Genomic DNA, 72089 nt, shown 5'->3' on the forward strand with positions numbered 1-72089 from the left:
GCAGAGCCGCATTTATTTTAGTTTAGTTTGTGTTATTAAACATTTTGACTTCAAATGTAGGACTGGTGGACTGTAGTGAACCTTTTAAACTGACCAACTGATATTCGTTTACAGTATTACAGCATAATTGTGTGTGCTTTTTCTCTTCTCTGTTAGAAATACGGGTTATCGGATTTAAGTACTGTGTGTGTTTTACGCTGGTAAGTGTAACAGAGAGTGGATATGTGTGGTAGTTTGAAAGGAAATGAATCATGGGACGAAAAGATGAAATTTAAAAGGTATCTGACGTGCGAAAATAGGCAAATGTTAAGAGCACCTAAATTACTGTTATTGCAAAGGTACACAAACTGGTGGAAATCTAATTAAGAAATTTACTTACATAATTAGTGTTCTTGTTATATTTCATTGTTAGATACCGAGAAAAGGATCATCATCTGATGAGCTTCGAACTTCTTTGCCAGCGTAGATAAGGACGCTTCCGCTTCGTTTGGAAACTTTCCTCATGTGAGCACGTTGTAGGCGTCACCACCGGCGTCAACCTTGTGTGAATGCTCTGAAAAGCTAATAATTTGCATATCACAGCATCTTCTTGCTGTCGGTTAAATTTCGCGTCTGTAGCACGTCATCTTCGTGGTGTAGCAATTTTAATGGCTTGTAGTGTATTAGATTAAGAAACGGACCTGTAACATAAAAACTATGCAGATAATTTTATTGAAATCATACAGCTCGATTCCGGACAATCGAAAGCAAATAAAAACAAACATACACACTATGAAAACGTAACAAATATTATGTTACCATGTCAGAGATCGTTATGATACGCAGACAAATAAATAAGCAAATTGTAACCATACAGCGTCTGTCGAATAGCTGTCAATGTATCTGTCAAAACTACAACAGCATACACCATCGATAAAAGACCTAAGCTGACATTTCTGAACAACAGCAATAATAAGTGAAAATTAGTTGATTAACACACAAAATTAGGCTGCAATTGAAGGGCGATATGCAGCAACAATGTTGTAAGACACCGTCTGGCCCAAGATGCAAAATGGCTGTCAATACCAACACACAATAAAAGAAAATTGTTATTAGTTATAATTTTACAGAGGCTAAAAAAGCGTATTTGGCTGCAGGTAGCCTGGGTTTGACTATAGATTTAAATCGGCCAGTTGCTACTTTGTAATCTACAGCAATAAAATAACATCATTTATAGCTCCAGCCTGGTTCGGTATTATTATTACAACTATTTTGTTTGTTTACTGTCAGCACTGTTATTCCAAGGGCTTTAGATATATGCAAATCTTATTTCATAATACTCTTTCATTTGCATTACTATATTTAAGTCACACTCATTTTTTCCTGTTTCTACATGAAAGGTGACATCAAGAACTACTGCAAGGATTTTTGTACTGTTTCCATTTGTAGATAGACTGATTGACGAGGAAGGTTTATAGATGTCATGTATTAACGGCAACGCCAGCCAAGCCGTCCGGCAGAAGACATTTAGTGCTACTCGTGCGAAGCTGTGGTTGGTCATTAGTTGTACTGTTTATGACATTATTATTATATCATTAATTAAGTAAATTGTGATATAAGAAGTTTTTTATGCGAAAACCATTGTCAGACCTGCGGGAGATATGACCAGATTAAACAAATAACTTAATTAATTAATTAATTGAAAGTAAAGTTTTAATGGTAAAAGTTGGTGAATCCAACAGGATAACAGCTCTACTACGTAACAATTCCAGTGAATGTTTTTATCACTATGCACACGCTAAAAATAATTTTTCTCAACGTTTCGCCTCAAGATGATGATGATTTGTGGGTGAGGGCGCTGAACAGTAAGATCATCAGTGCCCTTACATGAATGACACACAGACGAGCACGGAGAAAATCTCTTAAGAAATGACAATAAATCGGAAAACCAAGTTGCGTTCTCCCACAAGAATTGAGACGCAGGCCCGACAAGTTGAATGGTAGAAAAGCCCTAACAAAATTCCAACGAAACACAGCTGAGTAACCAGATAAAATCAAGAACAAAATATCAGTACAGACACGGTTAAAAGAGTACAGACGGCTGTGGCTGGATGACTACTAAGAAATAATGGGTGACAGGGCTACTCTGCGACACATTAAAATCTCACACCCAATATTTTGGGAAGACTTTAAAGTCAGTACCGCCATTAGACAAACACTTGATAAAGGCACTTTGAAGCCGAAATCATGATTGCGTAAGTGTAAATGTACCACTGTAGATAAACAGTCAAATGGCGGTACTGACTTTAAAGAAATGTATTATGATTGTGGCGCCACATTGTGAAAAAATTATTTTGGGAAGATGTCAGGATATCAGACAAAAACAAGACACAAACCACATTAGCCTCATTATCATTTAAAATAAAGGGCAGTCTTAGATCAACCCTCAGATAGTCATATAAAATACAAAATATGTCACACTGACAGCTGTATCCTAGATCTGTGACGTACCTGCGGGCTCATCACGACGTATAAGAAAGCCAAGCGTCAATGGACAATGTCTCACTCTAAGCCATGTAATGGCAACTTCTTCAGCTCATCGCGAGCAGAAGGAGGTAATTCGTGGTCGCACTAAAGGTTTTACGGAACGTAGTTTATTATTCCTTACATCCAGCCGCTGGTTCTCCCACCAACACATGGTGTTCTTGGTCACAAATGAGGTGACAGCCTGCAGAGGTACTGAACAGTGAGCAGGAGGTGGAAGGAAGCAAACCTCCTTGGCAGCAGCATCTGTGAGTTCGTTTACCTGGATCCCTAAGTGCCCCGGAACGGAGCAGAAAATTGTTTCCTTGTCTTGCCTTTGGAAGAGATGGAGAGCAGCATACGATCTGTTGGGTACCTTTGACCGACAGTGTGAAGGGCGCTTTGAGAATCTGTGCACATAATGAAATTCTTCTGATGATGCTGCCTCAGCTCTTTCACTGGCCTAGGGATAGCAAACAGTTCCAAGTAATAAACCGAAAACTGATCTGGGCGCCCTATCCTTAGGACAGTTTCGGGGAAAACGACAGAGCAAACGGTAAAATCTCCCCGCGTAGGCACATCCATGTAAACAGTAATTAAATCCAGGCGGTGAAGTAAAATCTCGTTAAATCTAATTTTAAAAGGTTAATCTGGTGTACAATGTTTGCATTGAGCTGCTAAGTCTAAAAGTTATCTGGGCCTCTTTAGTAACCAAGGGGATGCACTACTCCATCCCTGGCTTTGGATTTTAATACCCCCTCCACCTAAAGTAAGTCAAGGCTCTCCCCCGCAAGCATCCCCAATGGCCTCGACGCCCGTGGACGGTGACTGAACAGCTGTTGGATTTGCGGCTGAGTAACTTAGCTGGATGCTAGCGATGTAGGAACGGAGGAAGCCCTACACTACATGCTTGGGGCGCTACGAACAATAAACGTCGAACTGACAGTGGAGGCTCACCAGCGTCTGCACACAGGCTGGAAACAGGAGTCCTGCGATAGGAACCTGTTGACTATCGCCACAAAACCACCACGAAATATGGTATCTGTGAATTCAGGATGTATAAATATTGAAAGAAGTATACTGGAGTACACTTGTATGTTACACCCGAATATGGTAATAATACTAATGCAAACTAGAATGAAACTATTATATCATAAATGATGTATATGTCTCTGGTGGATTGTATAAAGTGGATCGCTGACTGTGCACGACCGCAGAGCCAAAGATACTGCTTCCGGTCTGAGACTGTAGTGTTGGAGTAAGGGAGCGCTCGGCGCACAGCAGTGAGTAGCGGTCTCTGAGTGAAAAAGGACGGAGTAAGCAGTTTTTGTGGTGTGCTCTGTGAAGCCACCAAGTGTGAGGCTATAACGTAGGAATTACGAGTACATGTATTGTTGGAGGTAGAAACCTTCTCGCATGCAACGTAAAAATGTTAAATGTTTATGACTTTCGTTTTGCCAGCGCGTTATTGTAGATGAGTTGGCTCATAATTATCAGTTGTTGAGTAACCCCAGAATGTACGTAAACAAATTTGATGTAAAGGCTACTTAGACGTTTCCATTTTGTAATGTCTCTAAGATCTGTTAACACAGGTATACATAATTTAATGTTTTTTATTCATGCTTTTTTGGTGAGGTTGGACAATTCTTGCAGTATAAATCTCATTATCAATTACTAAAAAGGCTGTAATTTTTCTGAGTAAAGTAATTTCAATTTTCAGATGTTTTGGAAAGCCAAACTTAATTTCCAACAGGATTTCGCTACCGAGAAAGTCAGTGTTAGTAATTCATCCAAATCAGTACCGCCTCCCTGTCCAGGTCAAACGTTTTTCAAAGACATTGAATTTTTCTTAAGTGTTTTCATTTATCAGCAAAAAGAATTTCTTATACATTTCAAAATGTTACGGCCAGCATTCCACACCGCTGAGCCGGTAGCTAGTACACTTTATTATTTTCATGAGAGACCAGAATATATCACGCTCCACCGTTGCTGCTTTAGAGGTAAGACAATTTTATTTATGTGTTATGTGCACAGGGACCAAAGTTGTCAGTTCTGAGCAGGCCAGAGAATTCAGTGCCTAAGGGGCTGAATGTATTTTGCAGTGAGTGTATTTCTTTATTGGTACTGGGAATTTTATTGCCCAATCAGTTCGTATAAAGTTTTAGCTAACAATAATACAGAGTAAGTTCACCACTGGCAGCTACAACAAGTTACACGATAACTCCAGTTATGTATGCATTCTGAGATATATCTTCATTCAGCGTAATCTAAAGATTAATAATTAAAAAATAACTTTTTACTGTCATTCAGGGTAATCCAAAGATTAATAATAATAATAACGGATGTTACAATATTTTTGCAGACAACGAAAACCTGATACGAAAGTTAACAGGTGGGAGCTATTTCCACAGGTAATTTATTTCATACTGCCATTGCTTCGGAACAGTATGGAACAATTTTGAGAAACACAGACACTGTTATGTGTGAGGGTCTTCGCACGTGACTGCTCATACATCCACGTCCTCAAATATTGTTATATCTGGAATATTACAAGTAACTGTCAAAACTAAGTGACAGCTACCATTTTGCAACCAGTATTGAATGCTTTTGTAGGTTTGTAACGGTCCTGTCTAAGGCCACATTACGTGTTTTAGTTTCACTAGATAAGGAGACGGAAGACGATGGTAACTAATGACACGACTGTTGCTGCCCCCTACCAATGGCAGTCTAACTGGGTTTTCGACGTCCCTAACGAAGCGAAAACATTTACTTTTCGTAGCAGCTATTCTCGTTTACGCAAGATTCGCTAGACAAAGTGAGTGCTTATTCGGAACTAATGAGGCTGTCGTCTAAGCGAGATCCGTTCAGGTCAAAGTCTCTCCATTAGTCGCGAACGTAAGATGACCAGACCTGCTGCTCATTAAGGGTCGCATCGAGATTCGTGGTGAAAAAGTTGCTAGAAACACACAAACATGTGATATTTCTGATCGGGAGCACGCAGAGGCGCGGGCACGTGAATGTGAACGTCTGTGTGTGTGTGTGTGTGTGTGTGTGTGTGTGTGTGTCTCACAAGAAACATAAGTGCTTGTACGTAAATGCAGCTCCAGTTACGAGTTTTTAAAGGAAGGCTAGACAAATGATACGATAATTGCATCTCAATATTACAGCCTACACATACCACCGTAATTCCTCTGCTAGTTACAGTACTTCTTCCGCCAGTAATGACGTCGTCGACGAACCATTAAATCTTAATTTCCTTTCCTTTCGACGTGACTCGCTCTACCAGTTTTCACTTTTACGCCTCTACCCGTAAGGGTATAAGTTTTCTTCAATTACGTAACACATGAAAATATACCTACTTAGTTTCATGTCGTCGTTAAATTTTTTAGCCAACTTCTCGTGTATGAGAAACGAAATGTATACTGAATTGTTGGTCTACTGTCGCATCCCATTGCCTGCAGCTCACTGAAATTTATTAACTTCAGAAGACTATTTATTGTTTGTAAATTAATTTATTCTGGATACATGTATCGAATCGTATTATACACAAGAATTAGAAACACAGAAGTTTTAAAAACATCTGAATGACTGTTTAATTGTGTTGTCCTCATAATCGCATTTCAATCTTACTTAATTGAAAGAAGTAATAAAAATAGTAGAATTTCTCACACCTTGAGCGTAGACTTTGGAGATTTGGTCTGAAATATTGCCTTCCTGATTCACGGTTAATCACGTCATAACACCACATATAGGTCACCTCTGCTTGCACGCTTCCTGCTCTACTTGTAGAGGAATATCATAACTACTGATACAGTTCAACATCATTCTCAGTGATCTGGGAATGTATATATTTCTTTTTACTTCTAATGCAATTGTAAATATGTCCTATACTGTGCCAGTCAGTATTTTTATAGAAACATTACTGTAGTTAGGCTGACAGGAAAATAATGTAGTCTTCTTCTGGTTTGTTAAACCAACGAATTACTTGCATTTGGTACGCAGAGATAAATGGAATCGCTCCATGAAGGGATATATCATATGGTGGCACATTGGCTTCACATTGTCTGAACAGATTGAAAGTAATATCAATGGCCCCTTAGGACTAAATAGCATGGCTATTGAAACTCAACAATTTTACAAGAGATGCCAGCCAGAAAAAAACTAAAACGTGAATTTACTTGTAGTATCAATTACGTAGCACAAATTAGAAGAAATAAAAAAATTATATCCAGAATGAATATTTTATACAATCCACATGGAGCACTTAATTGACATTGTGTTCGTACGCAGGAGGATTGACGTTCAAATCCTCGCCTGCCAGTCTATGTTTTGGCTACCTAAGGTTTCGCCAAATTCGCTAACGCGAATACCAACGATTTGTTTGAACAGGACAAAACTTATTTTTCTCCGAATATAGTGGTCTTGCTTGAGTTTCTCCTTCGTCTCTAATGACTTCATCGTCAATGGGATGTTAAAAGCTAGTCTTTTTCCCCTCACTTCTTCGTCGTATCTTACATTTTCTGGCGCAGCTAATCAAAGAAACATTGAGGCGCAATCCAAACGCGGGGAACACGTTTGAAGAGCTCCCGCTATTGTCTTTACCGTATTTTTTATTCAAACTCCTTGCCATATTTAAGCTGTGTTCTTCTTTTGGTCTTTGTTTTTGGCAGACAACTCACATCTAAGCTAGAAAGCACGCCTCACTGCCAGACTCCAAACTCTACCAGTCTTTGTCTAGTGCTCTCACGAGCTTCAAAAAGGTACTCAAGCATACTTTGCAGGACTTAATGTTTCCAGCAATGTTAGCGTGATGATCTGCAGCTGTGCCTCTGTTGATAAAATGGGAAGTGTATTGCGAGCGTGTCTGCAGTTACTTTTTGCGTAACCGTCTCTTTGCATGCGTCCATGCATTTCCTGGAATTTACACCGTAATAAGCTGAAGGAAAACGTAATCCACGTCTCTCCTTACTTCAGACTCAATGTGGGAACAGAATCAGACGCGGGGCATGACGATTACATCGCGCATGTGCGTCAGCAAACGTTGCCAGCAGCGGCCGAGTCTCCCAAATCAGGCAGTGACTACTCTCTCCGGTTTATATGGCGATGAAAACCAGTGCGGCGTTTGACGCAAACTCTGCCCACGCGTTCCCTCACTCAAATTGTTTACTTGTGGTCTTTAAAGTACTCCATTTTACTAAAAACAGTTGCAACCCACGACACGAAATATACCGCCACAAACAATGCTTTAAAAGGCTTCATTAGCGCGTGGTTTGGTGCAGTTCCATAAAAAAATATCAAAGCCACAGATATTACCAGCTGACAACGGTGTACTATCTCTGCTTGTTTCGCCAACGACGAATGATTGCTCCCAAGATTGTTCAATGAACAAACAAATTGATTCTGTGCGGCTGCATCTTGTGGATAAACCACCAACTGTTTTGTTATCGCGTTATTCAGACTCAGAAAGATGTGATGAACGTACCAGACAATCAAAGAATTCCATCTCATTTGCTGATCGAGCTACTGAGATTCGCTGTGGTCCTGTGATGCATATGTAGACACTGATAGAAGACGACGCTGTCAGAGATGTTTCGTTTTCAGACATATGTAGGAAAATACGAAGCAATTTGACTAGAGAACGTAAGTTCAAGAAAGGCAAACACATATTTACAGCATCTGCAGATTTCAAATAATGCTTTCGGCTATGATCGCTGGAATACACTCTTAGAAACTCTGATTTAGTCTGCGATAGTATTTAGGTAGAGATTGATAATTTACAACTTGTACACAAACTATTTTTAATAGTCGCTGCACACGAACGGGAAACACTAACTTACTCCACATGTTATTCTGTCTGTAAATAGAGCAAGAGTAAATAAAACAAAGGAGGAAATTGAAAACAAGCGAAAGTTCAGGGTTTGCTGATGACACTGTATTTCAGTGAGAGATGGCAAAAGAGACGGAAGATCAGTTACAAGGAATGAATAGTGTCTTGAAAATGGCTTGTAAGATGACCAACAAAAGTAAAACATAGGATGTAGTCGTTTGAAATTAATCGTTGCTATGCAGAAGAAAACTGATTAGGAAATGACACATAAAAGTGGTAAATGAGTTTGTAACTTGGGCAGAGAAATAAGATGAGAGAAGAAAAGAAGGAAAAAAGATGGATGTTGGAAAAATGCTATAAAAGTTGAAACAACCGACAGAGAAGTTTAGGGAAAAAGTATTGAACATGGAAGGATTCCAGGGTAGGAGAGCGAAAGTAACTGGTCGAAAATGGTTGTAAACCAGAAGGAAAAAACAGTGAACAGATGAAACAGTTCTGCAGGAAAAGAACAACGAAAAGTAACTGAAACTGGCACTTGGTGCTCTGTTGGCTCATCCGTAAAGGAAAATAATGTACTGGGAATAGAATAAAAAGTGTCTGTGTAAAAGAGAATTTTGTTAACAAAGAACATGAACTTTAATGTCAGATGGAATTTTAGTTGTGGATTAATGGAGCGTTGGGTAAAAACTGTTGAGGTACGCTAAGGCTTGACTACAGTAAGGCATTTCAGTAGATGTAGGATGCTGCAGTTATAGAAAGAAGAAGAGACTGGAACAGTATACACCAGTCTGAAAAGTTGCATCAAGTCACTTTTCGTTCTTGAGACCACAACAACCTGCATAGTGGTGTTTCCTTCCACAATCAGAATAATGAAAAATATAAGATCTGGTTGTCAACGTTTCAGAATGGTTCTAAACCCTCCCTTTCGCCATTGATAAATTGCAGCAGCACACTGATATAGTTGTGGTAATGGCAGAGGGCAGCGATCTACAGGAGGCCTCGGAGTTAATGGGAAGAGGTGACAGACACCACTCGTCTACTTTGGAAGCTGTAGGAAAATAATTAAGTAAATGAATTCACAGCCACAAATCTCTTCTTGAAATAAAGTGAAATATAGTTTACCTAGAATAGTTACTCAGGGCAGAAAGAAAATTACTGTAGCCACTCTTGAGGAGACATGGACAGGATCTGCCCAACACAGTCACATGAAGAGCGTTGTCTTGATGTTTCGGACGTAAAACTGATTTAGTAGCCATCTTTTCACTTCTGTGTCCGGATGGATCGCTAGGCTATTGTAAAACTTAGAATGGTTTACAGTGTTAAGTTTCGGCGGAGTTGAATATTCTCTTAACAGAACTAATAAAACGAATTCAAGTAATCATTCATGTTTGTTTCACCGAGCCATCGGAGTCAACCTGTTCTGAAAGAGAACAAAAGAGTAATTTCCCTTGAAAAATGGCCAAGAACGAGCTGCATGTTATATTATCCTGCAATGATGATGATACGAGGAATGGATGACAACATCGAGTTGGACGAGAATGGAAAAGGAAATCAGCTGGTCTTTATCAAAAGAACCGTTCTAATATTTCAGTTTGTCTTGTAAGATTTAGAGCTACTACGGAAAACATAAATTTCTATGGTCGGCTAGTTATTTGTTGTCTTATCTTCTCAATTGTGAGTTCAGGACATCGACCACTTTGTCACCTTGTTTATCGTAGTTATTCTGTGAGGTGTACAAGCAACCATAATCATCATGTAGACTTTTTTTGTATAAAAAGTTTGTGTGTACCGCATTCCAGTCCAGAACAACAGAATGCTCTTCCCCTTTTACCAGCAGGTATAGTGGGAAGAGCAGACTTTTTGCTGGGATAGTTTTCGAAAATAGGTAAAATGGTTGTCTTTGCGGTGCAATGCTTGGCTATATAACCTAATTGTAGTACTTCACACACCAACTGATTTCTTCTGGATGGCCACCATACCCTCAATAAATTCAATGCCTGTTTTCATTTCCACCTAAAGGTGCATAAAGCCAGAAAAAAACATAATTCCATAAAGATTGTGTGGTTGAAACAGGAGTTCTTTATTTGACAATGCCAGCCAGTTTCAAGTTTATCTCTATTTTATGTGCACAAATAGGTCCCAGCACATCCTCTTAGTAAGTATATCAAACCTCCAATTCTGAGATTTGTGATTTCATAGCTAGTTGAGCCCACTGACGAATATTGTGCAACTTCACCCATTTGCCTTCCACAACTCTGCAGAATTGGTTGGCAAAGGTGAAAGAACTTGCTTTAGTCTGCATATTGCTGAAATGGGTTAATTTTCTCACATTGTAACAGAGGTAAGAAACACCAATCCAGTTCTGGACGATGACAGCGAGAGAGCATCAATATAATGCAGAACCACAATCTCGCTATGGGCTACAGTTGGCACTACTTCGTATATATGCTTCTGCTCATCACAGATCGTGATTAACATAAATTAGCATAGGATAAGGCGTCGTTTGACACTTGGAAAAAGGTCAGTGCGATGAGTTATTTAATATGTTGGTGCCGTTAGCAGATGCAGATGGCTCAGTAAAACTTCATCGAAAAATTTGCGCTGATAAACCAGAACTTTATGACTATCTGCTTGGATAGAATGTTGGTCCACTTTTGGATCACAGTTCAGCATTGATTCTGCAAGTCCGTGGTTTGTAATACAAGGAAATCAAAACAATCTTTGATCGCAAATTGGTTTAATTCAACTGGTTACCGGTTTCTATCATTGTGATCATCATCACATTGATCTACCTTCAGATGGACCTATCTCCTTAAACTTAGATAAAGGAGCAAATAATATTTGTAGCCATTACTAGCCTCTCCCCATGGCTTCACCTACTTATACATTCGATATATACATTAAACACACCTCTTCTCTTCCTCCTCTGTGTCCACTTCTTCCTCCTTTTCTCTGTACACCTCAGCCTCCTGTCTCTATCTGCTTCTCCCCATTTTCTCTGTCTCATCATCTCCTAATCTGCCTCTCCATGGCCATCCCCCCCCTCCCCCATTTCTAACCAAATCTTTCTCCTCTGTCCCTCTGACCATATCTTCTTTCCCCTTTCTCATTCCATCTCCACTTCTTCATCCATCATCCCACTATCCTCCTCAGCTTTCCACCTCTCCCTCTCCTCCCCTCTCTCTGTCCATCTCTCTCTCCATCATTGTCTCTATCCATCTCAAGCTGCCTGAGTCACACTCATCTGCAATACAATTCAGTACACCATTCATTCAGCAAAGGCTACGCATCAGGGGCTTGATAATTATTTATTAGCCCCTGACATATAGGCTGCAATGTGAAGCAGGCCAGTAAAGCAGGCTAATACTGACACAGCACATCATAGGCCAAGCAGGGTGTCCTATATGTTGGGGTCCTGAAAAATTTATTTGCCCCTGACATGTAGATTCCCCTGTAAATCCGGTTGATCTGGCAGGCTGATACTGTTACCATACAACATGCCTGTTGCGCAGGGCATCCTGTACACCAATGAGTTGAAAACACACAGTTTTGCCTGTATCTTCACCTCTATTTCTGCTATAAGGTTGTAAACCTCACAATACAAACACACAGTTTTGCCTGTATCTTCACCTCTATTTCTGCTACAAGGTTGGAAACCTCACAGTACTTATACTCCAGGCTGCTGTTTCTGTGCCAAATTCAGTTGATCGAAGGATTTGGGACAATATCCTGGTAATACACATATATATGTACATACATTGGTAGCACACTCTAAAGAACAACACAAGTGTACCGACTAGGTATGTGGATTCTGGCCATTAACGAGACAATTAACCAACACAGATTGTGTTCAGAATGACCACAGGCAGGCAAAGATTGAGAAACAATTCATGAATACAGTACTTTATGCACTAAGGGCGGAAATCCATCATTTAGATACCACAGATTCCTCCTAGTCTACAGAGGAATGTCTTCTAGCATCTGTGAAAGGCAGTCTGTAAGGAGGCTGCAACACTTGTGCATGTCCAGTGTTCCATTTATGAAAAAAAAATTGACCTATGAACTGATGTTTCACTATCCCACATTACGTGTTTACACTTCATGGACGTCAATGTTTCATTTGACGAAGCTAACTGAGATTGTTAGCAGATCAATAGTGCATGTTTTGGTGGTTTACCTAGCCATGATTGCTACATGAGATATCATCACTAAGCAAGACACATGATGCATCTGGAGTATCCTGTCGTAATGCCCACGTACAGAAGTTAACACTTGGCTCATAATAGTTCCCATGTAGCTCTTGATGGAGAGAGATGTGATAGGGATGAACATATGTCGATGAAATGCATAGGTCATTTGCCTGACTCATGCCACTTCCTCATTCGATTGCGTGGGAGCTAATGCAACAGCAGCAGGAACATTAATTGCCTTGTCTCCTCTCATCACTTGTTTCCTTCATTTACTAGGTGCTACACTACCACTTCGATATTACTGGTTGAAGACGCTGGTAAATTCCATTCTTCCTACTTTCTCCAAACATCATGATCATGTCAGCTTTTTACTTTCATGGCCCCTCAGCTGTTTATAGTTCCATTGTAAGCACAGTGTGGTAATGATGCTCCGACATCACATGTCATGATCCTGTACAACTCCACATGTTTAATTGCAGTAGTGTAAGGTTTAATTGGTAGCAAATTATCAAACATTTGAAGTCTGCTTATGAGATTATGTTAGCTTCAGTTCAATTCATACTGTGCATTAAATTCTGTTCATAATAAATTTTACAAATGTACCGGGTATGTTTGTTATGTTGAGATTGGATTATTTTTCTGACAATGGGAGCTTGCTTTTATAAAGAGTAATGTAGCTTGTGTCTATACTTTAGAGAAAAAAAGTATACTTATTTTAATGGCATGTACTGCACAGTCATTGCTAGATAATTTCTTTTTTCTTGATTTACTTAAATGCACTTCAGTAAGCACATCTTGTTGACATTATGTTAGGCAAGGTAGCAACTTACTGGAAGTTATCCTGATGATTAAATTCATACTATGGAACAAGGTTGAAAACAAGATGGAAACAGCACAACCCTTCTATGTTAATTAGCTTTCCCGTAGATGAACGAAGTGAGGTGACGTGAATTGCTGTGTTGCCCGCTGCTGATATGTTAGAAGTGGTAGAACTGTATCACTGAATCATTATTTTATGTGTGAGAGATGGAGTTCTGTTGAATGATTTCATTTATATAATTAGCTATTGCATCCATTGTGAACTGATGATACACATTTGGGGCAACACCCTCATTGCACTGTGGATCACTACAAGTGACAATTTTATAACAATTAGTGTCACATGATGGAGCCATGCAACTGTTCATCTACCAGAATGTACTCGTATTCTACCTTTTTCATCTATTACGTTAATTAATATGAATGTACGTGCTGTGTAACTACTTTTGCGTTACTGTTTCAATTAAGATAGAATCAGAAACATTTTCATGGCCATTAAATATTACAGTTCGCATATGAGTGTAATATTAGAACTTACACATTAGTACCTCTGACAGTGTTTCATGCTTTTCACAAAGCACACACTTTTTTTGATTTTTAGATGACCTCTGTCAATGTATTTCTTGAAATTTTCTGATCACATCGAATTTATTCGATACTTGAACTGCCTGTGCTGCCCGTCAGAAGCTCACTTAATCTTTACTGTACTACTTCTTAGTTTTCTTCTTCTTACGAGTTAAAATAACATTACATGCACATTACCTCATGTTATCATAATATTTACTAATTTAATTCACGGTTTTTACCTGTAGAATGCCGTAATCAATCTTATTACCAACAGTGTACTGATAAAAAGTCAGTGATGCTATAGTTTTGCACACATTTTGCAGATGGTGAACGCAATTTATGTGTAGTTTATGACGTGAAATAATATTCGTGGTTATACAGTGTAAGACGTTATCGAGGTTTGATGACAATAGATTGTGAAATGGAAGGTATACAGTTTCTGATGCAAGAGGGCATTACATAAGTGTTTAACTGACTTAAGGTATTGTTTGGTTGTTCTTGTCTCATTGATAATTATCTTGTATTGTGTTCTGGGGAAACATTGACTTATACTGCTCAGATAGGATTTCTTTGAAGTGTTAATATTATATCTCTCAAATGTTCTGTCACATACGCGATTTATATTTTCATATTTTTGCGTTAGTACAAGATACACGTATCTTTATGACTGGAGAAGTGTTAGGGATTGTGGTCTCCTTCAATGGATTCCAGCAAGAAGATGTTTGTATAAGAAATTATATTTGCAGCCGTTTGCCTGAAGACAGAGTTCATAGTGGCAAGAAGTAATTTGGACTGTCATTCTTCTTTGAAAATCAGAATTTTGAGATGGGAAATGTGGACTTAGGAAAAATTCCAACTCCCTCCCCTCCATCTATCTCTCCTGAGTGACCTGTAAGGAAGGACTCGTTCTACAGAGATGATTGGGGAGATATTTGCGCATAATTCATGCATGATAGTCATGATGACTGACTTATAATGTATCACACTGAATTACTTATTTGTCTGTTTCAGAAATTTTTTCTGGAATTGGAAAACCTGTGTGAAAATCAAGATATGAGGTGGTGTTAGGTTTACTGAGCAATTGCTGAAATTATTAGTTCTGAAGAGTGTCAGGCAGTGCGTTTGCTGAAGATGTTGGATGAGATTTCTTACCATTTTAGTTCTTCATCGTTATTTTAGTTATTCTCAATATATTGTAATTATTCTCCGCTTTTTTCATATAGCATTATTTTTTGTTGTATTCTTGCTTTTGTTGGTTACTGATATTAACGAGAGGAGATTGTGAGTGGCATTCTTCATTTTCTTGAGAATCAAGTAGGTTGTTTATAATTATTTACAAGTTTCAGTTGGATATTTTACTTTTAAATTATTATAGTCATGTGAATTTTTTTCTTTTTTTTTTTTAACTGTTGTTGGTATCAGTAATCAGCAAACATGGGGAAAATTATAACAAGAGAGAGAGACCGAAAGAAACCGTTTTGAGAAAAGTAGGAAATGTGGAGAATCCAGAGCTACAGAACACTCTGATGCACATCTCGTGTCAGTTGCCGCAACACAGGGAATTTCAAAAATGGCTCTGAGCACTGTGGGACTTAACATCTTAGGTCATCAGTCCCCTAGAACTTAGAACTACTTAAACCTAACTAACTTAAGGACATCACACACATCCATGCCCGAAGCAGGATTCGAACCTGCGACCGTAGCGGTCGCGCGGTTCCTGAGTGAAGGGCCTAGAATCGCTCGGCCACTCCGGCCGGCCACAGGGAAGTGATTACTTAATAGCAGTTCAGTCAGTATGTCTAGTAGGTAACGTGAATGAGCTGCTATCAATGATGTTAATATTGAAATTCAGTTTACTAATATTGTTGTCATGATTGAGGGTGAAGTTATTTCTCTTGTGGCTTATCCACATGACTATATTCGTAGTTATGGTGCATCTACGCTTGTTCTTTTCAAACTGAACAACAAGTAACTAATGTTGTTTGAAATATTACTGTTGATCTAAAGTTTTTCGACATGTGGATGACATCTATAAGCGATAAATGGGGGCAAGTAGTAAAGATAGTGCAAAGCAACTTAGTGAGAAATTGGAATCTAGCAGGCGTTACTGTGAGAGGACTTTATGACAAAACAGAAATTAGTGCTGACGAACCGATACATAGTACAGATAGGTTAATGGAAAAACTTGTAGGTATGTCAAGAGAATAGCAAGCCAACCTTAGGCTGTACATGTACGAATAAGTAGGTTAGAACAACGATGTGAGTCCATTATTGAAGAGTTTGTAGGTAACGTTAATGCACTGTGTATACGACAGAAGAATTATATACAAAGTTTCATGGGAGAGTTACTAATGTTGAATGTAAGCTTTCCATTACTGAAGAAGCTTTGTCCCAGTTTCATTTATTTATTAATGAATAATTGAAGCAGTTATAAACTATTTTTTTAATTTAAGAGAGTACCATGAGTCAGACTGATTTGATAGGAAGGTTTGAAATATTACCTAATGAGAAACTGTTACTGAAATTCAGGAACAGGTGTCGTGTCATACTGCATTAATACGAGTTTAAAGAAGAATATTTAGGAGTTAACACTTAGTTTAGAAAAGAAAATATCAGAGAGTAAAGAGAAGAAAGCGGGAAGTAGTCGCTTTTGTGACATTTACGAGTTCCTCACCAGGAGAGAATTTTATTATATCCTCTGTGTGCTTTAATAGTTTAGTTTCTTGAGTTTGAGTTTCTGCGTGTAAATTTAAAATCCAATAGCCACAGTTCTCGTGTTTTAGTTTGCGTCGGAAAGTAATCCGACTTTGTGTCATGTTACAAGTTTCTGATCAGGGTCGAATTATTTAGTTTCACCTGGGTGCTTCGGTAGTTAGGTTTTTGAATATTTGCGTAGTATTAGACACAGTTCCTGCGTTTTCGTCAGGGTCTACAGTAGAGTTGCGCAGCACGTGCCGATAGTCCGTTTATCTGCATAGTTTAGTTTTCCCTGGTCTTTAGTATGGACAGGGACTGCGATTGTTGTGTGCGGATGCGAGCCGAGTTGGTGACAATTCGCTCTCAGCTTCAGGCTGTGATGCCTTCCGCTGCACATCTTGAGGCTGCAGTGGATGGGCACTACTGTTGTGGGCCGGCCTTGAGGATCCAACGGACGTCCAGGACGTCCGAATCCTACGATTGGTCCTTACCGGTGGCCAACCCAGTTACTGCTCTCCCTGAAGTTGACCCCTCACCTGTGGACGAGTGGGAGGTCGCCCCGGGGCGACACAGGCGGCGAAAGACTTCCCAGGCGACCGCACGTAAGGCCTCCCCGGTTTGTCTGACAAACAGGTTCTAGGTGATGTCTGTGGCTGACACTGTTGCTGAGCGAGATGTTGTCACCTGTCCTGTTTCAGAGGAAACCATTTAGCCTGCAAGTTCCGGGCAATCACATAGGGGTGGGATTGTTGGTAGTAGGGATTTCTCGCTTTAGGTGCGTTATGGGGCCCCTCAGGGACTTGGCTGACAAGAAGGGAAAGAAAACCAATGTGCACTCCGTGTGCACAGGTGGAGTCATTCCAATGTGGAAAGGGTCCTCCTGGATGCCAAGAAGAGCACATGGTGCAGCTAACTGTAGGTGGTTGCTCACGTCGGTACCAATGATACGTGTCACTTTGGATTAGAAGAGATTCTCTCTGATTTCGAACGGCTAACAGAAGCAGTAAAGGCTGCCAGACTTGCTTGCAAGATGAAAGCAGAGCTGACCATTTGCGGCATAGCCAATGGGACCGATTGCGGACCTAGACGGTTCTGCGACCGTGTAGGCTTGCACCAAAGAGTGGTTGGGTTTCGGGTTCGACTGAATAGGTTCAAATGGCTCTGAGCACTATGGGACTTAACATCTGTGGTCATCAGTCCCCTAGAACTTAGAACTACTTAAATCTAACTAACCTAAGGACATCACACACATCCATGCCCGAGGCAGGAATCGAACCTGCGACCGTAGCAGTCTCGCGGTTCCGGACTGAACGCCTAGAACCGCTAGACCACCGCGGCTGGCAACTGAATAGGTCAGGTGTCCACTACACGCAGGAGGCGGCCACACGCGTAGCAGGGGCTGTGTGGCGTGGACTGGGCGGTTTTTAGATTAGAGGGTCTCAGTAAAACACAGATAGGGCTTCAGTCGCAAAGGGTGCAGGCCAAATACAGGAAGAACGTAGCTACAGGAACCATTGGTATAACAGTTGTAAATTGTCGTAGCTGTGTTGGGAAAGTACCAGAGCTCCAAGTGCTAATAGAAAGCACTGATGCACAAATCGATATTGACACTGAAAGCTGGCTAAAGCCGGATATAAGCTCAGCCGAAATTTTTACGAAGAACCTAACGGTGTTCCGAAAGGATAGGCTAACCACGGAGGGCGGTGGTGAGTTTATTTCTGTAAGAAGTAGTTTAACTTGTCCCGAAATTGAAGAAGATACTTCCTGTGAGTTAGTATGGGCAGAGGCCAGTTGTTGGCAATCGGTATGAAATAATAATAGGATCCTTTTACCGACCTCCCAGTTCAGGTGATACAGTTGCTGAAAGGTTCAAAGAAAAGTTGAGTTTGATTTTAAACACGTCCCGGCTCATACGATAATAGTTGGTGGTGACTTTAATTTACCCACTATATGTTTGCGAAAATACATGTGTAATTCCGGAGGTAAGCATAAAATATCATCCGAAATTGTGCTAAACGCGTTCTTTGAATTTATTTCGAGTAGTTAGTTCATGAGTCCACGCGAATAGTCAACGGTTGTGAAAACACACTTGACCTCTTCGCAACAAATAATCCTGAGTTAATGACGAGCATCAAAACCGATACGGGTATTAGTGAACACAGGGTTGTCCTAGCGAGATTGAATATTGTAATCCCCAAATCCTCCAAAAATAAGCGAAATGTATATCTATTCAAAAAAGCAGTCAAAAATTCACTTGGCGCAAATTCATACGATTACTGAACAAGAAATTCTTAGGTACTGATCCAAGGTTATTCTTATATTTTTTTGCTGTTGTATTGATTTTCACTCACACCACTAATGAAAGCTATAATTCTATCGGTTGTTTGTGCATTCCTGCGTGATTTTCTACACAAATTAACGATGTTGACAAAATGATTTCTGGTAATGGACCACAATTTACGTCAGAAAAAATACATACAATTTTCATTTCATCTTACCCACCAATTTCCTCTGAGCAGTTCTTAAAGAAGCTTGCAAACTATGCCGGCTGTATTTTCAACGATGTCTCAGATCATGGGATTCACTTTTGCACATATTTGAGAAAACGATAAATGGGTTTCTGGATGATTCAACATTGCTCCCTTTCTTGGTGACATATAACTAGTTTTCATCAGATTCGATAGGAGAAAATATACCATTTCCAGTTTCCACTAAATTGAGGCACAGTGATGTGGTGAGATTGGCATTGAAAAATATTAGAAACGCTGCAGAGAGGCATCAAAGCAATGACAAATGCAAAATATCGGTAAAACTGTTCCAGCCTGGTCAGAAGGTCTTAGTAAAATTGCACGAATTGTCCAGAAGGCAACATGCAGTGAAGGTTATTTTATTTCACATTTATGTTGGACAATTCATAGTGCAGTGTATATGCACACTCAAATTCAAGAGTTTTAGAAACACCAAGGACACGAAATTCATAAGGATGCATCATGTTTCGAATGTGAAGCTGTTGTGCGAATAATAATGCTAGATAGCATAGTGAGGAAGCTCCAAATTAGGTAAACAGTTTTTCTGAAGTGTCTTGAATATTTATATTTTCTATGATGAACGTAGGGTTAAGTTTCCGAGTATCAACCCTTCCTTTATAATTCTTGTTTTGTGTGTAGATAAAACGATAATACCAAGGAAAGAAGCGGTGAGACTAATGATGAGTCTAACATGGATGCTGCTTTGTACACAGTCTATACAGAGGCATGACGGACAGTGTATCACACTAGAAGGGAACTGGTGTCTGTTAGGTGACATAAAGAGATGGTATCTGGTAACAGCATTGTCCAAACTAATCTATTGCTAATGTAAAGAGGTAATGTTGTTACAATTACTAAATTGCTGTATTTTTATACGAGTATAACCATTTTACTGTGTGTTTTGTTTTGAGCCATCTAATGGTTTCAGGGGATGAGAATATCTATATATGTGAAGGAAATTTACCCTGAGATTCTGAGCTGTGAAAGGAGTCAGTATAGGTAGCTTTGGGCCCATAGCTTGTGGTACCTAGGGACATAATTGTACTTAAGTTACGGTGGTGTGTACCGTGGGAGAGTCATAGCTGCTGTGAGTGGATAGAAAGGTATTTGAACTAACATAAGATGAATGTGTGAACATTGTCCTATGTGTATTAGACTTGATGTGTACTCATAGGAATTAAGTTACACATGCCTTTTAAGAGCCTTGTGTGATTTCAGTTTAAATTTTCGCGTAAATATAATGTTAATCTAGAAAACTGTATCTACTAATGTCCTGATGGTGTTGAGTTCTTGAAGTGAGTTAGAGAATTTGTGTGGGTTCCTTCTCTTGTTATTGATCATTAAGTATGACATCAATAATTGGTGGTGCAATATACGCATTTGTTGGCGATATTCTATAGATATAGGCAATGATGATAAGTGTAAGGGTAACTGATGAAAAATCAAACTTATCATATTCAATTTTGTAATATCAGGATCAGAAAGAGATAACAACAAGAAGAGAGATTATTTGGAAGTGGATATAATAGCAAAAGGAGAATGGAGCCTCATGGATAATCCATTACGGGATCCATTACGGGGGGGGGGGGGGGGGGGAGGGGAGGCACACTACCACTAACATCAGACTGAATGACATGTTACCATCACAGTCAGTCGTTTGCAGACATTACCTCTCACCCGTGGATCAGTGTCCAAATATGTGTACGGAATACACCTCCTGATGGTCGAGAAGAATTAAATTAACACTCGGGAGTGTAGTGTGTAGCCAGACCGTAAGATGTCATTGCAGTCGAGAGGTAGCCTATGATGAGCTGCCATCTTCAGTGGACAGGATCGACATACTTTGTTGTCTCAAGAAACATGATTCGTTCACCACCAGTTGTAAGTAATGACACATTATTAAAAAATCAGGACCTCAATAGTGAAAAATTTGTATTGCGTCAATTTCTGAGAAGGGAGTTACTTTTATCCTACTGGTGTCCCCCTTGATTGAAGAGATGTTGCCCAGAAAGCCAAAAAATAAAGATATGTCTGATAAATTATTTCTTATTTTTTGTATAAAAATATTTAGTATTATTGAAGTTATATAGCCTAGCGTACCTTTCAGTTGAGATTACGAACTCACCTTACCATCATTTTTGGAGCTATTTTAGACTGTTGATCAAATGGAGTTCAATTGTATTTTCAAATATTGCACTGCTTGCTGACATTGTTCTATTTCTGAATTACGCAATGAACATTTACTGCTACCATTGAAATTTAATCTTGTAGCAGACATTTTAAAATAAAGGTGAGTCACTTATTACCATTTAAACTTCATGTAGTTGTATGTGATTATAAAGGCAGTTTCTAATTGAATCTTGAATAGTTACTACATTTTCGTTATTGATTTTACGTAAGTATGTCTTACAAGCAAAATATTTGGATAATTAACAAAGATTCCTTACATATTCTGTAACATTAGTAAGCTTTCCACAAAAACATTAGATATCATAAACGTAATTGTACATAATCAGCAGTAAGGAATGTGATAATGTACACAGTATTTTCAAACATTTGTTTTAGAACTCAGCTTTTATCACCTTCTTGTGACTAGGTATAACATTTTGAATTAATGCAGAGATTCAGAATGTTTACTGGTGGTCTCCACCAGTGCACATGCAATTTTTTTTCAACTCAATAAGGGGGAGGTGATGAAAGATGTCTGTTGTTGGATCAATACGTTTTCTCATCAGCTGTTTTCATTTTTCAAGATCTATAACGTCTATTTTTCAGCTAGCTGTGAACTATTGCCAGCTCAAGCGTATATCGATTCTGATACTTACGTAAACTCTTTGCTTGCCCACTTCGTTACAATTTTTGTCTTTGGTCAGCCAATCACGTGCCTTAATGGTAAAGAATACCATGTTCTTGCTCATTCAAAAGAATGTTGACCGTACCTGTGGCATTCCTGTTATGGATTCCAATTCTAGTTACGTCAAGACGTGTTTGACATCGGAACCTTATTTGAAGAAGCATGCTGTTCTGATAAGACAGGTTATGATATAATGTTAATTTCAGTTCATGTAATCGTGTTTTAAAATTTGCTCGTACTAAAGATGCAGATTTACTAGGTGAGTTAGTTACGTTGAGATTGGCTTACTTTTCTTTGTAGCTGTTCTGCTTGCAAAGTAAAGTAACCAAGATCATGAATTTGTTGATGTGAGCTTAGGCAGCGTAGAGGTCAAAGTAAAAGTTATACGGACGGTTAAATTTCTGCAATGAAGTGCGACTGGAAACAAATGGTAGAATTTTGCACAATCTTTGCATTCTAGCTGTTTTTTTCATAGCCGAATAGGGTAAGGCGACATGGATTGCTGTGTAGCTGGTCGCTGATGTCTTAAGAGTGGTAGAACCATATCACCCAACAATTATTTTACATCTTGAAATTCTCTTCGGGTTTGCTGCCGGATCCTAAAATCAACTTGACTCGATATTTCGGCGATCCAACTGGTCGCCATCTTCAGGAAAATGCTGCTTCTGCTGATGAGTCCCGCTGAGAACTGACGCCAGGGTGCAAATCGACGTCTAGTAGGCCACCATTCAGCACACGGCGCATGCGCCGCCCATCACGGTTGCTGCCCACCAAGACAGGGAGGTGGCGCCGCCCTTACAAGGGGAGGCCGCCAATTGTGAAATTCAGATTCGATTCATACTGCGCATAATAAAAGCTCATGGCCAGAGGTGTAATGTGGCAAAGCACCAAGATGCACTTCTCAGCCGTTGCCGAGAAAATCGACAGTTAAAAGAAACCGTTGCCGTGAAATGCTCTCTACGATTAATAATTTTCTACAGCGTCGTGGCGCAGCGGTAAGCGCTCGTGTTCGTAACCCGAAGGTCGCCGGATCGAATCTCGCGCCATGCAACCTTTTTTTTGTATTTGTCTTTTGTAATTCATATATATATATATATATATATATATATATATATATATATATATAATTCCCGGCAATCAGTTGCAACAATTATGCATATAATAAGTTGTTGAAAGTCGTTTGTCGTGCAAAAACTGGCGACTGCGAACATCATTATGTTTTCCGCAAACAAAGTTGTATTTCACAAATGTTATTAATTGTCTTCATAATGTTAACCACGTATAGTTAACGGAAGACGTAGAAACGGTATTCCGAAACGAATACGTGTAGCGTAAGTCAAACTTTCGAATTAGAATAGAGACCCCACGAACACAAATTTGCTGCGGCATGTATGAAATATAAACTCCGTTACTCGCTCGTTACACTTGAAGGACAGATGTTGAATGGGCCGAAACGAGCCGCCGCATAACACCGTAGTTGCCTGCTAACTTCGAAAGAAGGTAGATGCGGTCTCTAGCGCAACTTATAACATCGTCGAAAATCAGTGCGGACGGGAGAGCTTTGGTACACCCTGTTAAAAAAACGGAAAAATGGAGGCGGTACAATTGGAGAGCGGTCCGCCTTCACCAGTATGCAGTATGCATAAGCAATTCATTGAATTACAAAAAACTAATAATAAAAAAATCGCATGGCGCGAGATTCGATGCGGCGCTTACCGCTGCGCCACGACGGTGTAGAAAGTTATTAGTCGTAGAGAGTATTTCACCGCAACGGTTTCTTTTAACTGTCGATTTTCTATGCTTTGCCACATTACACCTCTGGCCATGAGCTTTTCTTATGCGCAGTATGAATCGAATCTGAATTTCACAATTGGCGGCCTCCCCTTGTTAGTGAAACAGCTGGCAACAATATATCGCACTCAGGGCCGCACCGAAGAACGTCCAATTTTGATGCTAAGAGGAAATCCATTGTCTCTGTTCATTAAATTATCAGCCAACCTAATTTCAATCGCCTCCTTATACACACTGTTCCAAAAACCGGAAATGTTGGCAACTACCACAGTTTCATCAAATTTCATACTGTGTCCCTCATTTAAGCAGTGTTCTGCTACTGCCATCTTATACGGATATATGCCGGCCATTTTCATCCATTGTGTTAATTTATGTGAATGGTGTTCTGTGAGGATACATTGGAGGTATTATTTAGGGAAACGTTTGCATGGCCATTACATTTTTCATTCTGCTTAAATCTATAATATCAGGGTTTGCACGTCCCAACGTCTGAGAGTGACTGATGCTTTTCACAACACGTACACCTTTCAATGTACACTTCTTCAGTGCGTGAAAGCTATCCAACATACGCTGAAGCGCCAAAGAAACTGGTGTATGCACGCATATTCAAATACAGAGACATGTAAATAGGCAGAATACGGCGCTGCCGTCGGCAACGCCTATATATGACAACAAGTGTCTGGCGCAGTTGTAAGATAGGTTACTGTTGCTACAATGGCAAGATGTGAGTGAGTTTGAACGTGGTGTTACAGACGGCGCGTGAGCGATGGCACACAGCATCTCCGAGGTAGCGATGAAGTGAGGATTTTCCCGTACGACCATTTCACGAGTGTACCGTGAATATCAGGAATCAAATAAAACATCAAATCTCCGGCATCGCTGCGGCCGGAAAAGATCCTCCAAGAACGGGACCAACGATGACTGAAGAGAATCGTTCTACGTGACAGAAAATTGACAAATTGCTGCAGATTTCAATGTTGGACCATCAACAAGTGTCAGCTCGCGTACCATTCAACGAAGCATCATCGATATGGGCTTTCGGAAGCGAAGGCCCACTCGTGTACCCTGGATGACTGCACGACACAAAGCTTTACGCCTCGCCTGGGCCCATCAACACCGACATTGGGCTGTTAATCGCTGGAAATATGTTGCTTGGTCGGAAGAGTCTCGTTTCAAATTGTATACAGCGGATTGACGTGTACGGGTATGGGAGAAAACCTCATGACTCTTTGGAAGCTGTATGTGAGCACAGGACTGTTCAAGCTGGTGGAGGCTCTGTAATGGCGTGGAACGTGTGCAGTTGGAGTGATATGGGACCCCTGATAGGTCTAGATACGACTCTCACAGGCGACACGTACGTAAGCATACTGTCTGATCACCTGCATCCATTCATGTCCATTGTGCATTCCGACGGGCAATCACAGCAGGACAATGCGACACCCCATACGTCCAGAATTGCTACACAGTGGCTCTAGGAACGCTCTTCTGAGTTTAAACACTTCCACTGGTCACACAACTCCCCAGACATGAACATTATTGAGCATATCTGGGATGCCTTGCAACTGCTGTTCAGAAGAGATCTCCATCACTTCGTACTCTTACGGATTTATGGACAGCTTTGCAGGATTCATGCTGTCAATTTCCTCCATCAGCACATCTGCTTGTTCGCGGGGCACTACACAACATTAGGTAGTTTTGGTAGCTTTCCATTTTTTTTTTATTTTTTTTATTTTTTTTTTTTTTTTGCTCTTAAGTGTATAAGTACAGCGAGCACAATTCATTCCACCCTATTCCAAACACTCAGACTCGTTTCTAATGCTAGTGGTTTGGACATCCTGCTGCTTATGGGGCTTCCTGCAGACTCATGCCGTTTCGTCGACGGAGGTACACACTTTGCTAGGAGCCGGCGTATGATATGGGAAATAGTTTCATAATATTCTACAGAATAATAAAACCGTTAGGCATGGTTCTGTGACGTCATGAAAAGAGTGTGAGGAACGCATCGAGACTAAAGTATTTACTGTAGAACATTGACAAAATCTGTTTCATAAACGAATGGACATCTATCGGCAACTCATAAAGTATTTGCTGAAAGTCGCCCTTGCTCTGGACACTAGCAGTAGATTCGACATTGCACTCAATATATGGAAACAGAGGCATAGTGGCAGTATTTGTAACATTACCCACCAAGCACAACAACCAGGAATCCAGATAACTCGCTTGATGATTCATGCATGTTTAACTTATGCTCAAGTTCTTTAAATTTTTCCCAGTTTTCTGACTAGTTTGATGCGGCAAGCCACAAATTGCTCTCCAGCGCTAACCTCTTCATCTCAAAGTAGCACTTGTTCCCTAAGTCCTCTGTCTTCCCCTACAGTTTTTAACCTTCTACAGCTCCCTCTAGTGTCATGAAGGTTATTCCCTGATGTCTTAACGCATATCCTATCGTGCTGCCCCTTCTCCTCGTCAGTGGTTTTAAGTTCCTTTGTTCGTCGATTTTGCAGAGAACCGTCTCATTCCTTGCCAGTAACCCAAATAAATTTTCAACATTCTTTGTAGAACCACATATAACACTCCATTCTGCCACTGTTACACCATAACCCCAAAGCAGGAGTCAGTTTGTAAAACAGAATTATTTTATTGGATTAATAATGGTATAAAGCAACAGAACAGTGTTACCCTCTGAGAGGAATTTTGTTAAATTGACCGTTTTGTTCCTAACGGAGGTGGCTTATCGGAAATGAAATTCAGAATTACGTAAATATTGGAATAGTGACAAACAAAATTTTGCCTAGCTATACTGTTTCTAGAATAAGGGAAACGGTCGCCAGTCTAATTAGGCAAGAGAAAGATTAACGTTCTCGTTTATGAAAGTAGGTATAAGTAACCATAGTGGACAAACACAACCTAGACTTAGCCACACGCGAGTGCAATGAACTCTGACACACATATGTTTTAAGATTGAAGCTAACAACTGGAGCAGCATGAACTATTTGCTAATTATAACATATACCGAAACGCACTATTACTTTCAGGGCTTACACAAAGTGAATGGTCTTTATAACATTACTCTTAATATGCACTTCTAATACACAAACACTTAGCAAACATGAATATATAATGTTTCACAACTGCAGCTTTCTCACTTTTACTACAGCGAAACACAATACTGACCAAATTGCAAGAAACTGACTCACCTTTTAGAATTTATTACACACAATAATGTGATCGTTTGCTTTATAAGCCTCAGTCTTAAGAACTTTTAATATTGAAGTTAGCAACAGCACTTTAAATAGCAGTTTTAATAGGAAAATTATTTTGAGCAAATAACATTTACTTTAACTCACTCTATTGCCACATTAACTTTAACTTTCTTTTTACTAAGTTCAAGAGGCATTAACTAGCAAAACTCTAGGCTTTAATTTCTTTTAGTAAGGACACTCGGATATCACTTTAGCTCAAACGGAGAGGAACCTGAGAGGTGTTATGATGAGGAGAAAAATCAAGGTAGGTACATAAATTCAGATACAAATTACCTTATATTTCAGCACATTAGAACGTCCATTAAGCTGATCCTACACTGTACATCATTATAGTATTATGTTGCAATGATTGCGCAATGTGGTGGCAACTGCATGTTGGTAGGTGGAATTGTAGGCAGAATTGCTGGACTCTGTCATTTCTTGGTGGCGATGATAGATACAAACTCCAGAATAGTTCCAGCTATTTATCCATCCATCCGAGGCCTTGGAAAGAAGCAGGAAAAGCCTCTCTCGGAATCAGCACAATGTGCATCTTTTACATGGCAGAGCACGGACTCGTAGCTCGTCCCCGACTGCTGGCTCGTCCCCGACTGACTATCAGTTCCACCTTTTCCACCTAGGCCAACCACAATTTGCGCGCGCTACTCAGTTCCGTTCCCGAGGGGAACCACCCTACCTCTTATACACCAAACTACTAAGATTCCTAAGTGAGGATCAGCAGTTTACGTAACAGCAAACAAACGTATTGAATAACACAGAACATTTGCACATATTAACATGTCTACAAAAAATTATTCACACAAAATTACAATCATATACAGTAAGCTTTGTTCCCTCCAAATGGGTCAAAGCATTTTAACGAGACATATGCTACGCAGCATAGAATCAAATCACGACATCAAAGGTTTGACAAAGAAAAGAGTACACACTTTTGTTATCGATTCAAACACATTTACAGACGATCAACAATGTAACATTAAATAAAGCAAAAAAAAATAATAATAATAAATCAGCACAGCATTAGAGCTATGGTGTTACACACACCTCTAACGCTTCGATGGTCTTCTGGTTTTCCCACTGTCCATGATTCACTACAACGCAATGCCGTTCTCTAAAGGTACATTTTCAGAAATTTCTTCCTCAGTTCTGTGTTTGATACCTGTAGAATTTCCTTGGCCAGAAATACATTCTTTGTTGTGCTAGTCTAATTTCTGTGTCCTCCTAGCTTCGTTTGTTGTTTTGTTTTCGAGGTAGCACAGTTCCTTAAGTTGGTCTGCTTCGTGCTAATCAAGTTTCTCGCTATTCTCATTCCTGCTACTGCTCATTACCTTTTTCTACCAGTTTACTCTCAATTCGTATTCTCTACTCATTAGACTGTTTATTCTATTCAATAGATTCCACTTTTGAACCGGTTCTTTATATCCATCATTCGATGAACAGTAGGGGCGAAAGACTGTATTCCTGTCTTACACCCTTTTTAATCCAAGTTCTTCGTTCTTGAAGTCGAACTTATTGTTCTCTCTTGGTTCCTGTACATATTGTACATTACCTGTCCTTCCCTATAGCTTACTCCTATTTTCCTCAGCATTTCGAGCATCTTGCACGATTTTACATTGTTGAATGCTTTTTCTAGGTCGGCGACTCCAATGAGAGTTGCTTGATTTTTTTTCAGTCTAGTTCCCATTATCAAGCGTAACGTCACAACTGCCTTTCTGGTGTTTTAATCTTTTCTAAAGCCAAACTGATCGTCGTTCAACAGATCCTCGATTTTCTTTCCCATTCTTCTACTCATTATTCTTGTCAGTAGGTTTGATTGATAAGCTGTTAACTTGATTGTGCGATCATTCTGGCACTTGTGGGCTTCTGCAATCTTGAAAATTGAGTGGATGATGTTTTTTTCGGAAGGTTTATGATATGTCGCCAGTTCCGTAGGTACCGCAGGCCACTTTCAATTGTCGTTTGGTTCCCACTTCCCTAATGATTTCACAAATTCCGATGGAATGCTGTCGAGCCCTTCTTCCTTATTTCATCTCAGTTCTTCCAGAGCTCTTTTATATTCTGACTGTAACACTGCGTCCTCTCTGTCTTCCATACCGACTCCAATTACTACCTCTAGCTCGTAAAAGACAAGCTCTCCCCCACAAAGAGGTCTTCATTGCATTCTTTCAACCTATCTGCTCTCTCCTCTGCGCTCAACAGTGGAATTCTTGTTGCATTCTTAATGTTACAGTACTTTTACTTTCATCGAAGACTGTTTGATTTTTCTGTATGCTGAGTCATTTCTCCCGATGATCATTTCTTTTTCGATTTCTTCACATCTCCCCTGCAGCAGCTTCGCATTGGCTTTCCTGTACTTCGTTTTTATTTCGTTTCTAAGGAATTTCTGTTGCAGTTGCAGTATTCCTGTCTTTCCCTGAACATTTTTGCACTTCCTTCAAGTCGATCAGTTGAAATATTTCTTTTGTCACCCAAGGTTTTTTGTAGTTACCTTCGATGTCCCTATGTTTGTCTATCCAACAACTGGAATTGCCCTTTTTCGAGATGTCCACTCCTCTTAAACCGAACTGCCTACTCTACTATTCCTCCAAAGCGTCTTACCCTTTCTCAGCACTTCAGTGTTCCAGTTCCATCCACACTGGTTCTTCCGGACGTTTATATTAAACTACTGTCTGTTCTTCGTCATTACTAAATTGGGATCTGTATCTACATCTGAATCTGGGTGTGCCATACAATTCTATTTCTGATTTCGTAATCTCTGACTGACCATGATGTAATCTGAAATCTTCCCTTGTCTCCTGACCTTTTACGAGGATACTTCCTCCTCTTGTGATTCTTGAACAGAGAATTTTCTATTACCATCTCTACTAATTACCTAATATGACGTCCTAAAAGCAATATATTTAGGTAGTCAGAGGGATGCAGTACTTCTTAACTCCTGAAAAAAATTTGACAGTGCCACCCCATCACCTATTAATGAACTTTGATCATATAGGCTTTCAAACGAAATTGGTGACTTGAATGAAGATTTCGTGGCATGGAGGATGCAGCATGTTACCTTGTATGGAAGCCACTGTCAGATGCAGGAGTAACTTCATGCATTTTATGTGTACCCAAGGAGGTGTTTTGGAACCTGTGTAATTCACATTGCATGTTGACGACGTGACAGGCAACATTAATAATAAACTCAGATATTTCGCAGATGACGCAGCTAACTGTCATGTAGTACTGTCTGAAAATCTGCACGAATATTCAGTTAGAACTTAATAATAGTTTAAGGTCGCGCAAAGATCGCTAACTCATTTTTAATGTTCATAAATGTGAAACGGTTCACTTCTCTAAACAGAAAAGATTGTAGTTTTTGTTGTTATAGTCCTCATTCAGAAAACTGATTTGATGCAGCTTTCCACATTACAGTACCCTGTGCCGGCCTCTTCATCTCTGCATAACTACGGCTGTCTATATCCATTTGTACCTGATTGCTATGTTCAAGCCTTGGTCTCCATCTAGAATTTTATCCCCTTCCCCTCCCCACCCTCCAACGTTTCCGTCCATTAACATAATGACAAATCCTTGATGCTTCAGGATGTGTCCTATCAAGTATACGTACTTTTGGAGCGATAAATTTTCCTCTTCTAATTCGAGTCAGCAACTTCTCATCTGTTAGTCGTTCTACCCATCTAATCTTCATGGTTCTTCTACACCGCTACGTTTCAAATGCTTCTACTCACTTCTTATCTGAATTGTCATCGTCAGCGTTTCACTTCCATACAAGGCTACACTTCAGATAAATACCTTCAGAACATACTTACTAACTTTTACATTTACATTATCTGTCAACAAATTTGTCTTTTTCGTAAAGGGTTGTTTTGGTTTTACCTGTCTGCTTTTTATATCATCCTTACTTCAGCCATCATCAGTTATTTTGCTGCCATATAACAAAATTTATCCACTACTTTTGGTTTCTCATTGTCTAATGTAATTTACTCAGCAGTAAACACGAACAACACTAACGCATTCTGATAGCGGTTGTACGTGTCACGGAGAGTTCCAACTCTTATCATATACATGGCGGAACTATATCATATGTTAACTTACTGGCCGCCCGCAGTCGCCGAGCGGTTCTAGGCGCTTCAGTCTGGAACCGCGCGGCCGCTACGGTAGCAGGTTCGAATCCTGCCTCGGGAATGGATGTGTGTGATGTCCATAGGTTAGTTAGGTTTAAGTAGTTCTGTTCTAGGGGACTGATGACCTCAGAAGTTAAGTCCCATAGTGCTCAGAGCCATTTTGACCTACAACTACGCTTCACAATTTCCATCATATATTAACTCCAGCTGTCCTTTCCCTTTTGAAATTCTCTAACCTTATCACTCTACTGAGGGATCTAACAATTCACGCTACAACCTATAGAATGCTTGTCTTATGTTTCCTAATGACGACACCAGCCTGCGTAGTCCCCACCTGAACATCCAAATGTGGGACTATTTTACTTCTGGAGTATTTTACCCAAGAGGATGCCATCATTAAGCGATACCAAAGAACTGCATGCTTTCAGGAAAATAGCGGTTTCAGTTTCCCCTTGCTTTCATGTCTTTGCATTACCATTGTAGCAAGGAATTGTTGCCTGAAGGAAATTGGGAAATTTGTCGTAAGCTCCTATGGGACCAAACTGCTCAGTCATTGGTCCCCATGCTTAAAAACTACTTAATCTAACTGAAACTAACTTACGCTAAGGACAACACACACACACCCATGCCCAAGGGAGGACACGTACTTCCGACGGGGTAAGCCGCGCGTACCGTGACAAGGCGTCCTAGACCTCGCGGCTATCCCTCGCGTCAGTTGGCTAATGTTACAAGGCCACACCTGTCAATCATCCACACTGCTACACTACTGGATAGGTTCCTGCCACTCTTCAGGAACCACAGGTTAGTCTGATTTCTGAACACGAATTCTTCTGCTGAACACCCCTTCGTTAAGACTGCACCAATGGCACTGCTGTCTGCATCGCTGAAGCGTGCAAGCCACCCCCACCCAGGCGAGGCCCATGGTTCATGGGATGAGAGAGACTACAATATCAGTATGTCACAATTAGAATCAATCAACTCATAAAAATACCAGGACATAGTAGATTGTAGAGATATCAAATGGAATGGTCAGCCGCGCGGGATTAGCCGAGCGGTCTCAGGCACTGCAGCCATGTACTGTGTGGTAGATCCCGGCGGAGGTTCGAGTCTTCCCTCGGGCATGGGTGTGTGTGTTTGTCCTTAGGATAATTTAGGTTAAGTAGTGTGTAAGCTTAGGAATTGATGACCTTAGCAGTTAAGTCCCATAAGATTTCAAACAAATTCTTTTTGGAATGGTCACATAGGCTTAATCGTGGGTAAAGCACGTGGCAGTCTTAGATTTATCGGCAGGAAACTAGAAAAATGCTGTAAAGGAGGCTGCCTACAAAACAGTCGTGTGACTCATTCTAGAACACTGCTCAAGTGCGTGTCGCCCATACCGAATGGAATGTCGGGGTATATCAAACGTATATAGAGAACGGCAGCACGTGTTGTCACAGTTTCTTTCACCCATCGGAAAGTATTTCGGTGACGCTGGAAAATCTGAACTGGCAGACGTCTCAAGATGACAACTATCGATCCAGGAAAGCCTACTTCAAAGGTTTCAAGACCCAGTATTAAGTGGATGAAGGGTATCAGACGGATGCCATATTCCTTGACTGCCGGAAAGCGTCTGACTCGGTGCCCCACTGCATACTCCTAACTAAGGTACGTGCATATGGGATTGGTTCCCAAATATGTGAGTGTCTCGAAGACTTCTTAAGTAATAGACCCCAGTACGTTGTCCTCGATGGTCAGTGTTCATCGGAGGTGAGGGTATCATCTGGAGTGCCCCAGGGAAGTGTGGTAGGTCCGCTGTTGTTTTCTATCTACATAAATGATCTTTTGGATAGGGTGGATAGCAATGTGCGGCTGTTTGCTGATAATGCTGTGGTATACGGGAAGGTGTCGTCGTTGAGTGACTGTAGGAGGATACAAGATGACTTGGACAGGATTTGAGACTGGTGTAAAGAATGGCAGCTAACTCTAAATATAGATAAATGTAAATTAATGCAGATGAATAGGAAAAAGAATCCCGTAATGTTTGAATACTCCATTAGTAGTGTAGCGCTTGACACAGTCACGTCGATTAAATATTTTGGCGTAACATTGCAGAGCGATATGAAGTGGGACAAGCATGTAATTGCAGTTGTGGGGAAGGCGGATAGTCGTCTTCGGTTCAGTGGTAGAATTTTGGGAAGATGTGCTTCATCTGTAAAGGAGACCGCTTATAAAACACTAATGCGACCTATTCTTGAGTACTGCTCGAGCGTTTGGGATCCCTATCAGGTCGGATTGAGGGAGGACATGGAGGCAATTCAGAGGCGGGCTGCTAGATTTGTTACTGGTAGGTTTGATCATCACACGAGTGTTACGGAAACGCTTCAGGAACTTGGGTGGGAGTCTCTGGAGGAAAGGAGGCGTTCTTTTCGTGAATCACTACTGAGGAAATTTAGAGAACCAGCATTTGAGGCTGACTGCAGTACAATTTTACTGCCGCCAACTTACATATCGCGGAAAGACCACAAAGATAAGAGAGATTAGGGCTCGTACAGAGGCATGTAGGCAGTCATTTTTCCCTCGTTCTGTTGTGAGTGGAACAGGGAGAGAAGATGCTAGTTGTGGTACAAGGTACCCTCCGCCACGCACCGTATGGTGGATTGCGGAGTATGTATGTAGATGTAGATGTAGAAGTCAGGAATGTAGAACTATGCTACAACTCCTACGTTTCGTTCTTGTAGCAACCGTAAAGACAAGATTTAACCAGTCATATGTCTCACGTTCAAGCAATTGTTCTTCCAGCGATCATACGACAAGGAGAGTTCAGACGTAGATGTGAGACGACGTTTTGACTTACTAACCTCCGCTACATTGCGTTGTTGGCACTCTGTTTCTGTCAGATGGTATCAACCCAGTCTGTTTATGTCAGATGATACCAACCCAGTCAGCATGCCCGTAGCGATCCGCCACTCTTGCCGACCCCGTTCGCCGCTTCGGATTCCTTTTCCCAAAAGGAGACGAGTGCTCATTAAGGAGCAGCCGCTAATTGCGAGTCTGGGCTTTGAGTCCCGGGTGAGTCAGGCCGATTTCCCCTGGCCGCTGGCGGCCTGCCACCGCACGCAGAAGGCCCGCTAAACGGACGAGTTCGCATACCACTGTGCCAAATTTATGCGCGGCGGCAGCGGCCACCTGGCCCAGAGGTGATTCAGCCAGCGTCTCGCCCGCCGAGGACAACACATAAACAAGGCTCTGCTGCGGCCAGCTGCCGCCGCTAGGGGGAGCCGCGCTCTCTCCTCTCCTCTCGCTCTGCCAATCAGGGTCGCCGTGATTCACTGCCGGCGTCAGCCATTCATCCGTTTGATGGCGAGCTGCAGTGATGGAAGTTCGACGGATCTACGAGTATCATGCGCACCGAACCAAGTACAGAATTTTATGTTTTGGGCCCGGTGCCATGAATTCTTCTCCTGTGCAAACTGTTGATCTCAGAGTGGCACTTGCAACCTAGGTCGTCAATTGGATGTATTCCAATCTCTGTCTTTCTCGACAGTTTTTACCCTGTATAGTACCATGAAAGTTAATCCCTGATGTCTTAACAGATGCCCTATCATCTTGCCTTTCTCCTTGTCAACGTTTTTCATATATTCATTTCCTCTTAGATTCTGGAGAGAACCTTCTCATTCCTTGCCTTATCAACCCACCAAATTTTCAACGTTCTTCTGTAGTATCACATCTCAAATCTTTGAATCCGTTCGCTTCCGGTTTTCCCTCAGTCCATGTTAAAAAAAAAAAAAAAAAAACAAAACAAAAAAAGTTCAGATGTGTGTGAAATCTTATGGGACTTAACTGCTAAGGCCATCAGTCCCTAAGCTTACACACTACTTAACCTAAATATCCTAAGGACAAACACACACACCCATGCCCGAGGGAGGACTCGAACCTCCGCCGGGACCAGCCGCACAGTCCATGACTGAAGCGCCTTGGACCGCTTGGCTAATCCCACGCGGCAGTCCATGTTTCACTACCACACAATGCTGTGCTCCAAAAGTACATTCTCAGTAATTTCTTCCTAAGGCCCATGTTGGACACTAACAGATTTCTCTTCGTCAGGAATACCATTTTTGATAGTGCTAGTGCCGGCCGCTGTGGCCGAGCGGTTCTAGGCGCTTCAGTCCGGAACCACACGGCTGTTACTGTCGCAGGTTCGAATCCTGCCTCGGGCATGGATGTGTGGAATGGTTAGTTATGTTTAAGTACTTCTAAGTCTAGGCGGCTGATGACCTCAGATGTTAAGTCCCATAGTGTATAGAGCCATTTGAACCATTTGAGCCAGAGCTAGTCCTTCCTAGGTAACAGAATTCCTTAACTTCATCATCAATCCTGATGTTAAGTTTCCCGTTGTTCCCATTTCTACTACTTCTCATTATAGTCGTCTTCCTTCCATCTACTCTCAGTCCATACTGTGTACTCATTAGACTGTTCATTCCATACAACAGGTCCTGCAATTCCTCTTCGCTTCCACTGAGGATAGCAATGTCATCAGCGAATCTTAACGTTGATATTCTTTAACCTTGAATTTTAATCACACTCTTGAACCTTTCTTCTATTTGCGTCTTTCTTCTTCGATAACGCTTCAACAGCATGGTCAAAAGACAACGACTCTGCCTTACACCCTTTTTAATCCGTGTACTTCGTTCTTGGTCTTCCACTCTCATTGCTCCCTCTTGGTTCTTATACATATTGTGTATTACCTGGTTTAAGGAAGAGTATTTAAATCAAACCAATGCCGGTTTCGGATTTATTACAAATCCACCATCAGATGTCTTTCACAAATTCTCTTGTCGCCTGCTACGGCCTCGTTTTGTTGTTGTTACAGGTTTTGTGCTCTACGATGAGCAAAAACGTTTTCTTTCAACTTCAGGTACACTTACGACAGATGTTTCTTCTTATCTTTTGTCTTTGACATTCATGGACAAATACTTCAAATGATTTTAATGTTAATATTAACAAACATAAAGCGCAGTGAGAACTTATAAGGTGTGTATTTTTGTGTGCCAAATTAGTTGTGTATTTATGTAATACATTTTAAAGTTTCTACATTTTGGTATGTGCGCTGTGTGCTTTCAAATTTCAGGGGAACTTACAGAACTCACACCTTTCTACGTTTTACGGCAGTGCGTATCCTTGCAGCTGGCCGCTGCTAAAAATAATATACATTATAAACATACTACTGCCACATTTCTCCTGCCTACTTTGGACAAGGTAGACTTAAATCTTCCTACTAGGGTATTCAAGCTTTAGAGGTGTGGTGTAACTGAATGATACTGAAAATGCAATGGGCTGATGAGACAAAGCCGTCCGTTGTGGCCGAGCGGTTCTAGCCGCTTCAGTCTGGAACCGCGCGACCGCTACGATCTAAGTTCTAGGGGGACTGATAACTTCAGATTTTAAGTCCCATAGTGCTCAGAGCCATTTGAACCATTTTGATGGGACAAAGAATTTGCATTCCACAAGATATAAGGCTAATAGTGACTAGAAGAAGATATAGGACGATAGGACGTTGGTTATGACATAAGCCAGTAACTTCCATGGTGTATTGCGTGTGTACTGAACCGGGGACCAAGAAACGATGGACAGGCTTCATCCTCCGTAGCCCTCAGTGGTTCACAACCCCACAACAGACCATAGCAGTCAACTCCAGCCTCCTCACCGCCGCCCCACACCGAATCCAGGGCAGGGTTACTGTGCTGTTCGGCCCCCAGTACTCCAGTAGACCCCCCCCCCCTCCCCCCCCCCCCCGGGAACTTGTCGTAACAGACAAGTGTAACCCCATATGTTCGCGTAGTAGAGTAATTATGTTGTACACCTAAGTGGAGACAGTGTTTGCGCAGCAATCGCCGACATAGTGTAACTGAGGTGATATAAGGGGAACCAGCCCACATTCTCCGAGGCAGATGGAAAACCGCCTTAATAAACATCCACAGGCTGGGCGGCACACCGGATCTCGACACTAATCCGCCAGGCGGTTTCGTGCCGCGGACTGGCATGCCTCCCCTCTCGGGAAACAGCGCGTTAGACAACATGACTAGTCGGTTGGGCCTAACTTCCATGGTACTAAACCGAGCAACAAAATTAAAGGATCACTTTTTCGAAACATCGTAATTGTGTTGCTTTGTGAGGTGTAAGTTTGAAACTCGGCTCAAAGGTGTCTACAGCCTTCCTCTGCAATCCGATATTGCAATGGCTGTGTTGTTCAGAAGCACGATGCAATGCTCCTTCAGATATGGATGCATCGTACTTCTGAATACCACGTGGTATGTGACTTTCAATTACAGTATGTCCCCTGTACTGGAATTTATGTAATGAATGTAGGACTGCACATTGTAGACACATGAGTGTGACATATAGAAATATGGGTCTGTCCATGAGTCGTGCTCGCATAGTCTAATTGCAATACTACCACTCATGATAAGTAGTAAATCCGAGTTCAAATCCCATTCCGGCCCACTTTTTCATTGTCGTCGTTCCGTTATACAATTTATGGTTTTCCATGTTTACAGCTGCTACTACTAACTTATTCATCTGTAACAGTGGCGCCCTCCAACTTCACCCTTGGCGATGCTTCAAACAATAAGGCGCTGACACACGCATAAACGGCCAGAGATCAGAAGTTCACGTGAGCTGTAAGGAGGTTTAATGTCATCACATTGGCACCAATTTTCACCATAATTTGGCCCAACACCATCTTGGACGTGTCACGCGATGGGAAGGTCGTCATACTCCCTCTTACTGGCATTTTTCCCCTTCTTATGACGCCTCTGCAATAGAGCTTTGAAATCACATGGTTTTCTTATGGGTGGCCGACGAAAATATTTCAGACACACCACCGCTCAGAATCGACAAGAGGGTGACAAGAGGAGCGCCAATGAAGCCACTCCTTTCCCTGGGGCGTTGGCTCCCACTCATTTTTCGGTCGAAAACGACACTTCACAGTGTGATGAATAACACCCTGAGAGAGGAAAAGTTACTCGCTCACCTATTTTTCGTATACAGAAAATTATCAAAGATTTTGTTACCTTACACACCTTGAGCGAGACTCTAGAAAGTCTGAGCAGACACTGATGGAGCCTGGTAGGGCACTAAAAGCATGAGGTATTTTTGTGGTTCTTAGCTCACAGAAACAGAATATTGAAAGGTGAAAGCAATTGGCGGCGAGCCCATCCCTCAGTAAATCTTGCTGGACAGGCCCACAGACGTACAGGGCAGACAGAGCAGCCCCTAGTCGAGACAGCTTTCCAGCAGAACAATCCTGAGCTACCTGCCGTGGCGCCAGTGGAAGGCTGCGCTGGGGGCGATGAACTGAAGGGATGCATCTACACAGTGGAGTTTTAAGTCAGGCATTGTGTGCAGAACCACGTGTAATAAAAATTCACAAGTTTTCGTGTTCACCGATACTGCAAATAGGCCTGTGACCCACTTCCACTGGCCGCCTCAGTTGAATAAGAAACTCCAGTGTCTTTATTACAGCTCATAGTAAGGAGTGACATCCTGCAAGGCACATGCGATTTAGATGAAGATCTCTAAGATTGTATCTGTTCACTATGTTGCTGTGGGAAGCGACAAGAAATCGGAGAGAAACATCTTTCCTCTCCGCATGAACTTAAAAAAGTCAGTAATTGGTAGTTTCTTTTTTTTTCAGAGACGCAGGTTTCTTAACTCTTGCACTGGTTCGACCTGAGTTTGTTCTGTCGTGTAGGAGGGGAGATTTATCGCCTTTAAAGCCCTGTGATTGGCTCAAGATGGGGTGAAGGCGGTGTCGTTCGTGCACTTTGCGGGAAAACGGTAATTTTTATCTGGTGAGGTGCGAGGCACTCGGGGGTCTGGACTTCAGTCAGGAAACGTCTTTTGGTTGAAGCTCTGGCTTGTGTGGTTGGTGCTTGGGACCTGTCCTGAGACTGACTTCACTTGCAAGTAGTTAGACTGGAGATCCTGTGGGGAAGTTCTTACTGTACCGACAATGTGACTTCAAATGTTTTGGACTATTCGCTTGCTGAGGGCACACTTATTCGTTTTTGGTTTACCAGTCTCGACGTTTGGTATCCCTGTGCGCTCTGTCGTGTAAGTGAGCCAAATTGTCCTTGGTACTACCAGCGAACGGTTGAGTTACACACTGAAATCGACTGTAATTTCAGGGCTCTGCTAGAGAGTGAATTGCAATATGTCTGCCTGATCGCTAGACCGTGAGATTTTTGCATATTTTTTTTCGTGCCCTCGGTCGATTCACAGGTGCCGCCTCCATGTCTCACCACCACCGCGCACTTCTCGGCAGCTGCAATGTACATCGCCGCTTGAAGCAAACAGGATGACGTACTGCTGGTCTGGCCTCATCAGGGCGTACAGATCTCAATCGCCACTTCCTCTCAGCTACATCTATATTGAGAAACTTCTGTAGATTATCAATCAAAGTCTGCTCAGCGTCAGATCATTTCAGATTGCGTTATCCTCATTTTAAGGGCCAAAGTACTTTTCACTTCTACATCCGATGATCCTTGTCCATTGTTCTCTTAACCCAACTGTTAGTTGTTTACAGTATTCAATCAATAACTATAATTTATATCTGTTTTTATTTTGAAAAATAATGTTGTTAGTAATATTTTACTACATTATCTATCGTTTTGTATAGTCAGCACTAAGGGTTAACTTCCATTGTGGCGTCCCTTTCAAGCTTATGGACGCTTCAACCCTTCTCTAAGAACGTCGTGGGATACCAATATCAATGAATGTGATGGCACCCCCTTGGAGTGCAGAGCGACCTCAATTTTTGCTGTGTTATGCACACTGAAACCCTTAGGGAACGTTCAAGACCATTCGACGAAATTTGAACACGATACAAAGCAACAAAGGGTGTTTACGCTTTCTCATCACTCCTATTTTGCGTCTCCTCTGGTGTGATCACTTTTGTTCAGCGTGTACCTGCCAGAAACGTCGACACCAATTCAGCCTCACAGCTGCTCTAGCACCTGAGAATTAGTCAACCTCTTGGAAATTTGATTCGGCCAGCGACCATGTCCAAATAGTACAGGTGGTCAAAGCAACCTTTCGCGAGAAACGGAAGAAAATCCGGTTACAAGTTCCACTCTGGCAAAAAATTTTCAATTCTCCTATTCCCTTTGAAACATAATCATATGGGACTGCAGGATTAAAAATTGTGTCTCTTCTTTCAGACATGTTCGAAAGAACAGACACCACATACATACACCCTGAAAAGCCAAAGAAACTGATACACCTGACTAATATCGTGTAGGGCCCCCGCGAGCACGCAGAAGTGCCGCAACACGACGTGGCATGGACTCGACTAATGTCTGAAGGAGTGGTGGAGGGAACAGACACCTTGACTCCTGCAGGGCTGTCCATAAATACGAAAGGGTAGAGGGGATGGAGATCTCTTCTGAACAGCACGTTGCAAGACATCCAAGATATGGTCAATAATGTTCATGTCTGGGGAGTTTGGTGGCCAGTGGAAATGTTTAAACTCAGAAAAATGTTCCTGGAGGCAATCTGTAGCAATTCTGGACATATGGATTGTCGCATTGTCCCGCTGGAAGTGCCTAAGTCCGTAGGAATGTACAATGGACATTAATCCATGCATCTGATCAGACTGGATGCTTGCGTACGTGTAATTGCAGACCCTCCACCAGCTTAAACAGTCCCCTGCTAACATACAGGGTCCATGGATACATGAGATTGTCTCCATATCCCCGAACATGTCCATCCGTTCGATACAAAAAATGGTTCAGATGGTTCTGAGCACTATGGGACTTAACTACTGTGGTCATCAGTCCCCTAGAACTTAGAACTACTTAAACCGAACTAACCTAAGGACATCACACACATCCATGCCCGAGGCAGGATTCGAACCGGAGACCGTAGCAGTCGCGCGGTTCCGGACTGAGCGCGCCTAGAACCGCGAGACCACCGCGGACGGCCGTTCGATACGATTTGAAAACCTGCTCTCATGCAGGGTCCATAGATTCATGAGATTGTCCATCCGTTCAATACAATTTGAAATGAGACTTGTTTCCAGTGATCAACAGTCCAACCGCGTTGTTGACAGACCCTGGCGAGGTGTAATGATTTGTGTCGTGAAATCATCAAGGCTACACGAGTGGGCCTTCGGCTCTGAAAGCCCATATCAGTGAATGTTTCCTTGAAAGGTTCGCACGCTGACACTTCTTGATGGCCAAGCATTGAAATCTGTAGCAATTTGCGGAAGGGTTGCACTTCTGTCACTCTGAACGATTCTTTTCAGTCGTGGTTGGTCCCGTTCTTGCAGGATCTTTTCCCGGCCGCAGCGATGTCGGAGATTTGATGCTTTACCGGATTCCCGATATTCACAGTACACTAGTTAAATGGTCGTATGGGAAAATCTCGGAGATGCAATGTCCAATCACTCGTGGGCTGACTGTAGCACTACGTTCAAATTCACTTAAATCTTGATAACTTGCCATTGTATCAGCAGTAACTTATCTAACAACTGCGCGAGACCCTTGTTGCCTTGTATAGGCGTTGCCGACGGCAGCACTGTATTCTGCCTGTTTACATATCTCTGTATTTCAATATGCATGCCTATACCAGTTTCTTTAGCGCTTCAGTGTATATAACTTGGGCGAGACAGCACAACGTTCCCTTCGGTGTAGATGCACGATACGCTCGAACTCTTACGAGAATCAGCAAATCGCTACGAGTAATTAGGGTAATGGGCAGGCGTACTTCGTCAGTAGTGTGTGTATAAGTTGGAAATTTGAGTCGGTCTTGATGTCCGAGGCAGTCAGGAAGATCGTTCGCAAAAACAGAAAATTCCAGGTTAGAGTCCAGTCCCGCACAAATTTTCAACTTTCCCCATTAATGTATTTCAACGGCCAATAGCAGCTAATGTGTCTTTCTCCTATGCATCATAACAGCAATAACTACCTGTCCTCAGATAAACTGTTCCTACTCAACAGCACTTAAGAGACATTTGATTCTTGTATTCTGAATTAATGTTCGTCCACCACAAACCCTGTACAGTGTAAAATAACGTGTAACAGATATTACACATTATTCCCTTCTGAAAATTAAACTTTGCCGGTATATAGACTGTTTAAAAATTGTGGTCCAGCTACTGATACATTTTCTGGTTGTTAAAATCGATTATATATTTAACTGCTGAAATTGTCGTAACTCCGACTAACTACCTGTGGATCAGAGTCTGTGGTCACTCTTAGATGTTAGCCAAAAAAACTAATCGGAATAGGGCAAAGAACCAAATAAACAGCTACCACTCTTAAAATATTTTTGACTAACTGCGAATATTTCAAAGTTAATTTCTGAATAAGTCTATTATCTACCTGAAACAAAAATTGTATAAAACATATATACTAGTAATATACTGAATATTGACAGTGGGACAATGATAGGAAACGTACACACCATCCAGAAATTGACTTCTGCAATGGATATGAGAAGAATAGGCTTGAAATAACGAGAAATGTCAGGAAGGCAAATAAATGGATTAATAGTGGCACCTGTTATGACAATTAGTGAAGCATATGGTCAGATGAACTGAAAGGAGACGGGCAACTGAAATTGTTCGCAGGATTGTGAGTACACTTTAAGTACCCAGTAAAATAAAAAGACACGTGGCATCCACATTAACAACCTAAACGTGTTTCTTCAATGTGCCATTAACTCACGGAACTTTACTCATTAACTTCGCTAATGATAACCAGTGAATTAACTTTTTTGATTTGCTCAAATAAGATTTTAATACTTAGAACAGCCGATAGATAACGCTGGAATATGACACACTCATCAATCAAGAAACAAACAAGTACACAATCAAACAAAAATTTAAATATTCACATCAGTGCGCAGAATAATTTGCGTTACCTTTAATTGCCAATAAAATGCACTGATATAGTGTTTCAGAATAAAAGTTACGTTGTTACATATTGTCTTTTTTGCTGTTTGGTCTAATTTTCTGCAGTCACAGTTATTCACACGTATTATAAAAATCCTAAGTCACTGGACCGATAGCAAGCAAAACTTGATACTCATATCCCTCACCGTCGAGCAACAATCGCTGTGGGGTAAGGACCACCTGCCTGTCATAGTTGAGGAGACACACGTTTCCCTAGACATATGTTTCTCTTGACGAAACATACACAACTAGTGATATTCATCACCAATTACAATATCCGCTGTTGTTGTCGTTGCTGTGGTCTTCAGTCCCGAGACTGGTTTGATGCAGCTCTCCATTCTACTCTATCCTGTGCAAGCTTCATCATCTCCCAGTACCTACTGCAACATACATCCTTCTGAATCTGCTTGGTGTATTCATCTCTTGGTCTCCCCCTACGATTTTTACCCTCCACGCTGCCCTCCAATACTAAATTGGTGATACCTTGATGCCTCAGAACATGTCCTACCAACCGGTCCCTTCTTCTAGTCAAGTTGTGCCACAAACTTCTCTTCTCCCCAATCCTATTCAGTACGTCCTCATTAGTTCTGTGATCTATCCATCTAACCTTCAACATTCTTCTGTAGCACCACATTTCGAAAGCTTCTATTCTCGTCTTGTCCAAACTATTTATCGGCCATGTTTCACATCCATACATGGCTACACTCCATACAAATACTTTCAAAAACGACTTCCTGACACTTAAATCAATACTCGATGTTAACAAATTTCTCTTGTTCAGAAACACTTTCCTTGCCATTGCCAGTCTGCATTTTATATCCTCTCCATTTCGACCATCATCAGTTATTTTTCTCACCAAATAGCAAAACTCCTTTACTACTTTAAGTGTTTCATTTTCTAATCTAATTCCCTCAGCATCACCCAACTTAATTCGACTACATTCCATTATCCTCGTTTTGCTTTTGTTGATGTTCATCTTATATCCTCCCTTCAAGACACTATCCATTCCGTTCAACTGCTCTTCCAAGTCCTTTGCTGTCTCTGACAGAATTACAATGTCATCGGCAAACCTCAAAGTTTTTATTTCTTCTCCATGGATTTTAATACCTACTCCGAATTTTTCTTTTGTTTCCTTCACTGCTTGCTCAATATACAGATTGAATAACATCTGGGAAAGGCTACAACCCTGTCTCACTACCTTCCCAACCACTGCTTACCTTTCATGTCCCTCGACTCTTATAACTGCCATCTGGTTTCTGTACAGATTGTAAATAGCCTTTCGCTCCCTGTATTTTACCCCTGCCACCTTCAGAATTGAAAGAGAGTATTCCAGTCAACATTGTCAAAAGCTTTCTCTAAGTCTTCAAATGCTAGAAACGTACGTTTACCTTTCTTTAATCTAGCTTCTAAGATAAGTCGTAGGGTCAGTCTTGTCTCCTGTGTTCCAATATTTCTACGGAATCCAAATTGATCTTCCCCGAGGTCGGCCTCTACTAGTTTTTCCATTCGTCTGTAAAGAATTCGCGTTAGTATTTTGCAGCTGTGGCTTATCAAACTGATTGTTCGGTATTTTTCACATCTGTCAACACCTGCTTTCCTTGGGATTGGAATTATTATATTCTTCTTGACGTCTGAGGGAATTTCGCCTGTCTCATACATCTTGCTCACCAGATGGTAGAGTTTTGTCGGGACTGGCTCTCCCAAGGCCGTCAGTAGTTCGAATGGAATGTTGTCTACTCCTGGGGCCTTGTTTCGACTCAGGTCTTTCAGTGCTCTGTCAAACTCCTCACGCAGTATCATATCTCCCATTTCATCTACATCCTCTCCTATTTCCATGATATTGTCCTCAAGTACATCGCCGTTGTATAGAACCCCTATATACTCCTTCCACCTTTCTGCTTTCCCTTCTTTGCTTAGAACTGGGTTTCCATCTGAGCTCTTGATATTCATACAAGTCGTTCTCTTATCTCCAAAGGTCTCTTTAATTTTCCTGCAGGCAGAATCTATCTTACCCCTAGTGAGATAAGCCTCTACATCTGTACATTTGTCCTCTAGCCATCCCTGCTTAGCCAGTTTGCAGTTCCTGTCGATCTCATTTTTGAGACGTTCGTATTCCTTTTTGCCTGCTTCATTTACTGCATTTTTATATTTTCTCCTTTCATCAATTTAATTGAATATTTCTTCTGTTACCCAAGGATTTCTACCAGCCCTCGTCTTTTTACCTACTTGATCCTCTGCTGCCTTCACTACTTCATCCCTCAAAGCTACCCATTCTTCTTCTACCGTATTTCTTTCCCCCATTCCTGTCAATTGCTCCCTTATGCTCTCCCTGAGACTCTGTACAACCTCTGGTTCTTTCAGTTTATCCAGGTCCCAACTCCTTAAAATCCCACCTTTTTGCAGTTTCTTCAGTTTTAAGTTACAGGTCATAACCAATAGATTGTGGTCAGAGTCCATATCTGCCCCTGGAAATGTCTTACAATTTAAAACCTGGTTCCTAAATCTCTGTCTTACCATTATATAATCTATCTGATAGCTTTTAGTATCTCCAGGGTTCTTCCATGTATACAACCTTCTTGTATGTTTCTTAAACCAAGTGTTAGCTATGATTATGTTGTGCTCTGTGCAAAATTCTACCAGGCGGCTTCCTCTTTCATTTCTTAGCCCCAATCCATATTCACCGACTATGTTTCCTTCTCTCCCTTTTCCTACACTCGAATTCCAGTCACCCATGACTATTAAATTTTCGTCTCCCTTCACAATCTGAATAATTTCTTTTATTTCATCATACATTTCTTCAATTTCTTCGTCATCTGCAGAGCTAGTTGGCATATAAACTTGTACTACTGTAGTAGGTGTGGGGTTCGTATCTATCTTGGCCACAATAATGCGTTCACTATGCTGTTCGTAGTAGCTTACCCACACTCCTATTTTTTTATTCATTATTAAATCAACTCCTGCATTACCCCTATCTGATTTTGTGTTTATAATCCTGTATTCGCCTGACCAAAAGTCTTGTTCCTCCTGCCACCGAACTTCACTAATTCCCACTATATCTAACTTTAACCTATCCATTTCCCTTTTTAAATTTTCTAACCTACCTGCCCGATTAAGGGACCTGACATTCCACGCTCCGATCCGTAGAACGCCAATTGTGTTTCTCTGCTACAGTTGTAAAAATTATTTATTTACAAACAGGGAAAGTTTAACACCTCCATTTTAAACCCGACCTGATCTGATCGAATAGCAGCCCAATATTTATTAACATGACCGTGAACCTAAATGGGCTGGTAATCGGAATTGACTGCTACGGAAGTTGTTACTTTCCAGTTCGTCCTGTTCAATACTATAATACTGAATGTATGGTAATAAGGAACACCAACACAGTTTTACTAATTACGAACTTATATTCTTCTGAAAACACAAAAAGGAGACAGCCACTACCTTCCTCATACATATCTGATTACGGCTAATCTCAGCACAGGCTTTCTTCATTTGCCATTATCGTCACACGCTAAACCATCACTGCATCCAACACTGTAATCCAAGGTTAGGCCAGCGCAGTAGACGCGAAACTAAATATCGGCACTAGTAACGTCACTGATAACTTTTATAAAGATACATCACTTTCCCGGTATTTATTTATTATTTAGGGGTCTAACCACGGCAATGGTGACACCCTTCTAGGATAAAAAACCCTGTATTCCAATAATGGCCTCCACACACACACACACACACACACACACACACACACACACCATTCCCGCCAACCACTCTGGCGCTTCTCGACACTCGCCCTCGCAACACGTCATAATCGATTGTTCACCCCATCGACCTGTGCCGAGTACAAACGTATAGTAAGGGCCTACAGACCCCTTACATCCCCACCCTAGAGGACTTCTTTGGAGCCTCTGGCGTAAAAGAATCGGCAAAGAAACTAGATATGTGAACAACTAGATTTCTGAACAAAACACACAGCGTAAATAATTAATGAAATTACAATTTACCCAATAATCCCTCGACTCTGGTAGTGGGCTGCCTCCATAATAATATTCTACAAAAGGTTATTACATCTCACAAACATGGGATTGTCCAAATCACAATTTTCCATCAAGCAGCAATAATCCTGTACAGTCCATATTGAACATAACACACAACACACAATCAAAAATTATTACGTGAACACATGACATATGAGTTATTATATTACAGTAGAGTTGTTACAGGTTTTACAGCCATTCTCAAGTAATTATTGATATGAAATATGAAGCTCTGTTTATAATACATCAGAAAATAAAATACAAATAAATATTCCCCTTTTTCAAATGTCTGATTAACAACTAAATGTTCCAAACGTGTCTTACCCAACTACATCAAGGAGCTTGAACACCCCATTTCAACAATTGCCCTAATCGAATTCCACTTCCTCATCTTGGTTATCCCTGTTCTCGTCTGAGTAGTACCTTTTTATGTTTTCCACATGCTCCTTACCATGCACTCTCTTTGTCTGCGCATATTCCAACTCCGCCGTGTTTGGATGTCCAATTTTTATAATCCTGTATGGTCCCTTATAAACTTGGTTGAATTTGTGTATTTCAGAGTTTATTTTCTTTTATTTTGCATGAACTTTTACTAGTACTAAGTCTCCCACTCGGTAAGTTATCGGTTTCACTAGTTCGTCGTGTTTTTCCTGTCTTTTTTATAGCCTTCTCCTTCATACTTAATTCCACTAGTTCCAATTTCCTTTCCCAGGTCAATGAACTTAATAGACAAAGAATTTAAAAACATCATAGATGCAAGACATAAACACTCTAAATCAAGAGAGATAACCAGAGAATCTGGAAATTTACACAGTAATTAATTACACGGAAAAAAATAACAAAAATAAAATCTTAATGCAGCAGACAGGTTACATATAAAAATCAAAAATGTGCTAAGGACTATGGACTAAGGACTATGGGTTATAAGCTGGAGAACTGGGCAGGATCATTAATTCACTGAATATTCTCTCGTTCCAAGAGCAGCTCTACCTAATGCATTTTGACGCAGTCATTCGTTGTCACATATAAAAATGAAGTCTGGGCTGAATTCAAGATGTACATCGGAAAGGAGTATAGTGTTGCAACAACGTTCACGGGTGAGTGTATTGGAGGTCAGTATGCCCATGCAGCATTATGCTTCTCACCATCGTAATGCTTGGATCACCAAAACTATCATGTTCGGCAATATTCTTGGGTGCATTACTTTTCCCCCTCTCCCCATATGAAGGTATGTCTAACGGTCTTGAGCGTGAAACTTCCTGGCAGATTAAAACAATGTGCCAGACCGAGACTCGAACTCGGGAGCTTTGCCTTTCGCGGGCATTTGCTCTACCATCTGAGCTACCCAAGCACGATGCGCGCCCAGACCTCACAGCTTTACTTCTGCCAGTACCTCGTCTCTATCTTCCAAACTTAACGAAAGCTTTACTGCGAACCTGGGAAAACCAACTCTCCTGAAAGAAAGGATATTGTGGAGACATGGCTTAGTCACAACCTGGGGGATGTTTCCAGAATGAGATTTTCACTCTGCAGCGGAGTGTGTTCGTTTTGGTGGCTCAGGTACCTATTATGGTGGTTGGAGGCAAAATGTTGCATGAACGTACTGACCGCCCACTCTTTGAATGTGGTACACTACCTGGTCAGTGTTATTGTGACACTGTGCCTTTCCCCAATTTGCGTTTCTTCATGGCTGTGTTCAGCCTTGACTTGATTTTAATGGTTGGCAATGAGTGACCACATAAAAACAGGGGCATGTACTGCAGCTCATGGAACGAGAGTATATTTGGCAAATGGACCAACCTGCACGATCACATGGCCTAAATTACATCGAGTACATATGTAATGCATTGGGGAGATATATTGGATCATGTCGTCAGCATGTACAGCTGGCCATCCAGCAGCTGGCAACTGCACTGGTCTAGGTACAGATCGCCCCATCACGAGAACATCTTACCAACCTTGTGGCCAGAACAGTGCACATTGCAGAGCATGCATTGCCATATGTGGTCATCGCACATCTATAAAGAACCATGTTCTGCCTTTTGTAATAACCAGGGGAACATCATAAATCACGATGACTTCCGTGTAATTATTGTCTTTGAGCAAAGTGTCAATTCTGTTCGTGTCATAGCGTATTTCTTCTAGTTACCGTCTGTGCTAAACTCTAGCAGTTGTTTCCATGTATGGTCCAAGTTTCGTTGAGCTATGTTACTTGACAGTGGCACTTCATAGAAAGTTACTTTCGTCTGTAAATTTTGACACAAGTGTACTCGTATATTCAGGATATAGCTATGTTGGTCTCTTTTGATGTACAAAGCATGTACTGCACAATCCCAGTCGATCAAGGTAATAGAACAAGCCGTAATACCTACAGTCAACTACCACTGGGACAATGTCAGAGTTAAGCACACTCATACACATTCTTAGTGATCAAAAACTACTTTTAAGTTAATAGAGAATTATAGTTACAAGAAAAATGGTTGGTAATGTGACGCCCTATTTCAGAAAATGTAGTAAATATCTTCATGATCAAAACAGAAAAAAGAGTGTTCCAGAACAAACTATCAGGAAAATGCAGTTACTCCGTTGGTGGAGATAATGGATGATATTCTCTGCTTGCTAGACGAACCAGAAACTAAGGTAGGACATCTAAATACAGAGATAAATACACTACACAAAAACATAAAGTGCACAATAGAGGAAAAAAGTTGAAAAATAAACTTACTACAGTCCGCTGCAAAGAAAAATAACCATCATGTATTTAGAATTTGCGGGAAAATCACTACAACAGAAACAATACTACACTAATCATCTAACCATTCATAGCCCCAAAAAAGAACAGCTCTCGGATATGTGCCTTACAAAATTAGTAACACTTTACGAAAACAAATAGACTATGGAATTAGAAGTATTAATTCAAAAGATAAAATAATCGATACAAAATGTATCTAGTTACAAAACTGAATAAGAAAATTCAGAAAGACATTGAAGAAAAATAAAAAAAAAAACATATAGATCAAAGGCTCTTCAACACTAACCACAAACACGCAAACAAACAACACCACCACTACACAACAAGGGCACACCTAAACTCAACAGGAAAGCTGGTGCAAAACCACATGGGGAAATATCTTTGCACACAGAACCGATAACGTCCTTAAGGAAAAAGGTATAAATCTATTTAACCAAAACAATAACTCGGTTCAGAATGTTTAAACAAAGAGGATGATATTGACATATATCAACTTCCATGCGACCGTTATGATGATCTGAGCTTAGGACAGAGCAGCAGAACGTTTGAAATTATGTGTAAGGAAAATCAAAGGGCATGGATATATGGCGCCAGCCACTGGACACTGGACAAATAAGAAAACAACCACCCCAACACAACAGAAACAGAGATGGATGGATGTTCAGTAACAAGAAACTTTTCTAATCCTACAAGAAAACTTCTGAATCCAAAAGGAAATCACAGAAAGGAAGCACATAATAAATTACCGAAGAAACATTAGCAACCGAATATTATTAAAGCTAATAGAACATAAGGTAGATAAACAACAACTTCTCGAGACACCACAAAACGGTATAACACAAATTACGCAATGTACCCACTCTAGATCACCCATCACTGTACCGCAGTGAAGTAATAATTTACACACACAGAAGGTAGGAGATTTAGTTCCCCTTACATGCGCATACACACACACACACACACACACACACACACACACACACACACACACAAACAAACAAACAAACACAAAGCAGTCGCATGATACAAACACACACAGGGCAATGGCAGACGCTCCCACTACCACCGAAACAAAACAAAATACCTTCGCATCCAGCAACACCAAAACAAAGTACGCAATGTGGCGAGATGGTAAAGGATGTACTCAAAATAAACACGGAACTATATTTTGTGTCAGTGGAAGCACTTTGTGGAAAAATCTAAGATGTAGTAATGAAGTAAGAACCAAAGAAATGGAGAGTAATTACAGTAATTTCATACTGTTTATAGTAGTAAGCTAACGCATGAGAACTGTTCATGATCCTAGCAAACAGAATTGAAGGAAAGCCATACTGATACAGTGATCACTGCAGATGCTTTGAAATAGAACAAAACGCGTGTAGTCTTAATAAGACTCTTATTACAGTCGCAAAAGATGGTATTACCCTGTATAGCTCATATTATTACTGTACTTTGAAATATATTCATGACGTGCTATTTTTATGAAATTAAGTTGCAACACTTGTGCATTACTTTAAAAAATTAGATTTTAAAGTATTAACATCCATAAACGAAACTGAGATAGCAGTAGGGAAACACGCATCGAACGATTGGTGAGGAAATAATGATAGAGGATACCGATAAATTCTGGAATTAGTTTGGTCAGGACGACTCTATTATTATTCCAAAATTTAGTACTGATATACTAAGTCAGTTCTGTACTCTCTAAGTGACTATGGTGTTTTGTAGCATTGGACCAACAGTAGTGACGAGGTGAGACGACAACAATTGCCCTTCTCCTTGAGATAGTGAGAGACCTCTATGGCTCAGCGTTTGTTTATCGATTTATTCTAGCCCAGTTTACAGATGGCAACAATGGCAGTTATAGATCAAATTTCGGTTTACGTAAACCACTACGATAATCGTATTTTTTATGCACTGAATCTTCCGCCTGCCTGTTTAGCTCACGTTGCCTACATCAGCGTTCCTACAAAGTCTTTTTTTTTCCTTCTTTTTTTTACTTCCTCTTATGTCTGTAGACCGGTTCCTTCCAAACATATTCAATACACCGTTAATTTTATAGTAGTAACAGCAGTAGTAGTTTTACTCATCCGTGGATCACTGCAGCTACAGTTTCAGAACACACAGACATATTTTGACAAGGATGGGGCAGGTAGTCGGCCTTTATATCCACGAGGTGTTTTAGGCCACGCATGGAAAACTTAAATCAATGTAAATTGTTTTCGATGGCATTGAGCCACAGGCTCGCAAAGTATAGTTACATCTTAAAGACATCTGTTAGCGTTGTTTACCTGCTTTGAACTGCCTCAACAAATGTGACTAAACAATGGTCTAACAGCCTTTAGCAGTGTACGCGGTAATGGCATAAAAGCCGAAATCTGGATACGACCAAATGAAATGGACAAATCAATAGGACACAATCAAATGACAGCTTTCTCTTTTAAATCAGGATAGTCGGATAGACATTAAAACCTCTATCCTCCCGAATGCAAGACTAGTCAATTTAAAAGAGCGCAACGTCATTCCAGTTACCCTTTGTGTATTACAATGTCTTGTTTGTACATTCTTGCATGGAAGGAATTTCGTAAAAGGCTAGTGCTGAACTGGTCATTCATTCTTCAACATGAATCACTGCGCAGACTGCATACATGCTGTCGGCTCGCAACAGGATCATGACGATGATGGTTAGTTTCTCACTTCTGTCCTACTGTTTTCCGCTTGCTACCATGAAAAATTTGGGTGATCATCTGTCCATAACGACTGGGTAGTTGAGGTCCTAAGCAAAATAAAATATTTGAATAATCCATTGAGAGTTTCGGAGTCAGATTTTACAGAAAATAAAAACATTTAAACGTTTCAATGCCAAAATGTGTTGAGAAGTGGCAAAGGTGTTTTGTTATCAATTTCTTATGTTATACTTTTTATGAAAGCCCCACTCCGTGTTATTTAAGCAATACTTCAATACACAGAATGTGTTCCTTACTATGTACTTAACGAATTTTTTAATACTTTTTAGTGTTTTTGTTGTTGTGGTCTTCAGTCCAGAGACTGGTTTGATGCAGCTCTCCATGCTACTCTATCCTGTGTGAAGCTTCTTCATCTCCCAGTACCTACTGCAACCTACATCCTTCTGAATCTGTTTAGTGGATTAATCTCTTGGTCTCCCTCTACGATTTTTACCCTCCACACTGTCCTCCAATAGCAAATTGGTGATCCTTGATGCCTCAGAATATGTCCCACCACCCGTTCCCTTCCTCTAGCCGAGCTGTGCCACAAATATCTCTTCTCCCCAATTGTATTCAACACCTCCTCATTAGTTATGTGATCTACTAATGTCTTTACTAATGTCTTTAATCTCCTTAGGCAGTTTATCGTACGGTTTTATTCCTTGACAGAAAATCCTGTTTGATTATTATCTTTTCTCTTTCCTGGTGAATGTAGGCTCGGAATAGATCTTATTCCATGATCGTGAAAATAGCTGTTTGCGGAATAATTATCAAGGTTATTTTTATGTGCATAGCTCATCGGTAGGTGTTCTCCAATGGTATAGTTGAAATCCCCAGATTTTTGTACAGGTATTTACACTGAGGCCGATTAATGGTTATTCGTTAGTATTCTTGTGGCAGTTTCCTGTAATTTGAAAACTGTATTAACACTTTTTGCACTTTTCCCCAGAAAATAATTCCATACTTGGAAACTGATTCTATCTGTGAATTACATGGAACAAATCAGCTGTTACAAACTGATAACAGGAGTCCAAGGGCATAATATGGTGACGACAATATGTTTGCAAATATGTTTGTGTGTTCACAATTGAAAGCCAATGATCATTCTTAGAAAGTTAAGGATTTGTTACGCAATGTATAGCGGTAATATATATTTGTCTACTGGCGTACATGTGTACGGTATTAGCTATATTGTGAACTCGTCATTGCCAATTAAATTAAATTCTACTGCAAACAATCTTTTAGAAGAGTAACTTTGTCTTGACCGCATGTGAGCAGATGCATACGTGTAACGTGTTTCAAAATTGAAATGTAAGTTTTACTGCAGATGACAAGAAAAGCCATTTTATATGTATGATACGAAATCCATAGTGTCCTGTTACAAAGTTCCCTGTAGCGGCAGATGTACGTGAATCTGTGAAATCAACTGTGCGGCGATAGGGCGTTGTGACTGCTGTTGGCGGCCAGCTGCCCTCGCGGACACCGCCACAGCGGCAACCCTTTCCAGAACTGCGTTTTCCTTCCAGACCTGGATCTGCCGTGACGCAAGACGGCGTCGTGCGCCGGCTCTGTGCTCCCCGCGTCACGCCGTGTTCTCCTAAAGACTGTTTTCATGAGAGGCGATTATGTAAATTGAAGCATGAAGGTTCGGATGAGATCACCCGCTGTGCAAGCGAATTCCGCGACGTCGTGTGGTGGCGGTGGGGTATGCTGTGCCGCAACACCTCCCCGTGTTTATCAAACGCCGCTCTGCGCTGTCGTTAGGGGCTCGCCATGGTTGGCATTAGATACCTAGCTGGTATCTCCCCGCCGCTGTCGGACGGTCGGCGCTCGGTTACGGCGAATTACGTCGCATTATTGTGGTTACTGCATTATGGCGGTGAAAGGTGTATAATTTACTGAAAATTCCAGGAATAAGCAAGTTGATCGCTTAATTTTCGTTCAAATTGCTCTCGGCAGTGAAAGTGGCAGTTACCCCATATCGATCTCGCTGCACAGCGAGCGATCGGTTGGTCGAAAACTTGTATCGCTGCAGCCATAGACATACATTATTAGACTGACAAAGATGCATCTTTTACTCAAGCCAGACATTTAGTGAGGTAATATGGCGGCATCAAGAAGTTCTTGTATGGTACTACTACGATTTTACGAAGTCAGATGACGTTGTAACCTTTACGAGGTGGTCTAGTCAAGTTCTGCAGTTGAGCAAATATTTGGCTACTAGTAGAGACTAACACATAAATTGTAGAATCATGTTATGATAAGAAGATCAGGTTACATATACCAACGTTTAAAGCAGATCGTAGTTTTCGTATGAACACTCAAATTAATATAGACAGTTTATGACATCTCCCTTACTTTATGAATGCATATGATTTATTTACCGGTGCGTTAATGTAATCACTCATATATTTGCACCGGGAGTGGACATAAGTAAGGGCGATGCATAACCAAGTATTTTTGTTGTACTTATCTTGTAATTTGCCTGAGTCGGGTAGCTGGCGATTCATTCTAATGAAAACTCCAGGTCATACAATTTGCGGAGGTTTATTTGTTGATGATAACATTTTTCCAAAGTCATTGCAGAATACATCAAACTTCACATGTAGTCTCTTTGACAATCCAACAGCTGACAGAACGACTTACCGACCGAAAAGACTTGACTACAAAGTGAACCCCTAGGCGAACTGACGCTGCATTGCTGCTTTTGCTTACACGTATTCCAAACAATGAGTGTTCATTACTCCAATTATTACACCATCGTGAAATTAATAGATACAATTAAAAGTTACAAATATACAAAGGGTTGACAATCAGATTACTTACAGAATAAAATATTAGTTCATTACAGATGAGTTTTAGGTTAGAAATTGTACAATTTAAGATTAAAAATTAATGTAAAAAATAATGTATTTCAATAATTTAATAAATACAAATCAATTATCGATCGGAAAATATTGCTAACATTTACGTAATATATACACAAGTTGTTCAACCTCTTTAATGGCTCATAGCCTTGAAATATGCATCCAGACGTAATGGAGTTAATTATATGTGCTAACAATGATCAATTAATTATTTTAGTAATGGTATTAATTGTGGTTTAAAAATTTGGGTTGGAAATTACATATCACTTGAAATAACGTGAATTTAAATTTGGTTCTTGCTTTCTGATCGATTTACAATAACGTTTTCCAAACTGAACTTTCGAGATCTAATTGCAGTTAATTAACGAAAGTAATAACGATGCTACATTTATAACTACTTCTAATCAAATGAATTACATATTGATTATCATAGTTCTGAGTAAATGTTGATGGTTCATAGTGATCATTATGTTACATATTTACATATTATCTAATTATTCGTAATTTTTTTTAAATATCATTCATAATATTCTATAGTACAATTACATAACGGGAAAAGGTGCCACAGTGGCATGATTTTTATTCTTTGTGTATCAGAAAGTACCGATACCAGGCTACAAATTCCGGGTATCAAATATTATAGTAATGCTGGGGGGGGGGGGGTATGTTACAAGTTGTTGTCAACGACAAATAGCACCTTCTACTAGCACTTTCATATCTAGCATACTATTCAAAGACAAACCAAAGTTGATGAAAACTGGTTACAAACACATCATTAAGTTACATTTGTTAACACTGGATTCATGAAATAAAATAAAAAATACATAAATTAATTAATCACTGCTGGTAACTCACATAAGGCAAACTGTAATGTAATTATTTTGGATTACGTACTGCACAAAAGCAAAACTACGTAAACTGTTTCTCACTATTCTTTGATTGTGACATACTCCTTTCCTTTCAGCTATACGAGAAAATTATAAAGGTAACGCGTTTACATCAGTTCATCCACATTTCTTATGAGTATCAGTAAATCAACAGCTGTTTACACGTCCTTTGCACTTGCCGCCATATTGCTATACTAAAGTGCTGGCTTCAGTAACGCCAACGATACTGTATACAGTACTGCCAGTTTAGTAATGTATGTCTGTGGCTGCGACCTTCAGATTTGTAGTAACCGCGGAGAGCTGTTCAATCTAGCACCAAATATTTCTAGAGGCTTTATTTATCCAAATGCTTAATACGGGCTGAAGTATAATGCAAACAGGAAAATGGATCGCAGGGCTATTAAATACGTGGTAGTCCATGATAAATATGCTAGTGATTCATTGAAAGTGCCAAAACTGGATCAGAATAGAATTTGTTTAGCTGTTAATAATGCTACAGGAAACGAAGTAAATAAACCCTTCCCAGTTCTAGAAAGGAAAAAAGCGTCGTTCAAAGCATTAATTTTAAGCTTTCTGAAGGTGACGCGGTAGTAACCAGGGTGGACAAAGACGGAACTATTGTGATCGTTGCAAGAGATGTCTATATTGCTAAAACTTTAAAAATTCTTTAAAGATAATGAAATAGAGAAAATTGATAAGGATATAACGTCCGAAGTTCAGAAGAAATTACCTCATCAGTTTAAAATCTACAGTGTTATAATATCACCAAGGAAGGTACAAATGTTGAAAGTAATGAATCTCCTGGCACCCACACTTAAAGCACATCTAAGGTACACAGAGATTGATTTCGAATACGTCCGCTGGTGGATGGTAGGGGCAGTCCTTTCTGTGCAGCAGCTCGTAAATGCCTGTGGTTTCTTAAAACCCATCATAAGATCTACAACCATTTTTCTATTAGAACAGTTCTAACTTGTGGGTAAATTTCGAAGCATACCAATAACTGATGAAATGAAATTTGTTTCAGCTTACACACAAATATATTGAGAAAACGGTGCGGGTTATTCAGCGTAATTTACTGGAATAAAATCAACTTTCAGAGAGAGACATACATGAATTTATCGGACTACATCCGTTAATTCTGAAATTTAGCTCTCAAAATTTAACGGAGACATATATTCCCAAAAATACGGATTAAGTACGAGGGTGCTCAGTAGCTGGGTTGCTCGCTGATACAGCTATCAGTCATCTAGAAAACAGGTTCTTTTCAGATAATTCATAATGGGCAGACAAAATTATAATGTACTGATACGTTGCTGTTAATAAAGAGTAACACAGATGTCATCAATCCTATAGTATCCATTTTTAGTAAATTGGATCAAACAGTTAAATTTACATATGAAATTGAAACAACTAAATCATTAATTTTTTCGATCTCTCAATTCCGAATGTAAATGGCAAGCATATAATTACGTAGTATCTTCCTCAAAAAAACTAGCGCCGATGGTATTGTAGATTTTACATCAAACCACCCGGCTCAACATAAGAACGCATTTTTAAATTTTACCATCAATCTGGTGTTCAAAATTCCTTTGTCAAAAGACGAACTTGATGATGAAATGGCAATAGTAAGACACATTGCAATAGTGAATAACTATCCACGTGACTTTGTAGGTCACATACACACTTAAGCGACAAATACACTGGTGTAGGCATGCGTATGCAAATACAGAGATGTGTAAACAGGCAGAATACGGCACTGCGCCCGGCAACGCCTATATGAGACAACAAGTGTCTCGCTCAGTTGTTAGATCAGTTACTGCTGCTACAATGGCAGGTTATCAAGATTTAAGTGAGTCTGATTGTGGTATCACAGTTGGCGCAAGAGCGGTGGGACACAGCATTCCAAGATTGTGATTTAGTGGGGATTTTCCCGTACGACCATTTCACAGGTGCACCGTGCGTATCAGGAATTCGGTAAAATATCAAATTTTCGACATCGCTGCGGCCAGAAAAAAATCCTGCAAGAACGGGATGAACGACGACAGAAGGGGATCGTTCAGAGTGACAGAAGGGCAACCCTTCCGAAAATTGTTGCAGATTTCAGTAATGGGCCACGCTGACGCGTGCGAACCATTCAACGAAACATCATCGATATGGGCTTTCGGAGCCGAAGGCCCTATCATGTACCCATGATGACTGCGCGATACAAAGCTTTACGCCTCCACCTGGGCTGTTCAGGCTGGTGGAGGCTCTGTAATGGTGTGGGTCGTGTATAGTTGGAGTGATGTGGGACTCCTGATACGTCTAAATACGACTCTGACAGGTGACACGTACGTAAGAATCCTGTCTGATCACTTACATCCATTCGTGTCCACTGTGCACTCCGACGGACTTGGGCAATTCCAGGGGGACAGTGCAACACCTCAAATCTCCAGAACTGCTATAGAGTGGCTCCAGGAACACTTTTCTGAATTTAAACGCTTCCGCTGGTCGACAAACACCCCAGAAATGAACAGTATTGAGCATATCTGGGACGCCACTGTTCAGAAGAGAATTCTACCGCCTCGTACTCTTAAGGATTTGTGGTCAGCCCTGCAGGATTCATGGTGGCAGAATTCCTGATAGCGTATTCAACAGTTCCCTGGTTCTATTCGTGGCGAAACACTGTCTATGGCTCATTAGTTAGGTAGTTACATTGACCATAAATAAATTGAACTATTCTTATCGAAGAGATGTGGAACGAGTCAGTTTATAGGATACGTATACGTGATTACTATTGACATTAATGAACACATTATCATTTAATTCGTACTCATGCAACTACACTTAAAACATTTTTTTAACTTTCTACCAGTTTTTAAATAGAAATTTTTTCACAGCTGAATAGGAGTTGTCCAGCAGGAATGTATTTAAAATTGGCTTTGCTACCTGTCAAATGTTTACAAGTAGGTCCTCTGCTCGGAACTCCAGAGTTCAGGAAGAAAGCTTGATATTCGTGAGTTGCCACAGACTTTGAATCCAGCACACCTAATAACGACATTGTGCATAGGCAGAAGCAAACCTCGTACTCCACCTCAATCCTGACGAGAGTATTGCGTTTCAAGGAGAAGAGTGTAAAATTTTGGTTATAGAATTTGTGTGTTTTATGGCTGTAATACTTTTGTAAAAATATTAATTTACGTATTGGCCACAACAGTTTTATATGACAAAGAAAATATTTTTGGGATTGTAGTTAACTAAGTAGTTTACATGTGAGCCTTTTTCCGTGGAAAGTAGGTAATCCACATATCTTCTCTTTTGTCTACAGGTTCAATGAAACTGTCATGTTAGTTTTATAATATTTGATCCTTACCAAAGAGGTAATGAAAACATACTGGGCAGTATGAAAAGAAAGTGGCCATGGAAATGTTATACAGTATCGTGGCGGTTGAGTTTGAGGATTTCATAATCTTATTGACCAGAGTAAATGTTATTGCAATTTGTCATTGTTGTACCAGTCATCTATGTTGGTGTGTTGATAATACAATACAAACCGCACATGCAGAAACACTCATTTGTCATTGTCATTTATCTTCTTCAAACTATTCAGACTCTGAAATGTTCATGTAATTATTGGTACTGTTGAGACCTATCATGTAATGCACTAAACCTGTTTCCGTATCTATATGATGCAGTTCAGATAACATTTAATTTCTTAATTCCTTGTAATAGAATATTCTGTGGTAAAAAGAAATAAAACATTTATTCCAAACGTACAGTTAATCATTTTTCTAAATTTTTAGTTTTTAGTAATACTATATACAGTTAACTTTGGATTATTGTATGCAATACGATTTAGTGTGATATAGAAGTACAAAAAATGGAGTTGTTTTACCTTTGGAGATATCTGTAGAATAGTGTATTTTTGTATCTAATTTTTTCATATTTAACTAAATAAAAACTGTGAAGAAAACGTCGCTAACGCACGCTTGTGCAGTGGCACTCGACTTGGAGGTAAGCCGATTCTTATCCTGTTGGTGAGTGAAATTGTCACTACCATTTGGCCCCCAAGAGGGGAGAAGAGGTCATGTCGTAAAATTCGTGATTACCTGTCTTTGCGCCAATGTCTTGGATTAAATTCCGAACCTGTCCGTAGTGTGTCTTCAAGTGAGGGCATCTGACACTGTTGGTCGTGAGTCTTCCGTAGGTTGCGGACTTTAAGTTTGGCAGCCTACTTGGTGCTATTCGCGAGGAGTGTGCCGGCACCGGGTTTCACCCTCTTCCTTCTCTTATCGTCTCCATCACGAAAATGACACTACACAACACACACACACGCGCGCGCGCTTGCGCGCGCGCGAACACACACATTACGGTCATTTACACTTAACAGGTATACTTACGTACACAGCTCTCACACTTTAGGCAGGAAAAGGTGCCCGCGGGCTCGATAAATAGGGAAAACCTGTCCCATCAGGCGGCTGAATCAGCCCTTTGGGGTCTCCCAGCCCTTCATGCCTTAAGAATTTACTTTTATTCTTTAGGTTCTGCCAACCTTTTTAGAGATTGTCTCATCGTTTAGACAGTGCATGGAACCTGTTCACGTCTCTGACATGCTTTCATATAAAATTTCGTCTTAAAGTTTCACAGCTTTCATTAACATACCCCATCATCCAAAATGTTCCGAGACTCGATGAATAAAAAATAGAGATAAGTCTTTCTCACCTGAATGCAAGAAAAGACCTGTGAAATTGTCAAAAAATATTATTCAACTGCTGCGTCACATTGGCTGGAATGTTGGATAAGTAATCAAAGTGTTAACCCTTTGTGTGAATTTCTGCAATTTATCATTTTACGATTGTTTCATATTGATCACAATAAGTCTCGTCACCCTTGACGATTTTTTACACAAAATAATTGTAAGCGTTTTGCATTTCAGTCGATTCCCGGCACGCGCCCCCGCTCGTTTTTTTTTTGTTTGTGTTTTTTTTTTGTTTTTGTTTTTTTGTTCCGGAGACAAGATGTGTGCAACAGACATTGAACGAAGCTTTCTCTTCTTCAAAAAAGTACGGAGAATGCCTTAAACACTTTATTTAGACGTGCTATGTTGCTCCGTTTCCATTCGCCACTCAACGAAGTAGAGACACTAGCGCAGCTAGTCCACTAGTAGACTACAGAATGCCTGCTCTCAACTGACTGGTAGAATACAAGCTGTTGTTTCTGGTTGTCAGTTCAAACTGCCACTGTAGTTACTGCGCTGGTGTCGCTAGTACGCCGAGGAGAAAAGCAGTCTTGGAAGTTTTTGAGAGACAGTCTATCCTGAAGACCTTGAAAGATGTTGATACAGACTGGAAGGACGGAGGCCTGATAAAGGAACTGCACACACGAAAAAAAAATGGTTTTAAGGATTCGCCAGAAGGAAACGTGTTAGAACGGCACTGGAAGAGGGGTTATACAAGGAAGATGTTTGTCACAAACTCTCTTGGTATTTTACGCCGATAAACTGACAAAGCATCAGAAGAAGCAAGAGGCGTAATAGTTGAAGCAGACAATATGAAGACAAGTATGCCTATGAATCATCGGTGTTGGCTGAATCAGGGGATGAACTACGACTTGTGTTGGAGAGTGTCACAAAAGTGGGAAACTAGTACGGAATGATGACTATAAATGTAGCTGAGAATTAGAATGATGAGAATTTTATCGAAACGTCATTGAAAGGAGAGGATCTGGAAGAATAAAAACATTTTAGGCAAGCAGGACGTTGTGCATAGGAAATAAGAAGCAAAGTATCGATGAGTAAAAGAGATCTTAGAGAGATGAGACTTCTTCTCCAAGAGCTCTGTCTGGGTGTAGTATTAAGTATAAATTAATCGAGGGTAGTAAAAAAGAAAGATAAAATACAGTAGTCTTGGAACACGTTTGTGGAGAATAGCGCTAAACGTGTAATGGGCTCACAGAATAGTCACTGATGAAGTACTGCTAGGAATGAGAGAAAAAAGAACACTAGACGAAATTTTAAGAACGAAGAAAACATCTTGTCTGGAACATACATTTAAAAGAAACTAGCCACATCTAAGAATAGCGGAGTAAAAGATCGCAGGGAAGAGAGGAAGAGAAAGACGATGACATTACACATGGATAAATTAGCAGCACATTAAGGAAGAGGGACAGGACAGGGAAAAGTGCAGAGTATCCAGTGTTTGGTGTGTAGATTAAGGAAGAGGCACAGGAGAGCGAAAAGTGGATAGTGTTCAGTGTTCCGGTGTTTGTCATACGATAGACACACCAAAGAATGAGATCAATAAGGGGGCGGGGGGGGGGGGGGGGGGAAGAACACGTTTGTAATACAGTTTTCTCCCACTAGCAATGATTTGAACTATTCTGATGAAAACTGTCAGCGCAAAGAGGGGGTTCAAGGTCGAAAGACAGTCACGTGCTAGGGCGCCACGATAATTTGCTTTGGCTGTACTGTAAGCCTGCCTTCTTTTGGGTCGAGAACTTAAAACTCACATTTCAAGAAAAATAACATGCGGCTTTATTAAGACGCTATAAGTATCTGTATTATGCTCGGATAAAGATTCCAACAATATAAAATGATTCTTTCTCTCACTATCATTCCTGCGTATTACGTGTATACACTGAGCTGGCAAAAGTGATTGGATAGTAGTAAGCACATGTATAACCCGTTGCCAGCGGTGTGGAAGTCGAAGGATACTCTAAGCAGTGCCAGCTGTGTTGACAGTTCGAGCGGCGCGGTCTATTGCCCGATGCGTTTGTAGCAGTTCTGAAGCGAATGCCGTGAAGTGTTTCCTTCAGTTTAGAAATCGAGTTGAACTCACGAGGGCTTAAGCCAGGGGAGTGCAGTTGGTGGTATAGCACTTAGCAGCCCCATCAGTCAAACAAATCAGTAACAGCTTGCACTGTACGTGCTTGAGCACTCTCCTGCAAAATGATGGTCAGGTCCTGCAAAAAATGTCATCTCTTCTGTCTCTGCTGTTCATTTTTGGAACACAACCTACGACCAGCTTAGAAAGAGAAGTGATAACACTTTCTGCAGGACCTGACCATCATTTTTCAGGACAATGCTCAAGCACATATAGTGCAAGCTGTTACTTATTTGTTGACTGATGGGGCTGCTAAGTGCTATGCCACCTACTGCACTCTCCTGACTTAAGCCCTCGTAAGTTCAACTCGATTTCTAAATTGAGGGAAACTCTTCACGGCATTCGCTTCAGAACTACTACAAATGCGTCGGGCAATAGACCGCGCCGCTAGAACTGTCAACATAATTGGCAGTGCTAAGAGTATCCTATGACTTCCATATCGTTGGCAGGCGGTTATACACCATGTTGGTGACTACTTTGAAGATCAGTAAAACTTTAAAACACGTATCTGTTTTGTACGAGCTGTAACTAAATAGTTTCCACTATTTAAGTTCCAACCCTCGTACAAAGTAAATTTTTTTGACGGAATAAAAAAAATTACTAACCGAAATAGAGGAAAATTGGGGCACATGAGCAATAGGGATAATTTACAACATGGTCTGGAGTTAGAAGCGGTGAGTAAGATAACTGTGTCTGGTCATTCAGTGCAAAGCTTGGGCGGAGGTTCAAATGGCTCTGAGCACTATGAGACTTAACATCTATGGTCATCAGTCCCCTAGAACTTAGAACTACTTAAACCTAACTAACCTAAGGACATCATACAACACCCAGTCATCACGAGACAGAGAAAATCCCTGACCCCGCCGGGAATCGAACCCGGGAACCCGGGTGTGGGAAGCGAGAACGCTACCGCACGACCACGAGCTGCGGACTTGGGCAGAGGGACATACGTTTACTAATGTAGATTGTACCAGGATAGCTCATCCCCTTCCTTTACGAATGTGATGTAATACATCACGTTGCACCTTATAACTATGGCCTTCTTTAAACAAGCGATCTTCATAAGTTCAGTGTCCCTTTTTCTAATTTTATAACTTCTTTGATGTTCCTTCAAGCTGGTGCTTATTGCCCTGCCAGACTGACTTATGTAGAATTTACCACAATTACAAGCATTTTTATAATTCCACTCTTTTTCCAAAGCTGTAGTGCTGACTTTACCTTTGGGCAACTAGTTTCTAACAGTGTTATGCACGTAAGACGATGTTTTTAAGTACTTGGATTTAAGCTTTCTGGCTGCATTCAATGAGACGTTTCCTAAATGTGAAATTGTGCACCATTTATTACGTTCTTGATGTTGTGGGTCGAGTACAGGGTAAAGAAGACAGTACGTCTATTGTTTCTGCTTTTTCGTGCATTATGCAGTCCACCAAGGTACAAGGGTAGACATTGTTTGATGCCGTTTGTTTGACTGCACTCAATACTATTTGGAAGCTATCGTATCATTGAGCGAAAGGCACTATGTTTATGGATCCCTGGGTGTTGAGAAATGGCAGGTATTACAATATCTTCAGAAGTAGGTTTCCTACAAATCTTGAAAGATATCTGTTATCGGATCTAAATAATTTCTGCAGGTACTCTCAAACACCTTTGTGAATTTTATACTGTCATGTTTAGAATTTAGCTGCTTGAAGAACTTTTGAAGTTGTCTGCTAATACCTGTCCATAAGCACAACACATCATCAACATACCCAAACCAATATCCAACTTCGGATATTTTCTAAAAAATGTTTTTCAATGTTTTCCATGAAGATTTCAGTAGGGACTAGACTGGAAGAGGACCTCAAAGCTAGACCATTCAACTGTTTGAATATCCTGCCACTGAAACAGAAAAAATTTTGTGTTAAGCAAGTTTGTGTAACTAACCTTATGTAATCTATGACAATTGGACTAACTCCTGATACATGAAGTAAGTCTGAGAATTTTTAGGCACTCTTGAACAGATATATTAGTGAATAAGTTGCTAACATCAAAAGAAACTACTAGCTAAGGGGTAGTTGCTTGTCTTTTGTCCTTTTCACTAAGTCAACTGAGTTAAGAATACCATGACTAGGTTTCAACTTGGTTCTGATCTTGATTACGTCATCTACAGCACTCCAGTCAGACAAAGGAAACACTGTTGTCTTAATGTCTTAATGAACAAATGCGACTATGTTAACAAAGTGGAAGATTTCCTAAACTCCACTAGGTTCCAACAGATGCAAAATGACTCAACACAGTCTTATGGTGATATAACTAAATGTGTTATCAGAAAAGTTCAAAATTAGACTCTGAGCCCACTTTGTCACCAACATGAATATTATAGTGCTCAGACACTTCGGCCCCCCTTAATTCCATAAAGATTGTATAGCAATCTGCCCTGTGGCGTCTTCATTCTCAGTTGCATGTTACAAATTAGTCAGAGAAAATAACCCACTCTCTTCCAAGGATGGATAATGGTTTAGGTATGTTGCTGATGCGTTGTGTCAATGGACAGGTACTAGCAGACTACTTCAAAAAGTCTTACAGCAACTAAATTCTGAACAAAACAGTACTGAAATTAACAATTTAGTTTGAAGCAACTACATAAATTATGTAGGTCTGACCATTGACATTAGTGACCACATTAATACTTCCAAGGTTTATAGGAAATCTACCACTGCAGATATAGCAGTATCTGCCAATTCTCAACATCCAGAGACCCATAAATTGCTACCTTTTATTCAATGATACATCGCCCAATATCCATCCCCATGAGTGAAGACAACTTCCAAATGAAATTAAATGCAGTCAGACAAACAGCACCAGACAATGGCTACCCTTCTACATTGGTGGCCTCCATAATGTACAATACGCAGAAACAACAGGTGTAATCACTTCTTTGTACTGCTCTCGACACACAGCCTCAAGAACGTAATAAATGGTGCATCCAGTTCCACATTTAGCAGAAATCTCACTGAATGTAACCAGGAAGCTTAAATCCAGGAACTTAAAAAATGTGGTTCAAATGGCTCTGAGCACTATGGGACTTAACTACTGAGGTCATCAGTCCCCTAGAACTTAGAACTACTTAAACCTAACTAACCTAAGGACATTACACATATCCATGCCCGAGGCAGGATTCGAACCTGCGACCGTTGCGGTCACGCGGTTCCAAACTGAAGTCCTTAGAATCGCACGGCCACACCGGCCGGCCCAGGAACTTAAAAACATTTTATGTGCGCAGCACTGTTGTACACCTATTGCTAATGGTATAGGCATCACTCCAGCTTTGGACAATTGTGGAATATATCAGATTACTTATAATTGTGGCAAATTCTATATGGGTCAATCTGGCAGGGCAATGTGCACCCGTTTGAAGGAACACCAAAGAAGTTGGGAACTTAGGAAAGGAAACTTTACCTTTTCCGACAACCTGTTACGGAAGGCCGTAGTTATAAGGTGTAACATGAAGTATTACGTCACATCCATAAAGGAAGGAAATGAGCTATCCTGACATAATGGAAATTAATAAATATATGTCCCTCTGCCCAAGCTTTGTACTGAACGACCAGACACAGTTATCTTACTCGCCACTTTTAACTCCAGGTCATGTTGTAAATCAATCTTCTTGCTCACGTGCCCCATTTTTGCTTTATTTCAGTTAGTAACATTTTTCTTATCGTGTTAAAAAAATTTCTTTATATAATCACAGCTGCTCCACTTACCTGATTAATCTCACTACTACTACGTCTTATCTGCTGTAATTTAGTACCTATTAGAGGCAATACTATCTTATTTTCAGCCACACCCCCAGAACGTGCCATCAGTGTGTTTTGTTCAGTTTATTTTCTTCTATGAACAATTGTTGAAATTTGTATACAATTCGTTAGATAACGGGTCACATATTTTATTTTAGTTAAATAATCTTACGTCGCATTTACAGTGAATTAAATCCTCTAGTTTTTGCTAAGTTTAAGGTTAACATTTTCCATCTCTCGAAACGAAAATACTCTGTGGATGCAATATTTAAAAATCTTTAATCTCGAAAAATTTCAGTGCACCACAAATTTATCTTTGTACCTGAAGATGGCGTAGCAGTCAAAGACAGGTTTGTGAAACAAATAATAAATATTGTGGAATATTGCACCAGTGTTGTGCGCGTTTTCATTGGTAACGGAAAAATATTTTTTGAATAAACCTAGTAAGCATTACTGAACGAAGTTGCACGAAAAATTGTAGCGTGCACAGACAAAATGTAGCGTCAGAAACGAACAGTTATTGATTTAAAAATAAAGTACATTACGAAATGCATCAACTAGATAATCTTCATGAGTATAGCTTTAGCTTGCTTTGGTTGCCTTTTTGGGCTAAAAAGGTAACGAAGGTTTTAAATTGATAAATCAAAACTGAAAACAACATTAATAGGGGTTTAAATACTCCTTTGAAGTTTGTTACTTCCAGTGTAAGTGAGAAGAGACACACGGATACTATATTTTTTTCTGTACCGCTTTTCGATACAGTTCTCGAATATAGCGTCACAAACAGACATTTCGTACGACAAATTAATCATCCAAAAGTTATTTTCCTCAGTACCAGCAGCGCTTTTGTACTAACTTGCGAGCGTCGCGCAGTCTGACAGAACACACTCAATATCTATGGGATAGAGGGGTCACCAGAGCTGTTGCGCAGTGTTGTGTATAGTATTCTGTTGTCTGCATTAAAATACAGGGACACAACATTATATCCGAATTACGACACACATGTTCTCAGATATAAATGATAGCCTCTTAACATTTGACACTTGAGTTGCGCACATTAAAATTAGTCGGAATAAATTATTCGCTCTGTAGCACAGTGCGCGCTAATATGAGACTTCCTGACGGTCTGAAACTGTGTGGCGGGCCGAGACTAGAAGTCGGAACCTTTGCTTTTCGCGAACAAATTCTTTACCAACTGAGCCTACCTATGCTCGACTAACGACACGTCCTCACAGCTTTATTTCCGGCAGTACGTCCTCTTCTAGCTCGCAAACTTTGGAAAGTAGGAGATGAAGTATTGGCGGAAATAAAACTGCGTGGACAGGAAGTGAATCTTGCATGGGTAGCTCAGTTGGTAAAGCACTTGTTCGCAAATGCAAAAGTCCCGAGTCAGAGTCTCGGTCCGCTATACAGTATTAATCTCCAGGAAGTTTCTAAATTTAGTCATTTTGTTTGAACGAGATCTGCTCTGCCACAAGAAACGAATAGTGTCTTGGATGGTTACTCGTTCGGAAAAATAAAAGAGTCATGAAACAGTTCATTAGATGTTGGTTTCTCATGTAATTTCCCATTCAAATAGGAAATATATTTGTCTTTCTATCAGGCTACAGCCAAAAGGAATGTTAGCAAGAGAAATAAAATTTCGACGCTCTGGTGACCGAATTGATTTCTTATCAACACTGGGGTATTTGTTAGACATCTATTTTTATTTCTATTCTGACTTCTAATTTTCCTCATTTTGCTATCCACAGAGACGTTTAAAAGTAAGGTTAGATTAGATTAGTACTTGTTCCATAGATCATGAATACGACACTTCGTAATGATATAGAACGTGTCAGGTTAATAAAAATATTACATGGCACTCAATATTTTTTTTTGGGGGGGGGGAGGTTGGGAAATTACCCACTTACTATATCCAAAAATTCATCTAATGAGTAGAAGGAGTTACCATTAAGAAATTCTTTTAATTTACTTTTAAATGCTACATGGCTATCTGTCAGACTTTTGATTCTATTAGGTAAGTGACCAAAGACTTTGTGGCAGCATAATTTACCCCCTTCTGAGCCAAAGTTAGATTTAACCTTGAGTAGTGAAGATCATCCTTTCTCCTAGTGTTGTAGCCATGTACACTGCTATTACTTTTGAATTCGTTCGGATTGTTAATAACAAATTTCATAAGTGAATATATGTATTGTGACGCTACAGTGAAGATCTCTAGCTCTTTAAATAAGTGTCTGCAGGATGATCTTGGATGAGCTCCAGCAATTATTCTGATTACACGCTTTTCTGCAATGAACACTCTTTTACTCAATGATGAGTTACCCCAGAATATGATGCCATACGAAAGCAGAGAATGAAAATAGGCGTGGTAAGCTAATTTACTGAGATGCATATCGCCAAAATTTGCAATGACCCTAATAGCATTAGTAGCTGAACTCAAACGTTTCAGAAGATCTTCAGTGTGTTTTTCTCAGTTCAACCCCTCATCAATCCATACACCTAGAAATTTTGAATATTCTACCTTAGCTACCTATTTCATATCGAAGTTTGTATTTATTAATGGTGTCATTCCATTTACTGTGTGGAACTGTATATACTGTGTTTTGTCAAAGTTTAATGAGAGCCCATTTGCAGAGAACCACCATGATTTTCTGAAAAACATCGTTTACAATTTCACCAGTTAATTCTTGTCTGTTGGGTGTGATAGCTATACTTGTATCATCGGCAAGAAGTACCAGCTTTGTATCTTCGTGAATGTGGAATGGCAAGTTATTAATATATATTAAGAACAGCAGAGGACCCAAAACCGAACCTTGCGGCACCCCATTCTTGATTGTTTCCCAGTTTGAGAAATCACCAATTTTTCATAATATGTGAACTGCTTATTTCAACTTTCTACACTCTTCCAGTCAGATATGATTTAAACCATTTGAGCGCTGTCCCATTCATACCATAGTACTTGAGCATATCTAGAAGTATTCCATGATTTACACAATCAAAAGCCTTTGATAGATCACAAAAAATTCCAATGGGTGACTTCTGGTTACTCAGAGCATTTAATATTTCATTAGTGAAAGTATATATAGCATTTTCTGTTGAAAACCCTTGTGGAAACCAAACTGACATTTTGTTAAAACTTTATTTTTACAAAGGTGTGAAGCTACTCTACAATACATTACTTTTTCAAAAGGTCTGTAACTCTACGCTCCTGCATTTACATTTCAGAGTACTTCTTTACCTCTACATATGAAATGGAAGTGTCTTTCCTGCCTGGATCATTCCTTTCCTTTTTGGTCCCAAATCACTTGTACGATTCCTGGAACCTCACTGTGCTTCATCCAGTACTTGTTCAACCTCTGCAGTCGCTAGGAGCATGGCAGCGCCTCCCCAGCACGCACGTAACAGGCAGGAGAGCCGGAAGACATTGAAGCCCGCGCCATCCGTCTGCAGCCGAGGTCCTCGAGTGTTTGCTCAGCGAAACAAGAGAGGGATTACTCGCGTCTTATTGTGGCCCTTGTCGGCTTGGCAAAGCCTTTATCGCCGGACGTGTGGTCCGGAGTAATGACACGTTATTGGCCACGATTCTTCCGAACGCTGTCGCTTATTTGCCACAGGCTGCCTGTGATTAATGTGATTGCTTGTAATGTGACACATGCTCAGCCGTACAAGGAGGCAGCGACCGCAGATGACTGTCATTATAAAAATTAGCATGTGCTGTCCGGCGGTGCACACGTGGACTCGACGTGATCACACACCGCGGCCGCGGTTAACCGCTGCGGGCAGGCGCCGAGCCGCGGCAACTGACCCTCCGCAAGGAACGCTCCGTCAAGCGGCTGAGCACGCCATGTTCGATCCTTCACCGCCTCATGCGTTTACAGCCACGCTTGAGTGCGTTCACATTTGTACATTGTACGATACAAAGGGCAGCAATGCTGAAAAAGCTTTTAAAGTACTTTTGCAGGTAAGATACTGGGTGAACCATATTAAACAAACGTAAATTAATCACAAACTACAGCGGGCACACGCTTTATTCAACATGAAAACGTCACAACAGATATTCTGATTTAGGTTATGACATGTTCGATATACCTGCCACCATTGGTGACGATATAGCGCTGACGAATAGCGAAATTCTGCACGACCCGCTGAACTGTCGGAACATGGATACTGTCGATGACCTTCTGAATGGCTGTTTCCAGCTCAGCAGGTTTTTTGGGGTTATTGCTGTACACCTTGTCTTTAATATAGCCCCACAAAATGGACTGGCATGTGTTCAGATCCGGAGATATGGCGACCAATCGAGGCCCACGCCAGAGGCCTCTGGGTACCCACAGTGCGGTCCCCAAAGTGCTCCTCCAGGACATCAGACACTCTCCTCACTTTGTGATAATTGGGATGAAATCATCTTCCAAAACCTTTATGTACCGTTCGGTAGTCACCGTGGAGCCAAGGAGTATCGTCCCGATTATTCCGTGACTGGACACTGTGCGACCCGTTGAGGGTGAAGAGACTTCTCGACTGCGAAATGCATATTCTCAGTCCCCTAGCCGGCCGGAGTGGCAGAGAGGTTCTAGGCGCTACAGTCTTGAACCGCGCGACCGCTAGGGTCGCAGGTTCGAATCCTGCCTCGATCATGGATGTGTGTGATGTCCTTAGGTTAGTTAGGTTTAAGTAGCTCTACGTTCTAGGGGACTGATGACCTCAGCAGTTAAGTCCCATAGTGCTCCGAGCCACTTGAACCATTTTTTTTTCAGTCCTCTAAATGCGCCAATTTTGCTTATTGACGAACCCATCCAAGCGAAAGTGAGCTTCGTCGCTAAACCAAACCATACTAATTTCCATCATGGCCAGCGGTCAACTGTGTGTTCTGTAGGTCCTGATGCAAACAGTTCAGAAGTTATGACGAATTGATTTCATATAATTCAATAACTGTCACCCTGTACATTCTCTACACGCCACCTGAAGATAAAGCAATAGTCCTCATTGTCACGCTTATCAGGTGGGAGTTTGGATGGACGTGGCGTGGACATCATTACCACACGAGTATCCTACTGGAAAAATCGCACGCCATTTACCCCTTCTAA

Source organism: Schistocerca piceifrons, chromosome 4, assembly GCF_021461385.2.
Source record: "Schistocerca piceifrons isolate TAMUIC-IGC-003096 chromosome 4, iqSchPice1.1, whole genome shotgun sequence".
Lineage (NCBI taxonomy): Eukaryota > Metazoa > Arthropoda > Insecta > Orthoptera > Acrididae > Schistocerca > Schistocerca piceifrons.